Source organism: Candoia aspera, chromosome 7 (genome assembly GCF_035149785.1).
Source record: "Candoia aspera isolate rCanAsp1 chromosome 7, rCanAsp1.hap2, whole genome shotgun sequence".
Taxonomy (NCBI): Eukaryota; Metazoa; Chordata; class Lepidosauria; order Squamata; family Boidae; genus Candoia; species Candoia aspera.
In genome coordinates this window covers 75499872-75562437 of record NC_086159.1, presented here as the reverse complement: position 1 = coordinate 75562437, position 62566 = coordinate 75499872, and the positions used below count along the sequence as shown (strand labels likewise).

General features: G+C 42.5%; 2 protein-coding genes across 3 annotated transcripts; both read right to left on the bottom strand.

Moving 5' to 3' along the window:
* Window positions 1–4696: 4696 nt before the first annotated feature.
* Window positions 4697–37474, bottom strand: MCM10 (minichromosome maintenance 10 replication initiation factor). Its single transcript, XM_063308181.1, has 19 exons — window positions 37389–37474; window positions 36027–36341; window positions 34930–35034; window positions 32659–32793; window positions 31915–32086; window positions 30764–30929; window positions 28401–28568; window positions 27227–27343; window positions 25425–25624; window positions 24278–24378; window positions 21574–21678; window positions 21367–21484; window positions 14704–14932; window positions 12738–12876; window positions 9388–9506; window positions 7296–7409; window positions 6021–6166; window positions 5771–5813; window positions 4697–5151 (listed from the first exon to the last, which is right to left on the bottom strand). The coding sequence occupies exons 1-19, from the start codon at window positions 37393–37395 to the stop codon at window positions 5068–5070; spliced, it is 2583 nt and encodes an 860-aa protein (XP_063164251.1). The 5' UTR covers window positions 37396–37474; the 3' UTR covers window positions 4697–5067.
* Window positions 37475–40056: 2582 nt separating this feature from the next.
* Window positions 40057–62185, bottom strand: OPTN (optineurin). 2 transcript variants are annotated; one of them, XM_063308184.1, is made up of 14 exons: window positions 61959–62185; window positions 58360–58536; window positions 57670–57872; window positions 56276–56443; window positions 55664–55743; window positions 54155–54301; window positions 53294–53378; window positions 49488–49603; window positions 48217–48366; window positions 47675–47768; window positions 47098–47256; window positions 46515–46645; window positions 45272–45327; window positions 40057–41006 (listed from the first exon to the last, which is right to left on the bottom strand). In XM_063308184.1, the coding sequence occupies exons 2-14, from the start codon at window positions 58523–58525 to the stop codon at window positions 40882–40884; spliced, it is 1680 nt and encodes a 559-aa protein (XP_063164254.1). In that variant the 5' UTR covers window positions 58526–58536; window positions 61959–62185; the 3' UTR covers window positions 40057–40881. The 2 variants fall into 2 exon arrangements, with proteins under 2 accessions (XP_063164254.1, XP_063164253.1); XM_063308183.1 differs by having other exon boundaries at window positions 45245–45327; window positions 58360–58530; window positions 61959–61962.
* Window positions 62186–62566: the final 381 nt, after the last annotated feature.

Genomic DNA, 62566 nt, shown 5'->3' with positions numbered 1-62566 from the left:
CAAATGCACCATCTGCCTACAGCTCTTTAAAGTGGCTGCATCTTTGCCCAGGGTGTGGAACTGCCCTCTGCACTTACTGGAAAAAAGAAGTGGCTGCTTTAAAGAGTTACAAAGTGGAGCTGTGATCATGCTCCCACATGGTTCAAAGCACCTTTTCCAAATAATTTCTGAAGTCCTGCAGATCGCTAATACAGTGCGCATATACCAGCTCCATCTATAGCAAATGGGTAAGCATTATTTTAAAATAATCACTACTATTTTGATAGGGATGCTTGAAAGCAACCATTTTCCGCTCTCTTTAGAGTATTTCAAATGATCTTAGACTATGGGTAAAGAATATTGCTTAACTCCATAATAATTTATCTGTTTATTAAATATATTTTAGCTTCTGGCATTCTCTCTCTAAAGTTATAATATTAAAAAATGTCCACATTTCAAAAACGTCTAATGCTCCTTTAGTTTTGCAGCTGACACTCTTTTGCCAAAATCAGATTAATATTTTAAAAATCAAAATGGTATATTTCTTCTCCTGAGAACAGTTTAAGACATCTCTAGATTCAAGATGTATGGGCCATTTGCTTCACATAGAGAACAAGAAATGAGGATGAAGGCTCCATAGTATTTATTTATAGTATTTATTAAATTTATATAGCTGCCCATCTCACTGCTGTGACTCTGGGTGGCTTACAAAGTTAAAAATCCAGAAAACAGTACAAAAATCAACCCCCAAAAAACTGCAAAAATAATTGAAAACAATAAAAACAATCAGGCTATTACAGTAAAAGCATAAAAACATCAGTGGGAGAGCAACATTCATTGTCCTAAAGTTCAACCATTTAGCAGGCTCTCCAGCAATGCCACTGAATCCTCAGGCCAGCTGACGAAGCTCTTCCAGAAGGCCAGCAAGGTCAGGGCCAGTCTCACCTCAGGGGAGATGTTCCACAGGGAGGAGCAGTGGCAGGAAAGGCTCTCCTCCTGGGTCCCGTCAAATGACATTCCCTTTGTGCTGGATCTGATGGGATGGGTAGATGTGATTGGAGTGAGGCAGTCCCTCAAATATCCCGGCCCCATGCCATGTAGGACTTTATAGGTCATCACCAGCACCTTGAACTGAATCCAGAAACAAACTGACTGAAAGGGGTCCAGATAATCCACTTCATTCAGGACGGTGCAGCTTGCAGATTACAGGTGTAATGTGCGCTGATCTAGGTGCACACATAAATGCCTTGGTTGCTGCATTTTGCACCAGCTGAAGCTTCCAGATGCTCTTCAAGGGCAGCCCCATGTAGAGTGATTTATAGTAATCCATACGGGAGGTGACCAGCATGTGAGTGACTGGAATGTGCACAACTGGCACACAACCTCTTCAAGCGGGAGTCATGTGTTCTGATGGACCCCCAGATTGCACACTGGGTCTGGGGCAGTGCCCCACCCTTTAGAACTAAAGATGGTAAATTTCCAGATCCTGGTGGCCCCAAGACCCAAAGCCGCTCAGTCTTGCCAGGGTTGAGTTGAAGTCTATTGTTCCCCGTCCAAAGCCTCACAGCCTCCAGGCACTGAGACAGGACGTCAACAGCATTGCTTACTTCACCAGGGGCAGAGATATAAAGTTGGGTATCATCAGCATACTGGTGACACCTCACCCCTTGGCTACGGATGATCTTGCCCAGCGGTTTCATGTAGGTGGCAAACAGGAGCGGAGAAAGCACCGAACCCTGTGGCACCCCACAGTGTAGGGGCTGAGCATGAGACTTCTCACTCCTGATCAACAGTGACTGGAATTGGCTGTGAAGGAAGAAAGAGAACCAGCAAAATGCAGGGCTGCTGACCACCCACCCTCACAGCCAGCCCAGAAGAATACCATGGTCATAGGTATTGAAGGCCACCGTGAGGTCAAGTAGAACAAGGATGGATGCACTAGCCCCATCCCGCTCCTGCTGGAAGTCATCTAAAAGCGCAACCAATGACCTTTCCGTCCCATGTCCAGGTCTGAATCCTGACTGAAAGGGGTCCAGATAATCCGCTTCATTCAGGATCCTCTGAAGCTGCTGCATGACTATCTTCTCAACAACCCTCCCTAAAAAGGAAATGTTGGATACTGGACAAAAATTGTCCAGCACAGTTGGGTCTTGAGGAGGGCACAGCCATTAACATTCTCCTGACATTGTTTTATCTTCAAGAAATGTCTTCAAGAAATGTCTTTACAAAAGCATGCATTCCATTATGTTCACTTCCTGACCAACTAAAATCTTAACAAGGACCCCCCCAGTTTTGAAGAACTTACTAAGCAGCTTAGCTGATGAACTTTAAAGCTTTTCTCTCCATTAACAGCTATGATTTACAAAAATGAAAGCAAAGCCAGGGTATAGTAAGTATTGTAGCCAATATCAGTAATTATGGTTTTATGGATAAAGCGTGTCCATGTTCTTGGAAGAGGGCCCTTGGCAGTTGCATCTTATCAGTTCTGTGGGATGAGAGCCAAAACAGCACTTTAATTCATGATAGTTGTATCCTTCCAAATAAGTATATCATGTCTATTGATTATTAATAGAGGCCTTTGATAAAGCTTAACTTCTCTCATGAAAACCATGCATGTCACCCACAAGGGAGAAATCTAACATAACTTTGCCAGCTATCCCATTGATCTGAATCAGTAACAGTGATAGCAAAGTGCACTAAGTTAGGTATTTTTGCTAGAGAAACAGAAAGGTATTATGGAATCCTTCTCTGCTATTCATTTTTTAAAGAAATTTATATAACCGCCCAACTAAAACTGTTCTGACTCTGGGTGGCACGCAATCAACAAACAACAGGTAGACAGCATCAAACCAGTATGGTTCAGAGCAACAAAAATTAATAGGTGTTCAGGATCACAAATATACATTTGTGTGTTTTTGTGATCCTGAAGAAGCCAACACCATTCCTCCTGGTAGGAATTCCAATCAAGTTGGCACCACTCCATGAAGGCCAGTAGGGTTGGGCCCAACTGTTTATCAGTGGGGGAGGGAGTCATTCCAGAGGGCAGATGCTGCACTGGAAAAATGCTTCCCGAGTCCCAGCAGTTGACATGGCTTCAATGAGGGGACCTGAAGCATGCCTGCCTACTAGAGTTTGTGGAACGGGCAGATACCATTGGTAACAGGTGTCCCCACAGATAACCTGGTCCTGTACCATGTAGGGCTTTATAGTTGACAAGCAGCACTTTGAATTGCAACTGGAAGGCTACTGGGAAATCAGAACTTTGTGGACGCAGCTCCCTACAGTTTTGCTTTGTTTAGTATACAACTACAAGTTAAGGATACCATTCTTAACTTAAGGATACCAACTTCCTCCAATCTTTGGGCTACAGAATGACCCATCCATGCTATGCTTAGACTGAAGGACCATGGGAAATACATAGGGGCCAGGAAACAATGTAAAGTCCTTTTAACGTTTTGCCTTTGTGGAAATTGGGAACCCCCCTCATCAATAACTCCTGGAAGTCCCAAAATATATATTTAAAATCTGTAGCTACCAGTGATGAATTATAAGACTTGGGCAAACTAAGTGTTCATATTTCTTCCAAAAGTAGAGAATAAACGAGCCAGCCTTTTAAACTTTTACATGTTTATTGTAACAGTATGTGCCATACCATACATTTTCTACAAGGCATATATATGATTTGAAAACAACAGGTTAAAAATTTAATCACTGCACTCCATTTCAATATTCCAATAGCTCATATGCTAAGATCTGCGGATCAATTTTATTTATAGGAAGTGTGGGCAAAAGTGAAGGGAAACAAATTAATTGCTGAAATACAGATCGGAAAAAGGTATGTTACCATTGTTCAAATTATTAGTGTAAACTATGCCACAGTGGAATTGCCCTGAATATACACAAGGCTCGCAAAGTTTCAGTACCATTTCCTACAACTCAACCTTCCAGTTTGGGAGAGCTCATGGTTTCTTGATATGCTTCATAAGAAACATTCAGGGGGAGGCCAAAAAAGTGAAGATGGCAGCTTCAATAGTGTAATCCAGTGTTTCTCAACCTTGTCAAGTTTAAGATGCGTGGACTTCAACTTCCAGAATTCCCCAGCCAGCCATGCTGGCTGGGGAATTCTGGAAGTTGAAGTCCACGCATCTTAAACTTGACAAGGTTGAGAAACACTGGTGTAATTAGAGCCCTGCCCTCTTTTTATGTGTCACATGACTTATGTGTACCATCTTGACTTTTTGGCCCATCCCACCAAAACATTATTTCCAGAAAAGCTCCCTCCCGCAAAGTAGTGTTGCCATTCATAACGCTCTATGCAGTCATTCGGGGTTTGAAGTTTCAGCTTTTTAAGCTTTGTTAACTACAACGTTCAGCTGCCCTTCCTGGCACAGCTAACAATAGTGGATGCTGGGGGCTGTGGTTAGCAGCTTTTGAAGAGCCATAAGCAAACAGATGTTAAGTTACTGGATTAAAAAAAGAGTTTAAAAGGCAAAGCTCATAAAACGGAGGCTATTTTTTTTATATAAAATCAAAGGTGTCTTCTTTCAACCAAGTCTCCACTTGGGAGCATATATTAATGTGGTCCACACCTTGCTAAGAGAAGATCCAACAGTCACAGAGTTTGCTGTTAAGCCAGGAAAGCAAGAAGGATTTTTAGAGCATCATGTTTCCAGGGAGGGTGAAGCCTTAACTTTTAGAAAAAGACATATCTGGGGAAGTATTTCTCCAGGCACGACTGAGCCTCAGAAAATAGAACTGAATATTCTTCAGCTACATCCCGAACTGCAAAAATATCAGAGAAACTTCCACTGAAGTTCCAAGGAAATGACTTCAAGGTTCTCCTCTAAACATGCCAGTTGATATCTGAGAAAACAGGCACTTCTGCCAAAATCCAATGAAGTGCGACCTTGAAGAAGGATTAGGCTCATCTGTTCCTGGTTTCAAAGCAATATAAAAGTTATTCTGAGCAGACTGTCATTTATAGAGGAAAGATGGCAGCATGAGAATGTCTTGCAAGAAGGGACCTGAGAAGTTTTCCAGAAACGGGTGGGAAATTCAATAGCCAAATGCCCAAGAGGGAAACAGCCATTAGTTCATGCTGTTGAGAAACTGGGCTTGTTCTTCTCCTCTTGGCAGAAGAGTTTCTGCCCCAATCTTGGGGCCTTTCTTCTCCTAGAAAAGGAAGTGTTCCATTAGCTGTGGTGGCTTCGAATCAAGATCAGCTTCAATCCATCACTGGAGGCACATAACTAACTGCAGACACGGTGATGCTCTCACACAAGCCTTCTCAGGAGAAGCTAGCTTCTAACAACTATTCCACCAAAATGCAATTCCAATTCCAAATATTGTTCATAACATCTCTCTGCAGGTTGTACCTTGGAATTTCCAGGCTATAAACTCCAGATTTTATTGTCTGGATCAAGGTTTCTCAACCAGGGTTCCGTGGCACTCTTCCTTGGGAGACCACGATTTATTTAAAACATATTTCCTATTTGGCAACTTTACATTAAAGAGGTAAGTTCCATTCTTTCTTTTTAGTTTAAGAACGCTGTTAATGCCTCTATACAGGCCTATCCATGAAACAAATATAATAATTTTATAACTTCTGGCCTACATTTGAGCCTGAATGTGCAGGGGTTCCCCAAGGCCTGAAAAATATTTAAAGGGTTCCTCCAGGGTCAAAAGTTGAGAAAGGCTGGTCTGGATTGTTCTGAGAGCAGAAAATAATTTTAAGGGCAAATCGCTTCCTTTCTAGTCCAATTTTGGTAGCAAATGTTTGATGGACCCTTACCTTGAGCATTCCATCACGTTCCCATTTAAAGAGGCCGCAGTTGCTGAAACAGAAAGGAAGAAAAATCAAGATCCATTCAGTGTGCAGTGCATCCACTGCTCATAGAAAGTCTGGTGCTGGAAGTGATGCCCCAATTTTTCCCATCGTGCTTAGTTTTAAGAGACTGGACAGGATGCATTGCAAGATTCCATCAAGGATCAGCTCTTTCCCAAAATATCTGCAACCAAAGACAGACCGCCGCTTCCCATACCTGCAGTGTTTTTTTGGGAGCTTGTCAAGGGAGATGGCTCTGTTCCCACAAGGACACTTGAAAAATCGCTTCACCCCATTGTGCCAGTGATACTCGTGATGTTCTGTCACGCACGAATCCAGCAGTTTGAAATAGGTGTACTTGCACTTCCGGGTAAAAAGAGAAAAAAAGAGAGATGCACTTTGCAAAACACATGCATGTGGTAACTGTGGCAGGATTATTGCATGCACAAAGATGGAAGACTGGAGGAATAATGAAATACCCTCAGTAGAGGATTGGATGATAAAATTGATGGAGCTTGCAGAAATGACAAAGCTGACCAGTTTAAAAAAATAATAAAGACCTTTTTAGAAAACTGGAACCCTTAGATGGACTTTTTGTTGAAAGAAGAAAAGACTGAACTGATGATTTATGGATCTGGGGATTAAAAAGGGTCAAAGAGGAAGGGGAAAGAATAAGAGGGCAATTACTCAACAGAACAATGGCGGAAGTCATAATTCTGTTTTCTTTCATTTTTCATTTCTTATTTTTTATACTCTTTGTTTTCTTCTTCTTTTAATTCTTTATACCTTTAGTGTATTGAAAAAGTCTAATAAAATATTATAAAAAAATTAAAATGAAACCACCCTGTTGAGCATGACAGGGTTGCACCTTTGTAGCATCTTAAAAGCCAACAATTCTCTAATGGCGTAAACTTTTGCATGCCAAGGCTCACTTCATCAGATACATGAATTAGAGATGTATAGCCCAAGGGGCCTGGATATGATAAGTATTAAGTATTAACCCTTCATTGGTTACAACCTCCCCAAACTGCATGTGCATACACACCTGAAAATCAGCATAATACTTCACCCACTTCTTAAATGCAATGATGGTCTCGAAAGACTTCCAGTGTTCTCAAACCGGGCTGCTTTAAGACGTGTGAACTTCAACTCCCAGAATTCCCCAGCCAGCATGGCTGGCTGGGGAATTCTGGGAGTTGAAGTTCACACGTCTTAAAGCGGCCAAGTTTGAAAAACAATGGCTATGCCATAGGAAAAAATCAAGAATTTCCATGTGCCTTAAGACCTGCTGCAACAGACCAGTTTGGCTTGGTTGGCAGAAGCCCTGTTTAAACTCAGTTCTAGAGATTCGTCATTCTATGATGGTGTGGCAATCCACAGAAATCTGAAGGGCAGAACTGAGAAGAAGAACTGCTAGGAAAGCTTTTTTGCAGATTCTCTGCCACCGATCAAGGCAGGCTTCAGAGACGCATCAAGGGGCAACTTCGCTCACCGTTTTGCACGTTGCCACGCGACATTTCACTTCTCGGATATTCCTCATCTTCTCTTCCATTTGCTCTTTCTTCACCAAGGGCTCAAAGTAACGTTCCTGCAGCTCAGCCTCAAACTGTGATATGATAGTGAGAAAGAGGGATTGATCCTGAGATTAAACTTTTAATCTTGCTCTGGTAAATAGCATGAATTCTGCTGGAGACAGAAATTCATATAAATAGAACCGGTATAAATAGCATGCATTCTGCTGAAATATCCTTCCTTCCTTCCATTCACCCACCCACCCACCGCTGTCTATTTCACAGCAGTGATGCTGGGCAGGGTACAAAGGTTAAATTGACCCCACAACATTTACCTTAGTTAAAACAGCAAGTCCCACAAACAAAAGGCCACATCACCGGCATCAGTGTTCACCTAACTTCCTAGCTCAAATGCCTGGGGGAACAGTCAAGCTACTAAATGTTTTAATATCTGAATAGGGAAGTATATTTAGAAACAGTAAGCACTGGCTAGTTAAATCCTCACTTAAAAAATTAAGATGCACAGAATAGGAAATACACCCTTGTCATATACAGTATGGGATAGTTTTGGGCGGTTGTATTAGCTATTGCTTCCCCCCCCCTGCAGATTCTAAGCTGCACCGCTACATGGAACAAGCGGAACAAGCTGATTCTTCGTGCCGCTCTGATCCTGACCCCGCTCTTGTAAAAACCAGACACTGTGCATGATTTCATCCTAATACTGCAGACAGTGTATTGGGTGTGGAATTTTCTATTAAGTTTCTAGCAGCTCTAGGGAGACAGCAGCTTAAAAACTTGAAAGAACAGAAGTTGTAAAATAAATGTGGAGGTGTAAGTTTAGCTGGGAGGACAGTTTTACATTGCTTTGTCCAAATTTTCCCCTGTATTAGATACTCTATACTGATTTAGTTATTTTTAGCTTTTTCTGTTGCTACATGTCAGGGACATGACATGACGCAGAAGCTTGATTACAGAATGGACATGGCCTGGGCCACGTAGGGCTTTATAGAGAAATAGTCAACACCTTCACTTGGACCTGGAAGCCAGCAGAATAGAACGGATACTGATGTATTTAGGATAGTCATGGGAACGCTGGACGTCTTGGGTGTCACCACTCATATGGGAGACAAAGAATCATGCCTTCTGACACTCCTGAAGATTTTAAAACTACATGTAATCCTTGTTTAGCAACCGCAACTGGGACCAGCAACTCAGTCATTAAGCAAAGTGGTCACCAAGCAAAACCATGACTGTGCTTATGATTTTACTTCAGCTTTCCTTTGCTTTAGAGCCTGCAAAGGTCTTAAATTCGAGGATTGGTTGCCAAGTTACTTTTTCATCACCATCATAACTGCAAACAGTCACTGTTTGAGGCAGTCGCTAAGCGAGGACGACCTGTAACTTAACCCTGAAGAACCCTAGCAATCATTGGCTCAGAACCAGGTCATAAATACACACACTTGTGTGCAGATTTCCTTGAGATGCACCAAGTTTGAAGCAGCTGGAAAGTCCTGCCTGTGACTCTTCAATTGTAGATGAGGATACAAATAGGGAAATGCTAGCAAAAAGTTAATTGGGAAATTTTCTAGCTTGACTTACATTAATCTAGTGTTTTTTAACTCTGATGATGGGCAGGACTCTCATTTCCTACTTCACATGCAGCCCAATGCTTAAGGATAGCTTTAACCAGCACCTCAAGTTGTGCTGTAAAATTAATTTAAATTGGATAATTGGTTTTTTTTAAAAGCTGCTTTTGTACTCTTCCAAATTGCCCAATACAGGTAGTCCTTGTTTAGCGAATCGTGACTGCCTTATTTAGTGACTGTTTGCAGTTACGACAGTGATGAAAAAGTACCTTTACAACCAATCCTCACATTTATGACCTCTGCAGTCTGTAAAGCAAAGGAAAGCTGAAGTAAGATCATAAGCACAGTCATGGTTCCACTTAGCAACTGCTCACTTAACAACTGAATTGCCGGTCCCAATGGTGATAATTAAACAAGGACTACTGTACTAAGAATTCCTTGATTGATTCTTGGCTGTTCAAAATAATTTTATGCAGGACAGGCTTACCTCCTTAAGGACACCTGTATGTTTAGATTGAGCACTCAATATCTCTTGAAACTCATCAGACTCCAGGTATTCAAGCTGCTGGCGCTGTTTCTTTTTGACAGGCTCTAATGCTTCAGCATCTATGGAAACACACACACAAATACAAACTTCTATAGTGTAGCTGGGCAAGATTATTCCTTTAGCTAGCCTTTGCTAGCCAGCCTTAATTGTCTTGACAATCCGTAGGCCACTCTCCTTCAACGGTCTCATTGTATTTCATCTCCACCCACAGCCCTGGAAGCTCACTGCGTGTCTGTAGGCAGTCTCTCCCTCTCAGCCCAACCCACACCACAGGCAGGTTCTTGTGGGGCTCAAGTGTATTTGTTTAAGGAACTTATAAAATTGTCCCACTCACAAGTTTACATCAATAAAAAAAAACAATTAAGTCCAAAGATAAATGCAATTCTGAACCAATATAGTAACATAAAATTGATATATAGCTTAGGCTGGGTATAGCAAACACTTTCTCACTACCATCTGGGTCCAGTGCATGGGGGGAAATCCAGGTCTTCGTGGTTCTACGTGTCAGCCCTCCCAGGTAAACCAGACAGGAAACACGATCAGATGAGCTAATTTTACTTTATTGTAAGGCTACATTAACAGAATCTAGCAAGTCTGAACGTACAGTCCTCCTGTCCTCTCTATTTACTACCTGAGTAGTTAGGGTGGGTCCTTCCTAAGTTTCTTTCTCTGGCCGTTACTCTGCTGCGTGCTCCTTTCCCTTTTATCTGATGGTTCCCTAGGCAGCATCTCTTCCCCCTTCATCTTCCAAGGTCGCCCTCACATTCCATCACACCATGGAAGGCTAACAGGGTTGGGGCCACTGAACTTCAGTGGGGGGAAGCTTGCTCCAAAGGGCGGGCACAGCAGCAGAGAAGCCCCATTGGATAGACCGACCTTGGGAACGCCCACCCTGTGGACCCTTGTGGGACAGGCGGTCTTGCAAATGACCTGGGCCTGTGCTATGTATGGTTCATAAACGATAACCAGCGCCTTGAACTGCGCTGAAAGCCTACCAGGAGCCAGTGCAGCTCACAAAGTAGTGGTGTGACATGGGTGTACTGAGGTGATTCTGGGCCAGTTCCAGCTTCAAGGCCAGTCCCACACAGAAAGCCCTGCATAAATCCAACTGTGACTGTGAATACGGCAAGCTCCCAATCCAGAAAAGGGCATAACTGATGCACAAGACGGAGTTGTATGAAAGTCCCCCTGGTCATGGCTACCGCCTGCTCATCAAGCGGGACCCAAGCGACATTATCTGCCACATGCCTAGAATAATCCCCACAGAGGCCTTGCAGGTACTCCCCTCATCCCGCCTTACCCATGAGTGACTGGGTCACCCTACATAAGGCCGCTAGCCAGCAATCTGTGCATGCAGTAAGAGCAAAGAAATACATTTTGTCACTCTTCCTGCCATAAAGAAAGGTTCATTTTTGTCTTCTGTTAGTGGCCCACTTGGTGTCCCTTCTGCCATGTCATCTTCCAGAGCTCCTCTGAAACTTGAGGTCTCCAGGGTCCACCAACAATCTGCATAGGCATGATCTGCTCCCCCTGAAAGCCAGCGGGGTCTATCAGGCACCTGGGCGTGGGAGGGAAGGGGACGCAGCCACAGAAAACTCCAAGGTGAACAAAGAGTGGTCCATCCATGACCAGGAACTAACAGTGTCCCCTCCCAACTCCAGATCACACCATCACCAGCCTAAAACCAGATCACACATGTGGCCCTCCTCCTGTCTGTATCAGGTTTTGGTGACCTAGGTCAGGTTCATGGTTGTCATGAACTTCTGAGCTGCTTCCGATTCTGTGCCCGGGAAAGGCAGACTTCAGCCCCCAAGACCATAAGCCTGGGGAACTCCACCACCACCAGCCTGGCCACAGCATCCAGCAGCTCAGGTAGGGAGGCAGCTACCCAGCAAGGGGGCTGGCACAGCAGCAGCCATCTCATCTGGTCCCTAGAGCCCCTCTTCACAGGCAGGCTCTCATCTCCAGTTATCTGCAGGTAAATCAAACTGGAGGAGGGAATGCCACATACGTTGTCTTGAGCTCCTAAATAAAAGGCAGGGTATAAATCAAATATGTAACATACATAATAAATAAATAAAAACTATCTTGCACCTGGCTAGATGCTGGGAAAGTGAATACAGACTTCCTGTATAACAACCATTTGTTTAGCGACTGTTTGGACTTACAGCGGTGTTGAAACAAACGACTTACAACTGGAGATCACACGACCATTGCAGATTTGGGTGCCTGGCAATCGGTTCACATTTATGACCGTTACAATGTCCCATGGTCATGTGATTGCCAGTTTTGACCTTCCTGGTTGGCTTCTGGCAGCCAAAATCAATGGGGAACCACATGATTTGCTTAATGACCACATGGTTTGCTTAACACCCACAGTGATTCGCTTAACGACTGCTGCAAAAAAAAAAGTTGTAAAATTGGGTCCGATTTGCTTAATTACCATTTTGCTTAGCAACTGAAATTCAAGTCACAATTGTGGTCGTTAAGCGAGGACTACCTGTATTATACAAGGAGAAGGTATAAAGACCAGCATGGAAGATCTATGAATCTCAGCGCAGACCAAGACTGGGAGTGTGTATACCTATAGTGGACCTTGTCCTGCTGCTGTGCTGGGGTTTCTGCTAGCAGGAAAAGGGATAAACTGACTTTCCTATTGCAGGAAAATAAATAAAATGACACTTAATGAAGTGTCATAGGCTTAGACTTGATCTAATAGCCTTGTGTTGACATTATCTGGAATTTATTAAGGACCTATGTCTTGCAATTTCACCATTCAATCCACAAGATTTTGGTTCAGGTATAATGCATCTTCTTGACTCTCTGCTATTTTAATCTCTTGGATTAATCCTGAGTTCTTCCATTCTGAATAGGGAGCACCCCAATTTATGATTCTATTTGTCTAGATTAATCCAGACCAACAAATCAGGATATCAAACTTTATTAAGCCCTCCTAGAAGCTTCCTTATGGTCATCTGAACAGCCACTTTTAGAAATAACTTTTCTAGGTGGGTCTTTGATCTGACCCAGCAATGCAGTTGTGAGACTATTTCAATGAAAACCAATTGTGGTTTTATTTTCTCAGACATCCCACGGGCCAGAACTATCTTCAGAGATGGCAACCAGGATGCTTGTTAGTTACCTAATGAATGCCTGAAAAAAGAAAATGAGAGATCTGTTTTTTATCAGGACAGTTTTCTTATGCTGGCATTCAAAGGAGGAGACCAATTTCAGTGTGAGTTTGTGATGTTCAGTGTGTTAACTATCATCAAGTTCAGTGTTTTCCATACCTTCTGAAACAGTGATATTTTTCTCAACTCTCTCAGAAATCCCTGGAACATCAAGGTCTGATCGTTTCCGTTTGACACTATTTGGATCTACTTTGGAAAGGATCTGGCCTTTTGCACGCAGTTTCTTTATCGCTGCAATCTAAACAAGGAAGACATTAGAAATGTAGTCAACAATTTTAATTGAGTCTTGTATGAAAAGCTTGCAGGTCAAAACTAAGTTACATCCCATACATTGATGGACACAATATGTACAGAAACCATAATTTCTGAAAGTTACACATGTTCAACATTGAGACTTTTTCCAACAAATTAAATCTGTGAGATTCATAGGCTATAACAGGTAATTTAAAGCACCCAAGGTGTGCCACATATCATACATTTTCTTTCATCCCTGAATGAGGACCCATGAAAAAAATGTCTGTACTGTTCAGGATCCCATTCTCCATCCCATGTTTCAAGTAGAAATTTTGGGGGAATTTTAGTGGGAACCCCAATTAATATATAATAAGTAATCCAAATGAAAAAGCAAGCTAACACATTGTTTGGAGAATCAACAGAAAGTTTATTAAATGGCTGAAAATTATTAGTAGCCAGTGCTGGGAATGAAGGTCTTTTCGATAGCGGCTAGGGAAAACTAACCAATTTACGATACATTTGATTGTATGCCGAAAGACAATCTCATTTATCCTGGTGCTTTAATAAGAATATTGAAATATGTATCAACTGAGACAATTCATAAAGGTAGTTTAATCAGTCTACTATGACAACTTTTTTTAAGCTGTTCAATTGTGTCCAATTCTCTGAGACTGCCTGGACAAGCCCTTGCAGTTTTCTTGGCAAGGTTTTTCAGAAGTGGTTTGCCATTGCCTCCTTCCGAGGGCTGAGAGAGAGTGACTGGTCAAAGGTCCCCCAGCTGGCTTTGTGCCTAAGGTGGGACTAGAACTCACGGTCTTCTGGTATCTAGCCTGATGCCTTAACCACTGCACCAAACTGGCTCTCTACTATGACAATAACCAATACATAACTGTAATTATAATAAGACCAATAAAATGAAAGAATCCATTTGCATAAGTCTATAAAAGGGGCCACAACCCCACCTCTCTTAAGGCAAGTCTTCACCTCCAGTGCTCTTAATAAACCACTTTGTCCTTCAATGTAATGTGTCTTGGGAAATGTTATTCTACTACATGTTCAACCTTGGAGCTACCCATGCTTCAAATTCTTGTGGGACTCCAGAAGGTAGGATGGGCACAGAATTTGGCTTTCTGAACAACATGGCCCTCATGTAGTCTAGCAGAGATTTCTCATTGTGATGTGAGAAGTTAGGGCAAGATAAGGAGCAGAAGACCTGTTGGAACTTCATGGTTGAGAGGCATCTGAATAGCTGGTGATGCAGAAAAGGGAGAAGACGGCCCTGCTCATTTAGGATGGAGAAGGCAATGGCAAGTCACTTCTGTGTCACTGTGAACAAAATTATGCAGCTGTGCGCACCAAGGATTGGACTTGATCTGAGAGGGAATTTTATCCAAGATGCACCAAACCTGACATGCAGTGGAACTGGATAATGCATCTTTGGGGATGAATCCCTTGCAGCTACTTCAGACTGTTACGTTTGAAGTAGCTCCCTGAGAAGCTTATCTTTACACATTAGGGAAAAGAAGAAGAATCCTCACCATATTTTAAACAGTCCTGCAAAAAAATTATGCAAATACGAATTGGTATGTTGTAGAAGGGAACACAAATGTACTGTTCTCATTAAGTCTTATTCTGTTCCCTAACTTTGAAAAACTCTAGATTGGCAAAAATTTTGTTATCAATGGAATTTAACTGAGGGAAAAACTATTTAAAACTTCCTTCCCCCATCTGGGGCTCTAGTGCCAAAGTGGCTGGTCTTATTGCATCTGAAACTATTTCATTGCATGGCCTGCCTTTTTGCATACGGAGTACGAGTCTGAGACTCCATTACCTTTTTCGCTTCTGCCAAGCGGCTCAGTTTGGTGGGTGGAGGAGACAAATCATCAAAGAAGAGAACGTCATCCCCTTCAGAGAGACCTGAACCAAGTCTTGGAGTCTGGGGGCTGGACAGTTTTCCAGCTTTAGGAAACTCGGCCCCCGGAATTGGGGACTGTAGCACAGCCTGTCCCACCGAAGATGGTAACTCTGAGGTCTTTATAACAGGAGTATTCTGAAGAAACCTACAACAAAAAGATGAAAACCAGAACGATCATTTTGGGTGGAAGTGGACGAGTCTACCCAAATGCCCGCTTTTAGCATCTCTCAGGAACTAATGAAAGGTTTGTTGATGAGTTTGTTGATGACAGTTTGTTGAATGACGACAGTTTGTTGAATGATGACCTTCACCAAATCTAATTCACAACATTGTTGCTTCAATCAATTTATTATTCTCTGTGCCTTTTTTTGCAAATTATTTTAACAAAATGAAAACATGTCTGACACCCTACCCAACTTCTTCTAATCAATATAGTTTTCTATGCATAACACTTTTTAAGACAACTAATTTGATACAAGATTCTGGTACACTTTCCCTATATGCAATTTTGTAAGCAACTCCGCATAATATATACTTCTGGTTTGCATGTACCATTCCCAATTTTCTGAGCTGAGAATGATTGCTGCAACCAGACTGTAATGAAATAAATCCAAAGGGCATTTTTTTTCTACTTAGCTAACTAATGCAGGTTTCAAGCACATAAGCTCAAAGACAGTGGATCAATATCCAAGATTTGCCTGTTCTTGAGGAAGATCAACTCAAGTAGTCGCAAAAATGGGGAAATTAGAAATTAATTTAGAAATTATTTAGAAGTGAAAAATCAAGAGATTTTCCTTAAAAAAGGAAGTGGAAAACATATGCAATTTATGGAGTGCTGGGCTTCATTAGATTACTTTGATCTGAACTAGACTGAAAGAAAACAAACTTTTTAAATAGATGTAACAATCATTTATTCAATCACTTTGAAAACAATAGCTGAGGACAGCAGGAACCTTCTTTAGTAGCTGTGTATAAAGTTTGTAAAAGAACATTCTAGTATGTCCCAGAATATTGTGTTCTTTTTCTGGAATATGCCACAACTTCTTGTTCTGGGAAACACAATACTGCTGCTATAGCTAAGGCTGCACGTTCTGGCAGAAAAACAAAACATTTCATTATCAGGCCATGGAGATTTGCATATCCTCAATGTTTGGACTTGATTTTGCTCCATGAGAGGTTGCTATTATCTCCAAACAGGGTTGGGAAAATCCTGCCTGAAACTTTAGAAAGTTATTGACTGTCAAAACTGCCCACACTTCTCCAACCTGATGTCTTCCCATACCCACCCATCCATCCACCCATCCACCCACCCACCTATCCATCCATCCATCCACCCTCCCACCTATCCATCCATCCATCCATCCACCCACCCACCCACCTACCTACCTACCTATCCATCCATCCACCCACCCACCTATCCATCCATCCACCCACCCACCTATCCACCCACCCACCTATCCACCCATCCACCCACCTATCCATCCATCCACCCACCCACCCACCCTCCCATCCACCCTCCCACCTATCCATCCATCCATCCATCCACCCACCCACCCACCCACCTATCCTGTTGCAGAATGCTGGGAAAGCCTTTAGCCCAGGAGAGATCAGAAAAGTCACACACCAGGCATTTCTATAAAAATAATTTATTTACAAAAAACAAAACAAAAGCAAAACATATTTAAAGGACTTAGCTCTCATTCAGAGCTACCTAGCTTGGCTACATATCGGCACAGAGAAAAAAAAGAGGAAGTAAGAAAACAAGTCCGGGCAGGATCCTCCCCCCAGGCGATTTGCATCAAGCACGTGAAAGGAGACAATCAAATACAACCTCTTCACCCGGCCAAAATGATGAGGTACAATAGCAGTCTTAATCGTTAGTAGGAAAACATCAACACTCCCCTTTTTACACTATAGATTAAGATGCAAACCAATCTTCTCTGACAACTTTGTATGTCTTTCCATTCACATTACTTTACCATTATCTCCCCTTTGGTTTAACAGAAAGCTACCATTCTTCTTCCTGTGTTTTTCCAAACCTAGGTTGTTATAATTCCAAGGCTTTTTAATGTGAAATGGCTTTTCATGCAGGCTTCAAAATCAAGCCTTTGTTTTTCTGTTGATGTGAACAGCAGCAAATCATCAACATAAATGCACAGATACATACAGCCTTGTTTGTCCTTCTTCATATATACACAGGGATCTGCTTTTCCTTTTTCAAAACCAAAATTCTGCAGTTTTTCATCTACTTTTTGGTTCCAGGACCCAGCAGCTTGTTTTAACCCATAGATTGACTTCTGCAGTTCACAGACTAGATTCTCCCCTTTTTCATAGCCAGGGGGTTGCTGCATGTATAATTTGTGATCTAAATCTCCATAGAGAAATGCAGTTTGAATGTCATAGTGGTTAACTGACATTCCTTTCAGTGCATCAACTTTTAACAGTAATCTAATTGATTCACCTTTAGTAACTGGTGCAAAAGTCTTGTCAAAGTCTAAATCTTTCCTTTGAGTGAACCCTTTTGCAACCAACCTTGCTTTATATTTTTGGATTTTGCCATCAGCATCCCTTTTCAGTTTGAAAACCCACCTACAACCCAGACAGCGTTCATTGGGAGGTAGATTTACCAGTTTCCATGTTTTATTTTCTTTCAAGGATGCTAATTCCTGTTGCATGGCAGAATGCCAATTTTGTGCGATCTCAGGTGGTAAAGCATTCACTTGTTCTAAAGACTCAGGTTCTGTGAATATGTGGAAAGCCTTTACTGTTTCAGCCTGAAAACGTGATGGAGGAACGCCTTTATTACTCCTCTGAGATCTGCGAGGTAATACAGGGCTTAAATTTTGACTCCTATCACTTTCCTGAGAAGCATCTGTCTCATCAGACAAATCTTCAGTTTGCTTTTCTGGTTTAATGTCCTCATCAGGCAAAAGATCACCTTCAGCAAGTCCTTGCTGTTCTCTTGTGGTGGTCAGATCAACTGGAGAGCTAGAATTTAATCTCCCCAGTTTTGTTCAGCAAAAGAAGCGCTTTTGCTAATTATTAATTTCTCTCCCATTATGAACCTGTAGCTCCTCTGGCTTTGTTCATAGCCAACAAAGATGGCTTTCTTTGTTGTGGGGCCTCCTTTCCTTCTCTGCTGTTTTGGGATGTGAACCCATGCAGTGCTACCAAACACTCTAAGATGGTTTACCTTTGGTTTCACACCATAAAACAAATGGAATGGAGTGTCCTGAATCACAGAGTTATACAACCTGTTCTGTACATAAGTGGCAGTATATATGGCCTCTCCCCAGTACTTAAAACATAATCGTGAATCTTTAATCATGCATTCCATCGCATTTTGCAAGGTTCTGCCCTTTCTTTCAGCAACACCATTTTGCTGAGGGGTGTAAGGGTTAGAAAGAATTTGTTCTATCCCTTTTTCCACTAGGAACCTTCTGAATTTGTGAGAAAGGTATTCTCCTCCTCTATCACATTGGAGTGCAGATACAGGCCTAGGGAATTTTCCATTTGCCTATGTCACAAAACTTTTAAATTTCTCAAATGCCTCATCTTTATATTTTAAGATGTAGATAAATGTGTATCTTGAGAAATCAGCAGTGATGGTCATTGCATACCTTGCTTGTCCAAGACTTGGAGCAGAAGGACTAATAATGTCAGAGTGTACAATTTCCAAAGGTCTAGTTGTAACTCTGTCACTGTGCTTATTCACAGGAGCTTTTAGTGTTTTGCATTCTTTGCAAACTACACAGTCTAAGTATTTATCACAGGGTTTTATCTTTAGGTCAGCACACAGCTGTGGCATTTGTGCTATATACTTGAAATTAGCATGACCAAATCTCCTGTGCATCAGGTGTACACACTGGTCATGATATGGCGCGTTGCCAACTGCAGCCTTGCAGCTTGGCCTCCTTGCATTTCGCACAATGTACAAGGAGTCTCTTAACATACCAGTAGCACACAATTTCCCATTTTTACGTATCTCACAACCATTTTTCTTAAATGTTATGATATACCCTGTTGCAGCCAATTGTGCCACAGATAAAAGGTTTGATTGTAAATTTGGCACATACAACACACCTTTTACAGTTTCTCCTAAGCAGGATAAATACAAGTCACCTTGTCCCATAATTTTGGTCACAGACCCATCAGCCAAAGATACACTTTGTCCTTCAGTTTTAGACAGTGACACAAAAGAGCTTTTACAATTACATAAATGACAATTGGCCCCAGAATCTAACACCCATACATCAGAATTACCCTTCTCAGCAACCTGTGCAATTTGGGTTGTCTGAAGAGCCTTCTTCTGTGTTGCCCTTGTGTCTTTCTACTCTTGGGTCTCAAGGCACAGTCTTTCTGCAAATGTCCAGCTGAACCACAAGTGAAGCATCGCTGGCTTGCTAGCGCTGTGGCCTCAGCTTCCTTTTCCTTCTTTTCCCTCATTTTCTGGTATTGCAGCTTTCCAGAAGAGATGGGGGGGATATTTCCTCTCTCTTCTCCCATTCAGCGAGTAAGCGCTGTGTAACATACGATGGGGTGAGGTCTGCTTCAGGCATAGCCTCCAGGGTACAAATCAGTGTGTCCCACGTTGCATTTAGTGAGGACAGGAGGATATAGGATTTTGTGAGAGGTGTAAATTCCATTCCTCTCTCCTGCAACTCAACAAACAGCTGCTGAATATAATGCAGGTGCTCAGGAAGGCTATCTCCTTCTGCAAGGTAGGCTCTGGACAGCTTTTTCGTCAGAGTAACTTTACTCCCTGCTGTTGCCTTTACATATAAGTCTCTCAAAGCGTCCCAAAGTTGCTTTGCAGACTGCATGCCTCGCACGTGGACTAGCTGATTGTCCTCAACTCCCAGGATAATGGTGGCTCTAGCCCGCTCATCCTGTCTCAGCCATTCAGCACTGGGATTTTGGGGGGTTTGCTCACCAATTGGCAGCCAAAGATTCTCTCTGCGAAGATACATCTCCATCTTCAGGGCCCAATTCAAATAGTTGGTCTCTGATAGGCACTCCAGAGGCATCGCTGAGGGCTGAGAGGTAGCCATGGCTTCTTCCTTCTTTTGCAAGTCACCTCAGCTAGCTTCTTTGTCCTGTAGACCGGCAGTTGCTGGAAAACCTCCAGGTGGCTCCAAAGAAAATCTTCACAGGTCTTTGCTACCTGCCTTTAAATTGTGCATGAGGTGTGGAGCTGATCTCTCTATTCTCTCTGGGGTTTACTGGGCTGTTCACTGGGCCCATAACCTGTTGCAGAATGCTGGGAAAGCCTTTAGCCCAGGAAAGATCAGAAAAGTCACACACCAGGCATTTCTATAAAAATAATTTATTTACAAAAAACAAAACAAAAGCAAAACATATTTAAAGGACTTAGCTCTCATTCAGAGCTACCTAGCTTGGCTACATATCGGCACAGAGAAAAAGAGGAAGTGAAACAAGTCTGGGCAGGTTTCTCCCCCCAGGCGATTTGCATCAAGCACGTGAAAGGAGACAATCAAATACAACCTCTTCACCCGGCCAAAATGATGAGGTACAATAGCAGTCTTAATCGTTAGTAGGAAAACATCAACATATCCACCCATCCATCTATCCACCCACCCACCTATCCACTCACCCACCCACCTATCCACCCACCCAACCCCCCACCTATCCATCCACCCAACCCTCCACCTATCCACCCACCCACCCACCCACCCACCCACCTATCCATCCATCCATCCACCCACCCACCCACCCACCCACCCACCCACCCACCTATCCATCCATCCATCCACCCTCCCACCCATCCACCCTCCCACCTATCCATCCATCCATCCATCCATCCATCCATCCATCCATCCACCCACCCATCCATCCACCCACCCATCCATCCATCCATCCATCCACCCACCCACCCACCCACCCATCCATCCACCCACCCATCCATCCATCCACCCACCCATCCATCCATCCACCCTCCCTCCCACCCATCCATCCACCCACCCACCCACCCACCCACCTATCCATCCACTCATCCACCCACCCACCCACCCATCCAATCTGCCCCAAACCCTTTCCTTGGGGAAAACTGGAGATCAACAAACATGTTCTATCTTTGTGCTGATGTATACATGATGATGTACTCGATTTGTATAGCCCCTCATCTCATCTAAGCTACTCTGGGTGGCTCATAAAAGGTTAAAGAATCCGATAAAAAAACCATATGCAAACATATAACAACTATCCACAATCAATTTAAAAAACAGAAAATCACGATCAGAGGCGGAATTCATTCTACATCTGCTCTACACAGCCACTGCAAGCGCTCCCCAGCATTGCCAGACCCCCAGGCATGGTGGCAGAGCCACGTCTTCAGGATGATCTCCCGGATGGGACAATTTCTTACGATCCCTATATCAATTTATTCACACGCAGATGTTTTGGTCATGGCAAACTGTTTATAATCATTTTCCTTGACATACTTTTAAACGCTGGGTTTTATAAATTAGTGGCTTTTTAATCACTATATAGTCTAAAAAAGAATCGGACCATCAAGCCATGCCTTTCCACAAAACAAAATTGAAAGAAGGGAGTTTTCACCTCCTTGTCAGTTCTTCAGACCGTCTCTTCCTGGTATCCAACATTTGCCGCTTCTGTTGCTTTAACAGAGCTGAAGCAGAGATGGAGTGGAAAGCTGGGGTTGGCTTCCCAGTAGATCCTGATAAAAAGGAAAGAAAGAAAGCTGTAGCAGTGACAGTGCTCCTCAACAACAAGCAAGGGTCTATCACCTTTCCCTTTCCAACGTACCCAGTGCACCAGCTTGGGCAAAGTGTTTGTTGAGGTTCCGTGCTCCCGAAGAGGGCACTGCCAACAGTCCTTTGAACTCTTCTGAACATGATTGCTTCTGGAAACCTGAAATGTAATGACAAAATGAGATGGGTGCCTGCAACGTCTTCTGAGCTGCAGGTCCTTTTGGGTGGAAGAGTTCCAGAATTCAGTTTGGCCTAGTGGTTAAGGTGCTTGGCTAGAAACCAGGAGACTGTGAGTTCTAGTCCCACCTTAGGCGTGAAAGCTGGCTGGGTGGCCTTGGGCAGTCCCTCTCTCTCAGCCCAAGAGCCAATCAGGCATCGTAGGAGAGTTCTAGTCCCGCCTTGGGCATGAAAGCCGGCTGGGTGACCTTGGGCCAGTCCCTCTCTCTCAGCCCAAGAGCCAATCAGGCGTAGTAGGAGAGTTCTAGTCCCACCTTAGGCACAAAAGCTGGCTGGGTGACCTTGGGCCAGTCCCTCTCTCTCAGCCCAACTCACCTCACAGGGTTGTTGTTGTGGGGAAAAGAGGAGGAGGGAGTATTAGGTATGTTCGCCGCCTTGAGTTATTTATAAAAATAATAAAGGCGGGAGAGAAAATAAATAAATAAATAAATAAAAATCCCTTCCATAATGGGCAGAACCAGAATAAAAAATAAATTTCACGTGTATTTAAATCTATAAACATGATTATATGGCAATATTTACTATTGTATAATAAATATGATTATGATTAAACACAGTAACATGATTTGTTACTATTGGGCCTTTAATAATACAACTTTTCTGTCTGGCATGCAGGAGAAAGCCTTCTGCTGTGGGAATTGCATTTGGCTTTGTCCTCTGTCACCAGAAAATCCGTAAAGATGCATCCCTTACCGGGTTTTCCATTCTTAAATGATTTTAGTGTTTATTTTATGGGTAATTTTAATCTGTATTTGAAATGTTTTGTATTTTGCTTTCATTTTTTCCCTTGAGCACTCTCCAGAGGACACAGAAGAAGCATAACTCAAATAAACCAATAAAAATAAACAAAATATTACAATACTGGAATAACTTTCCAAAGCCACCGGGGAGTATAGTTTAGTAGGGGGAAGGAACAGCAGCAAAATTTAACTTTTTGTGCTGCAAGAATAAGTTTGTAAGTATAGGCACCCAAGAATTTCACCCTGCTAGGAAATTACAGTAATGTTCAGTTAAGCTTATAATTCTAGACATATATCCCCTTTTGACGAATACTGCATAAAAATTGATAGATTTATGCAAAACATCTCCAAGTTCTTCAGAACATCAACATTCATTCAATATAAAGAATGCGGGAATGGCAATAAAGAAACAAAAAGATAAAAACATATATCCATTGGCCAAGAGCTGTAGAGCAAAATCCTGACCTGTATAACCCATTTTTTCCCTAGCAAGCATATATAAGTGTATGGGTCTATACACCCCCTCAAACATCTGAGTATTTAATTTTTAATTTTTTAATTAATAGAATTAATAGAAGATTCAAGAATATCCTCCTTAACAGAACTTTCAGTTTGCATGTCTACTTCTTTTTTGTTGGGGAGGACCCTACGGACGCCATGCCTGTGTTTTCCCAAGATCTTGGACTTAGACACATTCATCCAGTCTTGGATGTGCTGTTTTTAGACATTATAGTTTGTTTATTTTTATTTATTTTCTATCCCGCCTTTATTATTTTTATAAATAACTCAAGGCGGCGAACATACCTAGTACTCCTTCCTCCTCCTCCTTTCCCCACAACAACAACCCTGTGAGGTGAGTTGGGCTGAGAGAGAGGGACTGGCCCAAGGTCATCCAACCAGCTTTCATGCCTAAGGCGGGACTAGAACTCTCCTATCACACCTGATTGGCTCTTAGGCTGAGAGAGAGGGACTGGCCCAAGGTCACCCAGCCGGCTTTCATGCCTAAGGCGGGACTAGAACTCTCAGTCTCCTGGTTTCTAGCCTGGTGCCTTCACCACTAGACCAAATAGTCTCCTGGTTTCTAGCCTGGTGCCTTCACCACTAGACCAAATAGTTCCCAATTTATTCAGACAACACAGTTCGTGTTAGGAATGACAAAAATTGTATCTAACACTGAGAATTACCAATAGAGGTCAAGCACAGTAACATGAATCATGCACGTATCTTAGGCGTACCTTATCTGGGAAGCAAAATTCCAGATGACTACCAGGTCGAGACTTTAGTATCTCTCTGCTGCCATCTAATGGCCACCTGTGTTTTTGCAGCCATGATACGACACACCTAACATTTTCAGTATGAGTTCTTCTCTTGACAAAGCAGTCAATGCCGTTTTGCCTTATCTTGATGTCAACAAGAGTTGTATTTATTGCTAGTCCCAGCTGTTGCCTAAGTCACAGTTTAAAACAGGTCTGCAAGTCACAGTTATGGGAAAACATGGATACTGTTAGCACCATGGTTAAAGGATCAGGTCAAGCTGGGGCTTGAAAGATCCACTCTTGGACCTATGGATTCCCAAGTGACTTCCCTGGGTTGGAATACGTTTTACCAATGAGGCCCTTCTCAAATGCAAACAAAAACAGGCCAGGTTCTAACCTGCATTAGTTGCATCCAGGTTCCAAACATCTCTTTATGACCAAGGCCAACCCATTGCTGATATAAGAAAAAGGCTGAAAGTACAGGACTATTCAACATCACATGCTTCAGAAAACAGAAGAGAGTTACCCAGTTTTTCTTTGGTTTCCTGTAGGATTGCATCAACTCCTTTCACAACCAAACTGGTCAGTGTGGTTTGGATTTTCTTTTTGGGAGCAGCAGCGGCAGCCCTGAACAGGGTATGCAAAAACACAACTTAAGGGCTTGAGATCAAAGCCACCCTCAGTCTCGTGTATTTAAAACATTCGAATTCTGATTCTATGGGGGAAAGAGCAATTGTGGCTATGCAGATCAGCAGAATGAGTTGACCACACCATATTTTGCACAACACAGAACATAACCACCAAGGCTTTCATTAAGCTGATTCACATTCACAGAACAACGTGCAACCTTTCTGGTTCTCAAGAACCTTTCATCATCCTGAAGTGAAAAATCTGGAAGAACACACATTGAAAGGATGGAAAGAAACCTGGATTACAGCAGGACAACGAAAGGGGCCCATGAATCCATATTGAACGATGTTGAGCATGGATCATGGGGTACAGAGATCTCTTACTCGTCTTAACCCATCCTTTGGGGAATTCTCCCTTAATGTTCTTCCACACTGTTGCAATGGGCCCTGCTCCTCACCGCCTGCATTGCGCTTCTCATCTCTTAATGGTCTCTGTCCACTGCTAAAAGGTACTCCTGACGGAAACCATCAATGGTCAAGTAGAAGACAGCCATATTTTGCTACAAGTGGTAGTACACTGTACCTCTCTTAGTGGACTTCTGGTGAGATGGGCGGCTGTATAAATTTGATAAACAAATAAAGCAGCATATACCCACCTTTTTATGTATTGCTGGCTGATCAGAACAATCTTACATCTCTGGCAGTGGTCAAAGTCTGCATCGCTGCCTTTAAGATCAGAAGCCAAATTCTGATCTAGCTAGAGAAATACTTCTGCCCCTGGACAAAAAATCCTAACTGCCTCCTGTCTTTTCCTTTTCTTTTCGTTGGCTTTTAAACAACAAAAACACTTTTTGTTCCTTTTATTTTTCTTTCAGTATTTTGGTTGATGACCATAAATTGAATGAATGAATGAATGAATGCTACCTGCGGAAGCATCCAAGTGCTTTCAATGGATCTAATTAAGCCAAGATCTGGATCAGCAAGCCATGTCAGAAACCCCTGGGACCTGATCGCCCAGGAAAGCATTTGGAAGCATTTTCTTACACGGAAGCAGCATAAGCTGCAGAGGAAACACCCCCGTAGTAAAAACTGTCTTGACAAAGCCTTTCTTTCAAGCCGAGGTTCCTTCTTGCTGTCCTCTTTGGCGCCCAGGTGTTGGAGAAAGTGGCCTGTAGGTCTGCTCGCTTCGAGCTCAGCTTTCGATACTGGGACTGTATGTGATACTGACAATATTCACATTCACGCTGAAACAGAAAGCACAACCTGGTTTGAGACCATGAGACTGACACGCATGGCCTGTGAGAAGATAAACTCCCTTTGCAGCTACCATGGATCCCACTAGATGATGATCCCTAGCTGCAGCTGAGGGAACTCAGTGATACTGCAGCCAGGATACAGAGTGGCTTGTTATGCCTTCAAATGTATGGGAATTTAGAAGATCCCTTTACGCCTGTCTGGGTGCATGCAAGGGAGAGAAAAATGCTAATAACCAGAACCAATGGTGGAAAGCGATGCCATCAGCCCGAACACAGCATTGGGATGACTGAAAGATACTTTTCTAGGTTAAAAAAATAAAGAGGAATTCAAGCTTGATTCCTCATGACCACAATGGCGTAGCTATGGAGCTTTCTTGGCAACAGTAGAGAAGTGGTTTTGCACTGCATTCTGAGATTTAAAAAAAAAAAATCCTAGTGTGTGGGTCTCCCATCCAAACAGAAACCAGACCTAACCCCACTTAGCTTTTTTGTTTTGTTTTTTTGAGATCAGCCAAAACTGAGTAGGTGCTGCTTCCACCCAATACTCCTTCAAAACTAGTTTTCCTTTTCCTTTTAAAAATGTTCTTCACCAGAACAAGTTAAAGAATGCATGATAAAATGGGCTAAGAACTTTGGTTATAATATACAGATGGGCCAATGGGAGAGAATGTGGTTAAAAGGACTGAAATTCACATTGTGTTGTAATTTAAGAAAGAATTTTTATAAAAGGATGTACCGTTGATATATGACACCCAATGAATTATCTAAGACATATAAAGGTACTTCTAATCAAGGCTGGAAATGTGGAAAACATGAAGGATCATTTTACCATGCATGGTGGACTTGTGCAAAAGGAACAAAATATTGGATACAAGTACATACATTGATACAGATAATTTTAAAGATTAGTATTCAAATGAAGCCAGAAGTTTTTTTATTAGGACTTAAGGATAGCCACTTAGAAAAGACCTATGGAAGACTGGTTTTGTGTATGGTGACCACAGTGAGGTTATTACATGCATAAAGATGGAAAAACCCTGAAATACCCACAATGGAGGGATGGACTGGAAGTTGATGGAATTTGCAGAAATGGCAAAACTTACAATGGCCGAAGTTTGATCAGGGACAAGACAACAAGTACTTTTATTAAAGACTGGAAACCTTTTATGGACTTTTTGCTGAAAATGGAAAAAAGTGATCTGGTGATTTATGGATTTGCTGATTAAAAAGGGTTGAATAACGGGAAGAAGGGAAATACGACGTAATTTTAAAGAGGGAGGTGTGAAAATTTGTTTGCCTGTATCTACCATAAAGGAGATCAGGAGTTGTTTTCTTGTTTCTATTGGCTTTTTCTTTCTTATACTTTTCTCACTTTCTCTTTTCTTTAATTTCACTTTATATTACTTTATCTTTTATATCTGAGAAAATTTCTAATAAAAATTATACAAAAAAAAGTTCTTGGCTGTCAGCTGCATGGATCATCTGCTTTCCAATATTTTCATTATCTCCAGCTGTGACTTCCAGGTAGTATCAACACGTACTGAGACTTGGGGCCCAAACACACTTGTTAACCGGGTGATACACACATACCTGATTAATGATCTGAGTACAAGGCCCTCCATTTCTCTTCCTCGCTTTACAGGTTCCCAAGTCCATGGCTTCCCCCAAAATCAGGATCTTCTGAGCATGATCGACAGATACACACACCTGAGAAGAGACAGGGCAGCAGTTTTCAGCCTTCGGGAAGCCGAATGGATTTATCCAACATCATTGGCTTTCCTTGTTGGCAGAGATTAAGGGCCCTTATCAAATAAAAGTTTCCTCAGCAGTTTTTAAGGCGTTGTCTTGGCTGGAGGAACACAGAGATGGCGGCTTGATCTTCCCTCCACAAAGGCAGGGTTGCTGCCCAACAAGGAAGATTTAGTTCTACTGAAATGATTCTGGAGAGACTGGTGTTCAATAGTACTGAAATCTGGAACATTCTGGTTGTCTCAGGTTTTGGATGAAAAAAAGTCTGGAGGAGTCCGAGAAGGAGAGTTGTGCAAGACTTGTGTGCCTTCTGCCTCTGCATGAGCTGACCCGACCACCAACCTTTGGCGTTTTCCTTTCCCAATCTCCTTTAGGAGCCATGCTGGAAAGATGTGAAGTATCTGGATCTAAAGGGGCACCCTCTCTCCACCTGCTGGCTGCTGCTTAGAGAGTTTTTTTCCTACTCTTAGCCTCTCCCACCATCACTTGTGCAAGAACCACTAAGTTTCCGTCTTCGTCTGGAACCAGCTTTGTTGTTCTGCAGACAGCTCAAAACATCCAAATCATGAGTTTCACTCTGGCCCATTCAAATCCATCTGTTTTGTGCATGGAATGATTTGTGTATCCTGAGCTTATGTTTGGATCCTCTCTAGGAGAGACACCAATTGCTCCACAACACAGTTCAGAGAACCTTTTTTCTGGCCTTCAGCACCAGGCACCTTCAAGGCTGAGAGCTATCAGGAGACAGAGTCCTGCTATTTCACTTTAGGACCAGTTCCTGGGTAGAGAAGCACTCAAAAGTGTAGGAGAAGCTAACACAGATTTCTCTTTTCTATTCCCTACCCCTGCCCTGGGAAAATCCATTCAAAACTTATGTGACACAAGATGGTTATGAGATGTTTGTTATGTAAAGATCTAGAGGCACTCTGCCCCAACCTTTTACTTGTAAATCACTTTTATGGTGAGATGGGTGGTGTATAAATTTAATGAATAAATAAATAAACCTCATTCATACCTCCGCTGATCCTTCTTTAGGTTTCATTGGATTAGCGTTGAGGAGGCCTACGGCCATGCCTTGATCTGTCTTCCAAAGTTCTTTGTGAACATCACCAAACAGGAATAGTGAGACAGATCTGCTGAAGTCACGTAGGTCATTCAGGTGCCAGATGCTGAAAGTTTTACCCTGGAAGAGAGGCAGAGAGTGAGAACAAGCATCTTCCTATAATTGTTTGTACCTTCTTAAAAAAAAATCTCAAAATATTGTATATAAATTTAAATTATTGATCCTGTTGTACCATTTTTTTACTTTTGTTAATTGCTAAATCCTGGACCATTGTTTCTCAACCGTGGCAACTTTAAGATGGGTGGACTTCAACTCCCAGAATTCCCCAGCTGGCTGGGGAATGCTGGGAATTGATTCCACCCATCTTGCCAAGGTTGAAAAACACTGTCCTGGACTATTCATCCCCTATATATGGATAGAAGACTTTGCATGAGACTGTAATAGAACTCCTGAGGAAAGCTCACTGGGGCTGTTGTTATGGTCTCAAGTCAACCCTGTTTCCTGGTGACTACAGGAACAAGTCTCTGTAGTTTTGGCAAGATTTTTCAGAAGTTGCTTGCCAGTTACTTTCTTCCAAGGGCTGAGTGGATGTGAGTGGCCCAACTTTGCCAAGTTGCTGCCCATGCCCAAGGAGGACTAGAACTCAATTCTCCCAGCTTCTAATCTGGCACTTTTAACCCCTACAGCAAACTTCTTAGAACAGTTGAGGGACACTCAAAGGCCAAATGCAGGTCCCACAACACCCTTGGATCACCACCAATTTTGTCAGCACAAATCCATGCTTTTTTGGTAGTGCACTATGTTTCTACGGAATTAATGGACAAATGTGGTGTCTTAACTTAAAGGCATCTCTTTTGCCCCAAAAGATAGTCCAAAACTTTAGCCCTGGCCACATAGATGACTTCACTGTGTCCCTAGCTATGGCCCTTGTGGCCCTAGGAAATTCTAACCTAGGTGCTATAGGGCTGAGGTGAGAAATCAGTTCTTTATTCATTCCAATAATACACTACACCAGCTTTTATGAAGGTAACAAGATTAACCTCATAAAACAAACTACATTTTGTACAGTTAGGAGAGATATCAAAATCAAAAAGTTCTTAACTTCTGAGAAGTTTCAAGAGGCGCTCTAAAGTTAAATGTTTTGCACTGTGAAGTTCTTCTTATTTTATAGTACTTTATTTCAGAAGAGCACTAGATTGTATGTCCCACCCCAAGGCCTCTGTAATTTGAGCCCAAATACAGATGTGCAAAACAGCAGGGTCTCTTCCCAAAACATTCTGAAGTTCGGTAGAATGCTCTATTTTCTCCTTCGGGAACAGACTGATCCAATTCTACAGGAGATAGTTATCTTGAAATACCACAATTCACTTCCAAAAAACACACTTGCCAAATTAGATGGAATCCTTCCTGGAACACTTGAAACACTTATAGCTTTGATGTTTTTAATTTTTCATAATTATAGTGTTTTTTAGGTATTTATTGCTGTTTTAACTTGTTGTAAGCTGCTCAGAGTTGCTTGTAAAAGTGAGATGGGTGGCTATATTAATCAGATAGATAGACAGACAGACAGACAGACAGACAGATAATACTTGGTTCATCCCATTTGGGTGGGCCTCCTCCCTCCAAAGTTTCAGGAAACACAACTTTCTAGAAACAGACCACACTAACGAAGTGGAATTTTGAATGGGTTAGAAAGAGACAATTATCAAACAGACATAGTCAAGATAATTAAATGCAATTAACTCTATTTAATTGCATTTAAACAAATCATAATTACATCTAATTTAGTAATTATCCTAGCGTGACAGGCTACTTTCAGGAATGTAGCCCCAAGATACCCTTTAAAAGCTCTTGGCCCAGAAAATGCCACAAACCTTTATTCTATTCAGAAAACAGAATAAAACACTTGTGTTCCATTAGGTTTATAGATTATAAGTGAGGTATTTCACTAAGAGCAGTTACAGAGTGGATTTATTTCTGACTAATACAGAATTGCCCAGTCACTTTAAGCAAGAGTAAAGATTGATGTCTTTCCATTCTGGTGCCTTCTCTGAGCATAATGCAAGATCAAAAGGAGGCTGGAGAAAAATAGAGGAATCAATTTTTCTTTCTGCCCAAATGGCTCTTTAAAGAACAATCCTATTTATGATGCCTTTTAAAGCACCACCATTACAAACAAAGAAAAATATGGAAGGTAAGAAATTTATAGGAACGTATCCCTTTCACAGCTTATCTTGCCAACAAGGAATGGAGATGGTCAACATTTCACTTCTGTAGAAATGCCAAGAGGTCACAACAATAATAAAAGCACTTACATTATTGGAACTCTGAGGAGTGACCTTCTTTATTATAACGCCAAATGTTACCCAATCGATTTCCTCAAGATTTACTGAGACTAGTTTGTCTTGCACTTGAGAAAGTCTAATGAACTTACGACCTGTCATTTTTCTTTCCATCTCAGCTGAAGATACACGGGGTTTTCTGCAAATAAATCAGTAATATCCATCAGATGTGGAACTCCTTAACATCCTTCACTCAACACAACCAGAGGATGCAGCAATGTTTCCTTTTTTTAAAAATAATAATTTTATTAAACATTAGTTAAATAAATAAAACCTAATACAAACTACAAAAAATAAAAGAATAAAAAAATAGAAAGTGCAGAATGAGTGTGTGTGTGTGTGTATATGAAAGAAAAAGTAGAAATATAGCAAAAGAAAGAAAAGAAATATATAAGGAAATGATTACTCCCTTTGTCACAAGTATAAACAATTTTAACAAGTTATCACCTATACAACAAACAATCTCTTCATCCCATATCGTATCTCTTATCTATAAACAGATCCTTACAACCTTGTCATTCAGTCCTGATGTCAGCAAAAATCCATTCAGGGTTACCAGAGATAACAGCATATCTATTTTAACCTTGATCAAATAAACCCACCTTATATTCCTTCCATTTAATTTTAACAATCTTGATTTTTTATCTTTTCAAATAATGTCCTAGAATTTGGTTTTTGTTTTTTTTTCATTTTTTTCTTTGTCCCTTCTCACAAAATCCTTCAGAACTTTAACAGATCTCTTTTGTAAATCCAATACAAAAAAGTTAGACATGTCCAAGAAAGAAAAAAGAATGGGGAGCTTTAAACATCTACCAAAAATACTCGGCCTGTAGTCTTGCATATCAAATTCAGCTTCTTAAGACCTCCTGCTTCTACAGTATTTTTTTTAAAGCACAGACAAATCTGGAAATGTGATGCTTTGAAAAGCCCTAGAAATTAGTTTCTGAACAAAGTTTTCAGGGTCCTTCTCATGACTATCACATCCAAAATAAAATTATGCCCTCAATGTACATCACTGGTGTCAATGGTAGAATTGTTCTTAGCAAGGAATGTATATAATTGCACTCGTGGTCCTCAAGCCATTTTCAAAAACCTAATTAAGTTATTCCAGATAGCTTGCTAACCTTAATCTCAGTCCAGAGTAGATTTCCATGGAGACATCTTGACTTTTGACCTCAGAACTTTTTGGCACTTGAGTTTTCTTACTGGAACCCACAGCCAGTCTGTTTCCAGCAATGGACTTAAGTGGTTGAGAGAGCAGACTAGGTGTTGGTTTTGAAGCATGGCTCTTATTCGCTAAGGAGCACAAGACAAAGAACACATCCTTATCCTGGGTGAAAATTTAAGCACCAACATATAAGAAAAGACTTAGAAATGGAAGCTTTTTCTCAAGAGCAGAACTTCTCTGCTTACTAATTGGCCAATTTTCCCCAGGGGAATAAAATTGCAAATCAGCCCCCATTGATTACACCTGCATATTTTTTTAAAAAAGAAAACAACAGTATTTTTTTTAAAAAATAACAAAACGTGCTGACAGTCACAGACCAAAGATAAATAAACAACGCAGCATGAAAAAGCTGCTTTGATTTACTTTGTTCCTTTCAGCAAGAGAGAGCAGGCTGAAAGCAGTGCCATGTGCCTTTCTCCAATCATTTATGGCTGTGCACAAAACACTCTTAAATTCCAGATGCAGAATTATGCAAATCTGCACAAGTCCCATTTGCATTTTACTTTATCACTGCAAAATTCCCAAGTTGTGAAGCCATTGCCTTAAGAAACGTCCTCACCTCTTCAAAGATGCGAAAGAAGCAGATTTTACAAAACTTTATATTATGTCAGAAATCAAGGAGAAGAAATGGCTAATATACCTGCAATGGCAGGTTTGGGTTTTGGGCATTGGCTTTTTGACAGTGGTAAAGCTGGACAGCTCAGCTGGGCAGAAGATGGCCATTCTTGAACATTTGAAAGAGTCCTTTCTTTAATGACAGCAGCAGTTGATTTACCTGATCAAGAAATCAAAGAATATATTAAAGACTCATGTTTTTAACAAGAAACAGCCTCAATGCACTTATAAAGAAAAGGCCTGGGTAAATGGTGTATGTTGTTGAAGATGCAGTAAAATTATAGCTTTTCTTAAATATATAGTTCCATTTGGGAAAGAAATTATTACCTGCATTAATTCAAATTTGAGATTGGATTCTTCAGATGTTTATATTTTGAAGTTTATCAGATAGGAATTGACATCTGGATGAAGAAAATGGATTTTCTATATCTTACAGCCAAAAGCAGTATTGTTTAGCATTGAAAAGACAAGAATTCGGTTCCAACCATTTAGTGGTCTGCAGAATTGATCAATATAGATTAGCTTTGGATGACTGGAATGAATTATGGCTTTCATTTACTGAAATGTTTAATGTACAACTTTATACATGCCTGCCTGCCTCCCTGTGAACGTATGCTTTTATTTCGTTCTTTTAGCTTTCTTTTTCTTCTTTCATAATTTTGGGTATCCTTTTTCTTTGTTTTTTCTACTGAGTTAATTTTTAAAAGGAAGAAAAAAAGTCTCTACAGTTATGAGTTATTGGATAATAATACAGGTAGTCCTCACTTAATGACTTAATGTCACTTAATTTAGTGACAGTTCAGACTTACAAGGGTGCTGTAAAAACCAACGTACAACTGGTGTTAACACTTACAACCGTCGCAGTGTCCCCATGGTGATGTGATCATGATTTGGGTGCTCGGCAACTGGTTCGCATTTATGACTGCCGCAGCATCCCATGGTACGTGATCGCCATTTTCGACCTTCCTGGTTGGCTTCTGGCAAGCAAAATCAATGGGGAACTGCGTGATTCGCTTAACAACCGCTGCAAAAAAAGGTTGTAAAATTGGTTGGATTTGCTTAATGACCGCTTTGCTTAGCAACCTAAATTCCGGTCTCAGTTGTGGTTGTTAAGCAAGGACTACCTGTATAAGGAATTAGCATGACTTATGGCTGCTATGCTGAAAAGTTCCCTACGCTGCAAAACACACACTATGTTTTGTTGCAATTTACATTTGCATGACCCCATAAACAAAAAAATATCTTCCAGGAGGAAGAGAAATTGAACGGACCAGGTTGGAGAAGAAAACAAGGGTAATGTTTGGTACCACAAGGAAGAGTACCCTCTCCTGTTTTTGCTGCTCTTCTCATTTCTACAAAACTGTATTTACCATTGTTGCTTTAAGCTCAACTGTTGTTTCAGATTTGGATCTCAACATTTTCCTCTTGCTTTATCACTAAACAAGAACATGTCCTTGATGAAGACTAGAAACAGAAGATTTGGAACATGCAGATTTTAATTATCCAATCTTGGAAGTGCACCATCATTCAAAACAACTTAATTTGCATGGTTGATGAATCAATGAGGTATCCAAGCCATCTTTCCCTCCTATCTATCTATCTATCTATCTATCTATCTATCTATCTATCATCTATCTATCTATCTATCATCTATCTATCTATCATCTATCTATCTATCTATCTATCTATCTATCTATCTTTTAAAGCAAGAACTATCTATCTATCTATCTATCTATCTATCTATCTATCTATCTATCTATCTATCTATCTTGTTTTAGGCTAGTTTTAAAGCAAGATCTATCTATCTATCTATCTATCTATCTATCTATCTATCTATCTATCTATCTATCTATCTATCATCTATCTATCTATCATCTATCTATCATCTATCTATCATCTATCTATCTATCTATCTATCTATCTATCTATCTATCTATCTATCTATCTATCTATCTATCTATCTATCTATCTATCTATCTAGTTTTAGGCTAGTTTTAAAGCAAGAACATTCTGAGTGTGCCAAGCCTGACTACTATAGAAATGACCTTTCTTCTGAGGGGGACACTACTGGTCCCCCATTCTGATCCTAATCATCACAATTTTTTCTACAACAGATGTACTTAATTTCAAATTTATACATGATGTCAAAATATTGCCAACATTTTAAGTATTCTAATGAATGGTGGTGTCCATATAATCTTAGCAAGTTGCTCAGGGTCACAAAGAATGTCCACAGGATGAAATAGCAGATTGTATGTTTGAGAGCAGAGTTGTCAATAAGGAAAACCAGAGTTACCGGATGTTTTCTTGCAAGGATCAGAATCAGCTGGCTTCCCTATCGCTGTCATTTGTAACTGTTCCTGTAATTTTTTCATCTGCTCTTGCAATTTTCTCAGCTCCTCTATGAGACAGAAAGAATAAGGGAGACAAATGTCATTGGATGCATAAGGTTAAATGTGACACTTTTTTTTTTTTAAAAAAAGCAAGCAAATATAATTAAAATTTAGGCTGAAAACTAAGTAAAATTCTGTGCTTGTTTTTCATGTTTCCAGCACTCTAGAAGAGCTAATTTTCCAATTCTATTAATTGCCCACCATTTTCTTTACCTTCTAGATTCTAAGCACAGGCTTTGCTTGCCTGAACAGGGTAAGAATGTTGAAAATACCATTGGAACAGCATTGGTTTTTTTGGCTAGGAAGGATAATTTGGACAAGACACATGCATTCTTCATAAGCTACATAACAGAACACAGAGCTAAGTTATGAGCAATGTGAACAAGCTTTGAGGGTGGAGGGTGATGTCCCCAGAGGCAACGAGGTGGAAGGCTGCTGTTGAGTTTCTTGAGGCAGTGGTGGGAAGACCTTCAGACAAAACTGGGACAGTAAGTCATATAAACATACCCAGAAATATCACACTGCCTCAAACCACCATTTTGCTTTTGAATGTCTGTGGCAAGATTTCAGGACCCCAGAGATGAATTGAGCCTGTCCACCCCTCATCTAATGTCTGAGAATCTTAGTTATTGCCATATTCCATCACATAACATTCAAATCAAAGTGTTTACTATAAACCTTTTGAGACCAGTGAAGTCCTGCGCAACAAGTAATGCCATTCTCAGAGCATCTTCTGGACTCCAGGGTGTACTACCTAGTTTCCACAGAGGATCATATATTCCACCCCTTTCTGTGTAGGCTAAAATTAGAAAAAAACAAACTGAATCAACCAAAATTTAAGGTGCCGCTTCTATGTTACTGATAGTGGGAGCTAGGCACCTCTGGACTGGCTGCGGTATTGACTCCATTTCTTTGAATTATTAAAGATCTTTGTGACAAAAACCTCCGTTTTGGTAAGATAACTTTTAACCATCAAAAATATAAGAATGTTTCAAGAGACCTTGAAGACCTTCATTGGAATGTTCTTTCACTTGATCAAGAGCTACTGGATAGGGCATCTTCTGACCATTCTCCTCTTTTTCCTCTTCCTCCAACAGGTCAGTCACGTCACCAAACAACTCTGCCACATTTTCCTGGTTACAAGTGGACCCCCACTCTTCCGCTTCCACCTCCTCGGTGTAGGACTCATCATCTTCTGCCTCAAAGAGTAAATCATACTCATCTTGATCTTCAGCTGCTCTTTCATTCCCTGCAGAATCTTCTTCTGCTTCATTCTTTACTAAGAGAGAAGCTAACAGGTCTAAATTATCATCCTCTGGAAGAAAATGAGTAATAGCTAGGTTAGCAATGATCCAATGGAGCAGCCTTACGAACGCTTCCACCCCCAACTATTAAAACCAAGCAAAATATACTTCTGTATATAATTACATCCCTGAGAGAAAACAGAAAGTTTTCTGTCCCACTTCCCCTTGTTCAGAAGCAATGCCAATTTGTTCTTTTGTTCTGGAGTGGTTACCACCCCCCACCCCCCAATATGTCTGTATGTGTGATTCAATTGTAAATAAGTATGCATGCATCTATATATACCTGGCCAAAAGCTACATTCCAAAAAGAACAGGTCTGGGGCGTGTGTGTCTGTGTGTAAGCTGAATACTAAATTAAGAAGTCAATGGCAAATCATGTCTGTCTTGTTGTTAAGAAAGCTACCTGGATGTGTCTCCATAGTCATTAGGAGTTAAAGAAGTCTTTATGAAAAATAGGAGAGAAGTGCAGTGTTTGGACCCACCTGGCAAAGATGCTTCAGAAGCAGCACAGACACCCATTCGCCTTTTTTTCTTTTAAAAGAAAAACTTAGAGACTATCAATTGGATTATGGTGCTAAGAAAAAGACTTCAGCTGCTCTTAGGGATGGAGGCATTGAAAACTGTTTTAAGTTCCTTCCGCTCCCCTGATGCTTTAAGGAAGCCAATGTAAATACAGAAACAGATCACACCTTCTCCCTAAGTGATGTAGCTGCACTACAAATTCCATTTAAGATTGCAATGCTCAGTCCTAACTTCTGTTCCCAAAGGAAATAATTTCCTATTTTTAAATTTTGTTCTGTTTGTCCTCTTGAGTTGTTTGAACATCTACTGTTATTCTCAGCTATATCAATTCTTACTGCTGTGACACCTTCACTTAATGTTGTATAATTCCCAGTCAAGAATTTGAATATGCTGTTAGAGCTCTTAAATCTGTAAATCCATAAATTATAAGCAATTTCAGGCACAATGAATATCTGTGCCCCTGATTCTGCAGAATCCTGAACAGTCACCTGAATGGGAAAGAATACATTTCAAAACCACAGCAATTCAATACTCACCGTCCATTCTTTCAGCAACACCAGGAAAGACTTAAAAGAATTGTTTTCTAGGACCTTAAAAGCAATAACAAAAACTGATAAAATAACCTTTTGTGGACTGTCATAGAAGCAAAAGGCTGGGGAACGAGGAGCATAAAAATATATCCAAAGCTGCTGTGAAACTATGTAGAAAATTATGTTTTGGTGTTTTGAAATGGGAGTGCACTGGAGGATAGTTTATGTCAAAATAGCTGGGGGTGAAGCGTAGCTGAACCTTTATTTTAAAGTGCAATAAATAAATAACTCATGGCACTGAAAACTGCCACTGAGGTTTTTTTTTTCTGCACAATCTTGGAAAACTTCAGGCCAGGCAAAAAATAGGGGCAGAGGCTCAATGCAATTGACAGGTTGAGCATTCCTGATGTATAGCTAAGTCCAGAAAGAATGAGAAGAGATGCAATCTCACAGGAAAAAATGCTGAATTCCTGGTACCCCCACCCTAGGAAACAGACTCCCCACAAACTCCTCTGCAACATGGGGGCAAGCCGTAGATCGTTCTTCATTTTCATTTCACCACCAGCCAGCCCCTGGCCTGGCCATGATTTAACCAGCATAAGGTCTCACAGTGAACAATCCCATCACATAAGCCAGGGTGTGGATAGGTGCCAAAGCACAACTTCAAGTAACGTGGAATCACTTCCTAAAGTGGGTAAGGTTAGAACTACCAGAATAATTCTGAGTAGGACTAATATGGGCAGCAGCTTCCCTACTGCAGATCCCAAATCAAAAAAATTAGACCGAATGAGAGCGTGGAAGGGGTAAGTAAATTCTCGACGGGGCACAAAGCATCTCTTTGTTGAATCAGGAAGCAGCTTCTCAAAGAAGCTCACACACTGTCCTCATGCAGTTCCTTTAACCAAGCCCAACTGGTTGGGTTCACACAACCTGCTAAACCAGTGTTGGTCAACCTCAGCAACTTTCAGATGGGTGGACTTCAACTCCCAGAATTCCCCAGCCAGCAGCTGGCTGGGGAATTCTGGGAGTTGAAGTCCACCCATCTGAAAGTTGCTGAGGTTGACCAACATTGTCCTAAGCCAAAACAACACCGTTGCTCCATATTGATCCACCCCATGGCCCCAAAGCTCCAGCATTGCTTAAAAATAAAGCAGTTCTGTTATTTTATTTACCTTTTTCTTCTTACTTGCATAATCATGCACTTACTTCCATTCCTGGGAGCGAAACTCAACAGCGTTTTACTTTCTTCCCAGTTTGCTTAGGGTAGAGGCTGAGCGACCACCCCATCGAGTTGACTCCATGCGGTTTGCAGGAAGTTATTTTAAAATTCCAATTCAACTTTCCGCTGCAACCCGGACCAGCTGCATGGAATTTGCCGATGGATGGAAATCAACGCAATCCATTGGTTTGCTCCCCTTCTTTGAACTGCGGACCCCCACCCAACACCGCCCACCCCGACCTTTCTTTGCCCAATGCATTCGCTGCAACCCTTTTCTGCAGCCTCTTTCCCTTTTCTCGGCCGTTCCTTCTTTGCTTGAAGAAGCTAAAGCTTTCTTACCTTAATTGCAGCTCTTCCTTCCGCCAAAGCAGCAGCGGCGCTGAAACCCCGCCAAAACTTTCAATTCCGACCCGCCCCCGACGCGTCTGCACTCTGCACGCAGTTCCGGTAGGTAACGCAGAGACTCCTTGTTCGTATCTCTATGAAACCACATTGGCGGGGTAGAGAGGGCGCCAGACTCTACTCCCACACTCACGGGATACGCATGCGCAGCGGGCTGTAATTGGCTCGCTCTGCGGCCCACAGAACCAAAGAGATAAGAAAAGTGGAGTCGCACTCGTGAGCCGAATGCGCAGCTTTGTAGAAGCGAGGGACAACGCAGGGGTTTAAAAGCGGCTTGCTGGGATCCATGAGCCTCGCGGTCCCTAAGCGCAGCTAGCAGGGCAGAGAGTTAACTCAGTCACGTGAACACTTGGAAACTGCATCCACATATGCTTTGCTTCTGTTAACCCGATTGTTTCCCCAATGGCTTCGCAACCCACTGGATTCACAACTTAGTTCACCCAGGGGCTGGATTAACGCAAGAGCCAGATTAAGCATGTTGTGCGAATGCAGCATCCTGCCTTGCTTCTCCATAAAGACTTAAAATGCATTTATTCTTGGTGTGTGTGTGTGTGTGTGTTATTTTTGTGCAAAACCCATGATTCTTAAACTTAGGAAAATTGTTCTGTTGCTGATACAGTTAGGTCTGTACTGCATAAGGAGACAGGTTGTTGCTGAAAAAGCAATTATTCTGCACATCTCCAGGCTGAGTCAACAGCAGACAGAATTAAGATATCAAAGCTATGTATTACTTTGCAATTAAGAACCAAACCAAGGTGGTGTTGCAATGAAGGTGCTGGACTAGGATCGGCAGGCCCTGAATCCAAACTATGGAGGCTCACTGGATATATTTGGGGCAGTTCCCGTTTCTCAGCCCAACCCAAGCTATTCAGGCCATCTGTGACTGTTTTTCAATCATGGCAGCTTTAAGCTGTGTGGACGTCAACTCCCAGAATTCCCCAGCCAGCAATGCTGGCTGGGGAATTCTGGGAGTTGACGTCCACACAGCTTAAGGCTGCTATGGTTGAAAAACACTGCTCTAGGATCTCCAATAAATTTAAAACAAAACCAAAATATTTTGGGACATGGCTTTATTTTTTTCTTTCATTAATACAATTCACTGACCTCTCGTGCCATTAAGTCTTTTTTTCAAGTATAACATCCAGATGATTCTTCAAAAAGAATTCACAAAAATAGGAAACAAAACATGCCAACAAAGTATTATTGGGCAGTTAATTAATTTAATCTTCATTTGGCTAAAGCAAGGCCACTAACTTACTGTAAAAACTAAGGCAAGCATCTGTGACCCTCACATACATATATACATACATATTTTAAAATGGTTGTCTGGCTTTGTTGTAAATTTTACATCCGTAAGGTACTCTTGAAAAAATAAGAGATACAGATTAAGCTTTAAAATACAAATTTAAAATATGTATTAAATTATGCCACTAGTGACTCCTGCACTATTTAATCAAATAAATCACTATTTAATTCATTCAATTCATTGTCTTTAAGGTATCTTGGTTCCTAGTAATTACGCTGTTGACATATTAAGCTTCAGCTAGTTAGAAACTGATTGTATGAATGTACGTTATAGTCTTGGTAAGGTAAATTTTGAATGCATAACTAAACCCTAAACATTCCTATGGAATCATTAGGAAAAAGCTATTAATATTCCAAATGCTTTCTAATGAGGGTGCAAATGGACACATTTTCTTAGAAAGTGCAGGTCTTGTTTCTGAGCATTTCTGAGAACACTGTTTAGATCAGTGTCTCTCAACCTTGTCAGCTTTAAGATGTGTGGACTTCAATTCCCAGAATTCCCCAGCCAGCATGGGGAATTCTGGGAACTGAAGTCCACACATCTTAAAGCTGACAAGGTTGAGAAACTTTGGTTTAGATGATACAGTCCATAACATGAATCTGAAGTGTATCTATATCCGGAAGAACTATTCCACATTTTGGACAAGAATGTATAGGAATATCCCTTGGCTGCTGCTGGCGATTCTGATCTTCTGCTCCTGCAGATACAGATTTAAAAAAATATATAAATATATATTTGAGAACTATACTTTAAAAGATATATACATACACATGTAGTACAAATTGTAAAGGAATGTGAATAGCTGTAAACTAAGGTAGCTGATTTAGTCAAACGGGCCTTCAAAATTAAGAATATCTATAGCTCAGGGTTTTAGATCCAGACAGAACCAAAGTATTTCATTTCCGGCTAATGGCATATTTCAGGTGAACGATACAAGCACACAATTTGCAACCCTTTGGAAGAGGGTCTTTCCAGCCACCTAGGGAGTTTCTACATGTCACTTAAATATTTCATAAGCAAGTTTGCACACCTGCACCCTTATGACTTTGGATTTTATAAAATGTCCCAAATCCTTTTGTCGCACAAGTGAGATGGGTTCTAACTGTTGAAAGCCTCATGTTCACAGGCACTGCAAATCATATCACAGGCATTACTTTGTCAGCAACGTTAACCCAGTTATATACTGTATAACATAAGAAAAAGCATGTGAATAACCTTCTTTTCCTTTTTTTCCTGTTTTATTATCTCCTTCCTTCCTTCCTTCCTTCCTTCCTTCCTTCCTTCCTTCCTTCCTTCCTTCCTTCCTTCCTTCCTTCCTTCCTTCCTTCCTTCCTTCCTTCCTTCCTTCCTTCCTTCCTTCCTTCCTTCCTTCCTTCCTTCCTTCCTTCCTTCCTTCCTTCCTTCCTTCCTTCCTTCCTTCCTTCCTTCCGCTAATCTTAGAGGGTGGACTGTCTCTTCTAATTGCTCTATAAGTACTTGGAGATGCAGGCTCTACGTGCTTTCAACTGCCCCTTCTTCCACAAGCACAGCCTTGCAAAGATCTGAAATGAACGTGAGAATTTCTTGCATAGTTCTGTTGATGCTGGCGAACAGGTTTGATGAAGATACTACTTGAAGGTAGAAGCGGTTAAGCTGCAAGGAGATAATCCATTGGCTAAATTCCGGGCGCTGAATGTGACATTCAGAAACATTTTGCTCAGCGCAGCTGTGTTTTGGCTTGTATTGTTTTTAGAGTCCTTGCATGAAAGAGAGAGACAATAGCATGTTGCAGAGGAAAGCATCAAGAATTATCTTAATTTCCAAACGCTTCTGGGCCCTGCATTTTTAGAAAATGAACAACATAGGAATCATAGCTAAGCATTTTCTTTTGAACTGTGCCCTCACCTGCTCAGAAAATATGATAAATATACACTGAGATGGTAAAGAATATCCTGAATGGTTAGAGCACCTAACACGTAGCACAGGTATCTGGAGGGGGACGGAGGCACTGAGTGAAAAATGTGTGTCATGCCATCACAACACAAACTCTGCCAATTATGTACTTGTGACCAACAGGCAGCCACGTGACAAGCCAGGGTTTTTTCTGTGATGTCACCACACACATTTTGTTGCTTTTCTGTGGATGCCTATGATAGGAGAAACATCACCAGGAGTGTCTGCAGGGTGTGGTCAAAAAAGTCAAGATGGTAGCCACAATGGTGTTAACGATGCTCTTCGATCTTTGACAGTGCTTCAATTGCACCATTGTGGCCACCATCTTGACATTTTTGACCACACTCTGCAGACACTCCTGAACCTCACCATTTTCTCTTCTGGTAAATGGATATTTTGTGACTGGCGAAACCCCATGGTGGCAGACATTCTGTAGGGATATCCATAACCTACATGCAAAATTCCACACATGATTACCAGCCCAAGACTGGAGATCCTTGCACTAGACAATCCACTCACCCATATCTTTCTTTTCCACCTTTGATTTTGACCGCTTTGCTCTCCTCACTTCTGTTATGACATCAACAGAAAGCCATTCTCACATATATGCCAGATCACTTTGAATACAAGGCCATCTAGGAAGTCAAAGCTAGGTTTATGCCTGGAAAAATAAAAATCATCTTTTTGGTAGGATCCATCTGGTAACTTCCAGATGGGTGGACTTCAACTGCCAAACATTCCCCAGGCAACCTCATCATTCCTAAGAATTCTGGGAGTTTTGATGTCCACACCTCCGAAAGTGGGAGGTGTGATTGAGGAACACAAGTTTAGACAATGAAGGGAAGGGAAGTCTTCGGAGATATCTCCATGAACATTGATGTCCCTCACATTCTAAAGTTGTAGACTGATTCAAGAGAAATAATGAGTACCTCAGAGGACATTGCCACTTGCTATAAGACAGTTAACCTAGCTGATTATGCAGGGTAGCTGAAATATGCACAGATAGCTAGAAGTGAAATACTTTTACATTACACTCTCATTCTGTCCTAGAAAAGAAGGATCAAGTGGATCTCACAGAGACCAATCTTTCCTTTCTAAATACTAAGGCTGCGCAGTTTTAAATTCAGTCTCCAAAATGTGCTTCAGAGGGTGCGGGATTGTCCATATCAATGGAGACATTTACGTAGGTTTAGGATCTGGCTGAAGCAAGGTTCAAGGTTTTTCCCTGCTTTTTATACGATTTATAGAGACGGAAAGCAGCAGTTTGGATATCAGCCTAGCCTTGTTGGAACGAAGAAGCACTTTTACTTTTCCACCTTCAACACTAATTAGTTTGCATTCTTAGTGTGGGGCTATTTATTTATTTATTTCCCACACTTCTTCACTGCCCATCTTGCCAAGCGAATTTGTCTCCCTTTTCTCCACGGAGTAGCAAGCCATTTTGAGCTTTACCCCTTTCCCTCCCTTGTAGTCCAGCTCTTGCTCTCAAAAGTGCTCTAAATAAGCGCATCTTAGCACATGATTATATGACCCAAGTATCTAAACATCTCTCTATGCCACTAATTTACTAGGACTATTCCTATTTACCCACCTAGACTTAGAGAAATGGCTTACAAAATCAACTTGCAATTTGCTGTCCCACACAGCCTGCAGAGTGGACCTTGGATTGGCTGGTGATCCGCAGACAGGTAAACCAGGTAGCCAGTTTGGTCTAGTGGTTAAGGTGCTGGGCTAGAAACCAGGAGACTGTGAGTTCTAGCCTAGCACCTTAACTACTAGAAAGCCAGCTGGGTGACCTTGGGCCAGTCCCTCCCTCTCGGCCCAAGAGCCAATCAGGTGTTGTGTGAGAGTTCTAGTCCCGCCTTAGGCCTGAAAGCTGGCTGGGTGACCTTGGGCCAGTCCCTCTCTCTCAGCCCAAGAGCCAATCAGGTGTGGTATGAGAGTTCTAATCCCGCCTTAGGCCTGAAAGCCAGCTGGGTGACCTTGGGCCAGTCACTCTCTCTCAGCCCAACTCACCTCACAGGGTTGCCGTTGTGGGGAAAACAGGAGGAGGAAGGAGTATTAGGGATGTTCGCCGCCTTGAATTATTTGTAAAAATAATAAACCGTTGATCTTCTGTTCTTCCAGCTATCTTCTGGCCTCCTACAAGAATGTTCTCCTCCCAGACTGCACTTTGGTGAGCCTTCTTCCTGTCTCACCCACTGTCCCCTAAATCCATATTGGTGTAAACCATTTTAGCTTTACCAGCCAACCTTATTTGGAGCAAAACCAACAGATCAGCAGTCCATCCATCTTCAGTAGTTATAGGAACTTCCTAATCCATGTCAGCACCGCTAGATGCTCGCTAGATACCCTACTACGCAGTTTCTTCTCCCCAGAATTCTCTCATCCTCTTAATATGGCACACTGGGTATTTTTAAGACCTTTCACTTTTTTTCATCAATTCTCTATCCGCCCCTCCTCCTCCTAGGAGAATGATGTCCTATGAGAAGCTCAACTATGTCCTATTTGCAGCACATTCTCAAGAGAGCAAAGCAGGAGTTACAACAGAGATTTTGGGTTTCTCTCCCTCCTCCCAACACTGACTTCCAGAGTCTGCATAGAAGTGAGTGACTAGCTAGCATCAAAGCCATGGCAACTGCAGGCTTGTCACAACTTGTCTGCCACACCTTAAGGCAGTGTTGTTTCTCCTAGGAAAAGATGTACTGTAGCTGCCTTATGGGCACTATAGGCCGACATGCTCCAGAGCACCTTTGGAGACTGAATTTGAAGCACAGCCATAGGGAATATTGTAACAATAATGATATGCAATTATCTACCTAACCACACGAGTGATTTTTTGTTTGTTTGAGGTGTCTAAGCGGCCCGCTCCAACCAAACGCCGCTGACTCATGTCATCAAAACAGCTTCTCATTGCAAAACAGAAAGTTCTCACTGACCAAATCTGAGTTTGTTGTGTAAACCAAAGGCTACATTCTAGTAAGCTTCCAAATTTTGTCCTACCTTCCTGTGCAAAGCCAGGTGAATTACCTTGGTCTGATGGCAGCTGGCTTCGGTGACGGGTTTGCATTTCTGCCAAGGAGCACCTGAGGAAGGAGAGGGCATTTTAAGGGCCAGCTCACGATTTCCGTGAGTAGAATTTATTTTTTATTTATTTAAAAGATTCCTTTGGTTGCTGATCTCAGGGCACGGCGGTTGGTGACTAACAACCATTTAAAGCAGGTACAATAGCGCAATAGATAAAATAACAACAATCACAAGCAATGCAATGCCATGCTGCTAAAACAGGGTTCCTCAACCTTGGCAACTCTAAGCTGTGCGGACTTCAACTCCCAGAATTCCCCAGCCTTCCTCAAGGTTGAGGAACCCTGAGCTAAAAGTTGACTTAGAACCCCACAAAATGTATGAACCACAAGTTCACTGAATATTGTGGCCCATAGCTTGGGGCAAATGCCAGATCTTTCAAGGCTCTGTGGAAGACCAAGGCCATCTGGATCTCTGGGGGAACGGCCTTCCACAAGGAAGGCTGAGTGACAGAGAACATGTTCCCGGATCTTATTAGATGACACTGCTTCATAGAAGGGATCTGGAACATGCCTGCTTTGCTCGAATGGGCAGAAACACTTGGAGATAGGCAGTCACGCAAGTAACCCTGCCCTGTGCCATGAAGGACTTCACAGGAGGCAACCAGCACCTTGAACGGAACCCAGAAGCCGACTGGGAGCCAACCCACCTTTCAAAGTAGTGGTTTTACTGGGACATGTGGTGCACTCAAAACTGGACCTGCTGAAGCTTCCAAATACTCTTCAAGAGCAGCCCCATGTAGAGTGCATTACAATACAGCGACCACAATTGGGACTGGCAACTCGGTCATTAAGTGAAGTGGTCACTAAGTGAAAAATCACATGACCATGACTGCTTATGTTTTTGTTTCAGCTTTCCTTTGCTTCTTGTTTCTTCCTTCAGCTGAACTGGGGTTGTTTCTCTTTCTCTTTGAGGACATCTTGGTATGGGGTAAATAAGCAAGTGAAAATAACAGCAGAGAGATGCTGTGAAAGTCATAAATCTGAGGAGTGGTCTCTAAGTTGTTTTTTTAGCACTGTCAAAATTTCTAATGGTCACTAAATGAGGCAGTCACTAAGCAAGGACTACCAGTAGTCCAATTAACAAGGTGACAAGATCCTTGATGGAGAAGGGTTTTCTTCAAAGCCATATGGTTCTCTCTTTCTTTGCTAGATCCCACATGGAAAAAAGTCCCACATCGATTTCTCACCTGCCAAGTTCTTCACGGTCTTGTTTTTCGGCCAAGAAGTATGCCAACTGCGTGGCTAATTGCTCCTTTTCCTCGTGGATCTTCTCCCGCGCGGCTCTTTCGGCATGGAAATCAGAGCAGTATACCTCCATCTGCTCAGGAAAATGATGATCTCACTTTGCTTCAAAAAAGCCCAACATTTTCATTCTGAAGTCTAATCTTCACCCCTTACTCATCTCAGCAGGCTGGCAACATCTGGCTGACCTTGTTTGGGCTTGGGAACTAAACAGGGCCAGGCCTGGTGAGGACTGGATGGGAGACCACCAGGGAATCTAGCCCTGACTGGGAAATTGAAAACTATCCCAGAATGAGGCAAGAGCAAACCGCTTCCATAATGCTGCCAAGAAAGCTAGGTGGGCACACCCATAAAGTCATCGGGAGTTGAGATCGAGTGAGGGAGATCTCCCTTACCTTTGCAGGTGTCAGGACCTGACAGGATTTCGTAGCTAAGCAGGGCCAGATACAGTCATGATTTGGATGGGAGACCACAAGGAAACCTCACACTATAGACTAGACCAGGAAGTTAAACCCTGTTAAACCATACCTGAGCTCGGAGGACAGCTACGGTCTCAAGCTCTTCCTCTTGCTTCATAATAGTTTGCTTCATTTTGTCTATCTGGAACTGTTTGGCAGCCAGCGCCTTTTCTGCTAGATCCAGTTTGTGAATTAGTTCTTCCAACGTGGCTTGGTCTACCCTTCTGACCTGCAGCAGGTTTAATCAGGGAAATCAAAATGCAGTCAGTATCACCTGTCAGATTCTGTCCCTGCAGAAGACAGAAACCAAGATGAAAACCTGGCACACCCTAAGTGCAAACACACTTTTCAACAAGTATCAGAAGAAAACGTATGAAGAAGAAGGAGGAGGTGGGAAGAAGGTGGTGAGGAGAAACAACTAAAGGGAGGAAATCCAGTGTAGGTTTAAGGAGTGGCTGGGCAAGATGGCTTCCCACCCCTTTCCCAACCCATGTGCCTCCCTGCTGTTCTCAGTGGGGTCAATTTCACAGCTGCCTAAGGTAGCATTTTCTAATCTCAGAATGGCTGTTAAGAGGGAAGCCAACATTGTTCTCTTGCAGTCCCCTCCATCACTTTTTGCTACGGTTCTTCTCCAGAGCAAAGCTCACCTCTTTGCCTTTTAATTCTTCAACAGTTCGCAAGGCACTGGTCAGTTCCACTACGAGCTTGTTGTATGCATCCTGTAGTGTATTAAATTTGGCTCTAGTGGGGGACAAGGAAGACAAGCTGAGGTAGAAACTTACGCACCAACAGAGGCTACGTCACTTTCCCCCCTTAACAAGACATCAAAATAAATTTCAGAGGAATGAAGGAACCGATATCCACCAACCACACCAGACTTAGGATGGGTTTGCACATTCATGTTTGAGGAGAGGATGAATATATATTCAGCATATAACTACAAAGAAATAATACAGGAAGAAGTCACCTGCTGCCTTTCTTCACCCCATGACTGGCTAATTTAAAAGAGATTTTACTGTAAAACTCGGCCCGCTAAACCCAAACCTGCAGCACAGCTCTGGCCAGCTTCCCACCTGGATGCCCTGTTTGACAGCATGCATAGGGGATAAGGCAAGAAGGAAAATATTTGTTGCCTCTATTACACCTGGAGATCCAGTCCCCAAATCTCTGTTTCCAAGGCTGTACTCACTTCTCATCATTGGTTTTAGCCTGTTCCAGCTTGATTTCAGACTGCATGCTCTCCACTTGGAGTTCCAGCTTCTTAACGGTGTACAACAACTGCTGCTTCTCATCCAAGTCTCCAACACTTGCAGGGTGTTGCCTTTCAAGAATCTGACACCTGGGGAACGGAGACATCAGAGGAGAAGAGACCTGGTCAAAAATCTGGGGGAGCCGGTAGATTAACAAACGCTATTAAAAGGCACCAGCCTCTGTGGACCACAGCAAAAGCTCGTGCCATTTAATAACATTTGTTAATAACATCTGTTAGTCTGAAAAGGTGCTACCAGGTTCTTTCTGATCTTACTCATATCTGGTGCAGAACTTTTTTGAGGAGGGAGGAAAGGCGGAGGGGGCTGGATTTGGGCAGGCTGAGGACTGCCAAAAGGGGTGTGTATGTGTGTGCGCCCCCCCCCCTTTCAATTTCCTGAACAAGAAATTCAGGAGAAAATGTCCTCTGGACATTGAATTCTATGGAACAATCAGACTAGGTAGAAGGAAGGAAGGCACTTTGCATGCATGAGTGATGGTGAAAGGTCCCCTGTGCAAGCACCGAGTCATGTCTGACCCTTTGGGGGGATGCCGCTTCCCCCTGTTTTCTTGGCAGACTATACAGAGCGGGGTGGTTTGCCATTGCCTTCCCCAGTCATCACCTTCCCCAGCAAGCCGGGTGCTCATTTTACCAACCTCGGAAGGATGGAAGGCCGAGTCGACCTGAGCCGGCTACCCGAGAATCCAGCTTCCGCTGGGATCGAACTCAGGTCATAGGGAGAGTTCAGTTGCAATACTGCTGCCTACCACTCCAGCTACTTGCTAGACTCCTTTAGGAAAACTTTGACTCAAAATCTGAGAAGTTCTAAATCCCCAGAATGAACATTTAGCAAAGGTAACATGTCGTTCAAGTCGAGCTTCAATCCTTGTGACCACCTGGTCATGTCTGTGTAGTTTTATGGAAGTGATCTGCCACTGTCTTCTTCTGGCCTAGTTTCAGATTCCCAGTCTAAGTCTTAGGATTTCCTTGTCTCCTATCCAAGTACTTATCAGCAAACCTGATTAGTTTTTTAGATCAGTGTTTGGATTGTAGAGCAGAATGGGAAGTCAGGAACAATCTCAGAAGAAAGAAACGGCAGGCCACATCGATATTGTCAAGAAATACTACCTGGTTGTGTCCATGTTATCTCCGGGAGTTGGGCTTGACTCAAAGGGGACTTGACAATGTTCACTCTGGTCTTCAATGCTTACTTTTCGTGCAGTTTTTTCTGAATTACTTCTGCTTCTTTTAACTTGGCATGGGTCTCCTGAAGCTCTTTGAAGAGGGCAGATACTTGCAGGTTTAGTATTTCCACTTCATTTCCCATCTAAAAATGAATTCAACAACTGAAAACCAACTGTATCTTTCTGAAAACAAGGTAAGTCCCAAAACAATGTTACTAATGGCACAGAGAGGTCAAACAGGTGGTCTGACTCTAGTTGAGTCACCCACTCAGAATAAAAAGCCTCATTTGTGCACTTGAGGCACGCTACAAGAATAGCAGACAAGCTGCTTCTACAAAACCAGTGTATATTCCTGGCTGATTCGGCAAAGCAAACCATTGTTTGTAACTTCAGGGGGAGTGTTCTGTTTAAGTAGGAAACAGTAAAGAGTATGGTTACTTGAAACTAAGTTTAAAACGCATACTATTTTTAAGTTGTGCGTGGAAGGGACATGATGTGTCTAAAAATATTTAGAATCGCTTAAAAAAAAAGTAGTTCGTTCTTCCAAAATCTCTCTTTGGCTTATTGTCACTCCTCATCTGCAGCAGGGGTAGGAAATTAAGGGCAAGAACAAAAGTAGGTAGGAAATTTGTGGTGGGCACGGTCCCATTCAGGGCACTGGGAACTTCTGCCAAGCCAGGCCCCTCATCCAATATCATTACTATTGCCTGCAAGAATAGGATATTCAACACTGCATTAAAGACAGTCCCTTGCCGCTAGGCATTCTTGTCATGGAGGATTGTTGGTCCAACATGTATGGGAGGTATCAGGTCCCCTGATGTTCAGGCTGGTAGCAACTCTTCAGAATTCTCTCCCAGCCCTCTGAACTTGCTTTCAATTAAAGCAGGGATTCAATAGCTTACTTTCAAAGACAGCCCAGACCAGTATTTCTTGACCATTGCAACTTTAAGATGTTTGGATTTCAACTCCCAGAATTCCCCAGCCAGCCATACTGGTTGGAGAATTCTGGGAATTGAAGTCCACATGTCTTAAAGTTGTCAAGGTTGAGAGACACTGGCCCAGCCACACGCCCAATGAAAAAGGCCACGGCCAACTGTTTAGGCCTGAAGAGTCCTGACTCAGACCAAGTAAAGCTATGCTTAAACTGACAAAGAACCCTTAGTTCCTGTGATGCCTCACAGATGTTCTCCTAAGATGCAGTTGACGTGTTGGCAGTGCTGACTGCTCATAAGCAATTGCCTCAAAGCCCCCTGGGTGAATGTTTGCACAAATGCAAAGAATTTTCTTATTGTTACAAAAATATGGCATCAGCACTGTTTACACCCAAGGCAAGCACAGGTTCTTGTCCCCATGTTTTCCACAGCCTGAAAAATGGCATGGACACTTACAGCCTGGACAAAGCTGTGCCACTAGGCAACTGTTTCGGCAATCACACAATGGTACTGAGGCCAACTTGGCTCTTCAGAACTGTAACATTCAACGCTTACGTGGCTGGTCACTCAGAAGGAAACAGTTAAAGCTGAGTGACAGCCATTTTAGCCCTTCCTTGAATGCCCTGCTGACATCGGTTCCAAAAATCATCATTTCTCAGGACACTAAAAATGAAATACTTCAGCTTGTAGCCATCACATCAAAGAATCCAGGGGTATAAAAACAAGACAATCATAGTCATGTATTGGTCCAGCAGAAATGTGCACATTCATGAAGTTTGCTATATCAGTTGTAAGCAGGCAGAGCCTGTATTATCACACAGATTCTGCATCTGCCATGGTTAAAGTCTGCAGCAGACATCTTCAAGAACCAAGATAATTTCTCGTCACAGATCATAATTCAAAGGATCCTGTAGTTTTGCAACGGCACTGGTGCAACAGTTGTCACTGGTACGGCCAAGCTGAATGCTATTTTTGTCCATTATGGCATTCCAGCGAAGCCTGTATGAGATCATGCCCCATTTTCAAGCTAGACTTCAAGCTGGAGTTTGCCAATGCATGGGGTTTTATCCTCTTACACTCCAGTCCAGCATATCCACAGCCAACAATAGTCCAAGCAGCCAAGGAGATGTTGAAGGCACCAAAAGATGGAAGCGTTCCACAGTTGGCTCTGTTACATCTTAGAAACATCCCAGTCACAGGTCTTAATTTTATAACTGCACAATTGCATGAAAATGATAAAAAAGCCACAGGAGTGCACTCTAGCACACTGCAATAACCTCAGAAGGGACAGTCTCCTTGCTACTTCTCCAGAGTTGCGACTAGGTCTAGAGGCAAGTACATATGGGATGATTCCCTGCTGGCATCACAGACAGGAGCTGAGAGCTTAGCGGTTAAAACCTCCAGTAGATATGGAAAATCAGAAGGCTTGTCAAACAAACAAACAAACAAACAAACAAACAAACAAACAAACAGGGTTTCTGTTCCTTCTACTTTTATCACCATACTTCCAGAGATCCCCAAGGAACAGGTCAGAAGAGAGATCAAAAGTCAATTCCAGGTCTCAGGACATAACTGAGACTCTTGGAACACCAGAACCACAGATGGTTCCCAGTCCTGAAAGCAGGCAAACTACATGGGTTCCTTCTAAAGTCAGTGATTTTGTTATGAGACTGACTTCCCTGTGGAGACCTTGGTGCTCTCTGAGCCTGGTTGTTTGCTTGCAGACATTTCATTACCCGACTAGGTAGCATCATTAGTGCTGATCACTGATGATGTTACCTAGTTGGGTAATGAAACATCTGCAAGCAAACAACCAGGCTCAGAGAGCACCAAGACTCCACGGTTCAACCCTGAGCTACACGTATTCTCTTCTATTGGTACTGACCTCCCTGTTTCCAATGTTATTATTTTCCACAGCAACTGGAATTAGTCAGTGACCAACGTAAGAAAATTGCCTAGGTGTGTGAAAAAGGGATGCAACTTTACTCTTCATTTGTTCACCTGCCCCGTGATGGCAGATTTACTATGTTTGGTACTATGGGTTGTTAAGCTGTACTGACTTTACAGAAGGACTGTTAGGTTGATAAAACACAAGACCTCTGGGGCTTCAAAAAGTCCTCTAGGTATGCTAATATCCATCAGGACCTGACTTTGAGTTTCCCCAAGACCCTGTCTATGGAACATGCATGCCCACATGTTTCTTCTTAAAACATAAATCTATTGCAGTCAGTGGATGACAAGGTATTAGTTCTCAACCTAAGTATTATATTCTTGAATGGCTTTCATAATTCCTTGTATTTGTGGGTTGCCTTTTTTTTGGTTCTGTTTTGTTATTGTAGGATATTCAATTCTAACAAGTGCCCTACCAATATTTTTAATAAACAAATTCTTAAATACATACACGTGGCTAATTACATTTTAACTCCCTTTCCTTCCCCACTGTGTATTTCTGGAGAGAAGGTAGGATCACTCTAGGTTTATTATTTCGTAGCTCAGCTGCCCACTGAAGACAGCCTATTTGTTGGTTCACTGAGTTGCCCTATCAAAAATCATGATAAAATTTATAACCTGCAAGGTATCCACGCCAACTCCCCTTGCCTCCCTTATTTGGTATCTACGCTGACAAAACCTGGCCATTTGAGCTGGTGCTGATGATTCATGGGAGGTGCCATCCGTAGCTAAGCCAGGCCCCTGCTCTCTGCCCACTAAGTCTCACTAAAGAAGACATCCAGCATCATGCCACGTGTCACAATGAGACATTTTGAGATGCATCACGCACAAGACTTTACATGAAGATGAAGGAAGTCCATTTAGGTAAGGTACTTTCTGGGTTTCAGAGGGGAGAATGACGGAAGTCCTACTGGGTTTAGGGTAATGCATGAGTAGACGAGTAGTACTTACACTTTCTGTTCTCTCTTCTTTCTTGTCGGCTTCTTGTTCTGTTTGAATGCCTCTCTCATCTGTTTTCTTTTTCAGACTCAACAGCCTGTGAAAGGCAAGGATTCCGGTGAAACAACGATCTAGAAAATCTTACACTACCAAAGCACTTGTAGCTTAGATTTTTTTTTGAAGATTTGAAGTATGAACTGTTTAACTCAAGATGCAGTTCAGGTTGCTGGGAGCCGTATCATAAAGGTCTTATATTATGGTCATATAGATTACTGAGAAGATACTTGAAGTTTTTTGAATGCTCAGGAGTCAATGCTCCACACTGTTATGATCTGAGCCCTTTGCTAGGTCTTATCACTTTTTTTACAAAGACTTTACCCACGGGCAAAAACTGGGCTGGTCTGAGATTGGTGGCACCTTTTGTATGCCCATGATGCTGAGGCTCTTCCGGCCCCCGGAAACAACCAACATTACAAGCTAAATGGCTTGGCTCCTCTTCCAGGGGAAAGGCTACAACACCATTCACAGCACTTCCTGTGGAGTTGCATTGTGGGATAGCTGACCATTGGGGGAATTCCACTGACTTCCTCTGAGGTTAAGAGGCTTGTTGTGCTGCCTTCTTCCCATCTTTTCCCACAATAGCTGGGCTGTTCTCCCTACTTCCGTTGTCACAAAAATGAAAAGGGCAAGATGAAGCTCGAGGGGTCTTCATCTTTTTGATGCTGACTAGCTGGAGAGTGGGATGTTGAATGCTGAGATGGCAATTGCTGAGTGACATGCAGAGGCATGAGAATGATTACTGGGAAAGGGCAATGGTGGAGGCTGGCTGGAAAAGGAGATGTTTAACACTGATACAAATAGGAGAGTACACACTGTTGGCACTTGTCCTTAAGTTCCCGCAGCTTATTTTCCAGTGCTTCCCTCTTCTGAGTCTCGGTCCTGAGAGAAAGAAGAAGCTGGCTGACGGTTAACTCTTCTTTTTCCAAGTATTTCTTTGCTTCATCCACAGATTTTTTCTGGCTTTAATAAGACAGAAGAGACACAGTGGGGTGAAGTCATGAACACATGATAGAACGATCACGTCCTATTCCAGGTCAAGGAAGACTTAGGCTGAAATCCCAGTTCAGTCATGAAGCTCATTGAGTGGCTGGGACTCACTGAGCTTCATGACTGAATTGGAATTTCAACCTAAGTCTACCCATTGGGTAGACCAGACCAGGAAACGAACTCCACAGGAAGGCTAAGACTACTTTTATTGAGATGGGCTCTAACAGAATCTTGCAAGTCTCATTGGGTTGTTCCTCCTCCCCTTCTTATACCCGTGTGAATTACTCCTCCCATGTGGCATGGGACTGGATTATTTTAGGGACTGCCTCTCCCCAATTTCATCTGCCCGTCCCACCAGATCCAGCAGAGAGGGCGTGCTGTGGGTCCTGTCAGCTCAGGAGCTACATTTGGCGGGTCCCAGGCAGTGGGCTGCCTGCATTCTGGAACATCCTCCCTTCTGAAGTGAGGCTGTCTTCATCACTTCTGTCCTTCCGCAGGTCCCTCAAAACCTGGATGCGCCATCAGGCCTGGGAACCCCAGGGGACTGGTGAATTACTGAGGTGGCTATACTATTATTAACATCCCTTTGCCTAATATTTTTTCTCTTTCAGCTTTTTACAATTTTAATGTTTAATTAAAATGTTTTAATGTTAGTAATTAATTAACTAGGCTTATAGGCAGCTCCAGTCACAAATGGAGGCACATCTTTCCTCTGTAAGTTGGGTTAAACAATATTTAGCAAAAGATATCACTAACATCATTGTCTCTCTCTCTCTCTGGAAATGTTGTAGGAGGAGAGCTGTGTTAGCCTATGGTAGCAAAAAAAATCAGAAGGACTCTGTTAGCTTCTTTTCTGATTAACGGATTTTCTTAAACTGCAGCTCACAAAAGCTTATGCTGTTTAATAAAACTTGCTAGTCGGAAAAGAGGCTACCGGACTCCTGATATATAGCAGTTATCTCAGCAGTTCTGCTCTCAATTTGGGAGGTCATTCTTGAGAAAAACCAATATTTGAAGGATTGGGAAGGATCCATTTCCTACCCAGATAGTGCCATTGAAGATTATCTCCATGTCTTTTTTCCAAAAACTCTCAGTTGCTTCTCCCTCTGATGAAAGGTAAGCCCTGAAATTTTGCCCCATTTTCATCATCACTCCAATCCGCATTGTTTTCGAAGTGAAAAAGTTCTACGGCTTTTAGAGTTTCAGCAGCAATATTCTGAAATATACCTAGAGTATTCTCATTTTCAGCAGCTTTCCTAGCAGCTATCTATTGACCTGAAAGAGTTAGTACAAAACAAAAGCATATACCGAAAATTGTCCAGAAAGTCTACTTACACATATATGGCTGTATTTCCATCTCTTCTTTTGACTTCAGCATCCTGATGTTCTTTTAAGGCCCCCTCTGCTTCTCCTTCCTGCAGAAAATAACAAGCATCTGTCACACCAACCTACTTTTTTCATTTGCTAATAAATAAACCGAGGTTGTCAAAAGAACAGTGAATGAATACTGTCCAAATCCAGCACTTGAGGATCTACAATTTCAACGTCTTCCTTCTTTCTTCCTTGCCCCAATCCACCCACATACAAATCCATTAGAGAAGTGAAGATAATTAGGACCACATCAGCATAGATATGAGATGCCCAGGAAAATTCTTCTCTCTTAACCCTTGAGAAAGCAGCATCTGTAATAAGCCATGCTAATGTCAAAACAATTACATTTGCATCTCAACATCACTCTGCAGTGACGTGATGCTGGACACAAATACGTAAATGACCTTATCTCGCTTTACGATTCTGTCAGTTTATGGTAAGATGACACCATTACCACTGTTTTAAAAAATGCTTTTGCTGGAGGCATCATATGCCTTCAGCTCAAGCATGTAATATCAAGGAAATACCCAAGTGATAGGATTTATATTTCTTTGCAGAGGGGCAGATGTAGCTTACATGCATTCTGATCTCAACAAACGAGTCTTCAGTTGCAGCAGTGCTGAGCTTCAGTTGCAGCTCTGAAATGATGGCAACCAGATCTGCCTTTTCAGCCTGCAGCTTTGCCACCTGGGCCTTCAGTTGCTGTACTTCTTGGGTCATCTCCTTCCTAGAAAGAGTGCATTCCTAGGAGAAGTAATCCGTGGATGAGTCAACCTCAAGAGCAGCCAGGGAACAGCAAGGAGAACAGCAGGACATTCCAACTTTAGTAAGCCCAACGCAGCAGTAGCCAAAGTAAAGCTAAAGGCTATGCTGTGCAGCCCAGCAATCGACTTTGCACTTGATCATAACCCAAGTGTTTGCTGGAAGGGAACCTCTGCAGTAGAGCCCGGAGGACTCCACACAATGGGAGTGTTAGATTATCAGGATCTATTGTGGGCACCTGCCTGCCTACAGCTGCATGTGTGACTAGTCTCTCTCTACAGATGTTTGCACGGTCCTGGAGGGTCCTGTTCAAGGTGGGTGCTTAAGGAACAGCAACATGCAAGAGCAGGATTTGGCTGCCTCGTCCTGGCCCTGCTTGCACACCGATCAATTTACTTTTGCTAATTACCCAAAGAGGACAAGCCATGTCTCACCATCAACAAGGCTCAACCATGACAAGGATCAAACACTGCACCTAGGGGGACATTTTCTAAGAACAACAGTAATAATTATTGTTCCAACAGGGCAGTTCATAACTTCCGCCCCAATGCATAACTATGTTCACCATTTGAACATATTATAGTACACTGGCAATGTGACCCAACCTACCCAGCTATGAACAAATCAGTCCTACCGAATTTAATTAGGCTGGCTCCTTGCTAAGTATGCTTTGGATGATACAAAGACAAATGGATCTTTGTAATCTGTGATTCCTATTCTTTCATCAAGGAATACAACAAACAGTCTTTCTAGCTATACAGGTAGTCCTCACTTAAAGACCATTCGCTTAGTGACGGTTCAGACTTACAACGGTGCTAAAAAAACAACCTACAACCAGTGTTCACTCTCATGAGGGTGCATTGCAGTGTCCCCACTTGGCAACCGGCTCGCATTTATGACTGTCACAGCGTCCTACAGTCACATGATCGCCATTTCCGACCTTCCCAGCCGGCTTCTGGCAAGCCAAATCAATGGGGAACTGTGTGATTCGCTTAATGACCATGCGGTTCGCTTAATGACCACAGTGATTCCCTTAATGATTGCTGCAAAAAAGGTCGTAAAATCAGGTTGATTCACTTAATGACCACTTAGCAACTGAAATTCCAGTCTCAGTTGTGGTTGTTAAGCGAGGACTACCTGTATCAGTTTTGGGAGTCATCCCTATTCCTTTCTCAGGCCTAGAGAAATCAAAATTCTTTTTTACTTACATCTGCAGTCCCTTCTTCCTTCTCTTCCAAGGCTTGTAGCTTCTCTTGAAGACCTTCATTCTCAAGACACTTGGTTGCCAAGCACTGCCTGGCTTCCTTGAATTTCGCCTCATAAAACTCCCGCTCCTCTTTCAGCTTCTCTTTCCAAGCAGAAAGCTCCTCAAAGCGGTCCTTCATGGCTTGGTTCCGCTGCCTCATGGCTTCTGGTTGACACAAAGGAATGCTGCATTAGGAGTCAGAAGGACCCATTCCCTAAAACCTGAATGTGGGTTCAAGAAAATACTTTGGGGAGGGCATGGACAATCTACCAACGTTGTTGACAAGGTCATTAAAGGAAGGAAAGCGTGTTCAGTGCAAGACTGGATCTCCGTCCGTCACCCAAACTTTGCCAGAAATCACTCCTTACGTTTTGCAGGGATCATCAACTAAAGTTCCCAAGAGGATTAGAGGACCTAGAATCACGTATGTCCAGGGCATCTTAAACCTAGTGAATGTTAGTAACTCTTACAACAGGGTGAAGAGACTCAGAGCTACCACCCCTAGCACCCTCGATAGCATGGCACTGGCTGAGCGAGATTGTAGATTGTCTGACCTGGAGCATACAAGCAGAGTCACCCCAGGCCAGTGTACTCTGTGGAACATTCAGGGCCGAGAAGAAGTTGCAGGCAATGTTCCATTTTTAATGTTCACCTTTAAGCTCGTTGTTCTCCGTGATGAGCTCTTTCATCTGCTGAACCATCTCCTCCACACTGGAGGTGCTCAGAGTGGGGGGCATCAGGTTGGGATGTCCATTCTCCACCTCGGTCTTGTCTGGCTGCCCATTTTCCACAGGGATGTTTAAAGGCTTCTTAGACATTGCTCCTGGAACTTCAATTTTAAAAAAAGGAATGGAGAAAAAAAGAAAAACACAACAATCTTAATACAAAACTGGATCTAGACCAGTGTTGTTCAAGCTTGGCAACTTTAAGATGTGCGGACTTCAACTCCCAGAATTCCCCAGTCAGCAATGGGGAATTCTGGGAGTTGAACTCCACACAGCTTAAAGTTGCCAAGTTTGAAAAATCACTGATCTAGACTATCCAGACTATTTAATTTTAACCTTCCCCCCCCTTTTTAAAAAAAATTGCTTTTCCAATGCTTTCCGCAACTTCTCATTTAAGTCATGGGGCTTCCTGCTAGTTTCCCATCCAAGTACTAATCAGTACTTGGATGGGAAATCAGCTAAGCTTCTGAGGTCACCAAAATCATACAGGTGCTCCCCCTGGCTGATCTAAGTTATCTGCAGCTATTTCCAAAATAGCAATCACTAAATAAGGATTATCAGAAATCTGTCTGTTTCAGCTGAGTGGGATACGTTTGGCCTAGCGGTTAAGGTGCTGGGCTAGAAGCCAGGAGACTGTGAGTTCTAGTCCCGCCTTAGGCCTGAAAGCCAGCTGGGTGACCTTGGGCCAGTCCCTCTCTCTCAGCCCAAGAGCCAATCAGGTGTGGTATGAGAGTTCTAGTCCCGCCTTAGCCATGAAAGCTGGCTGGGTGACCTTGGGCCAGTCCCTCTCTCTCAGCCCAAGAGCCAATCAGGTGTGGTATGAGAGTTCTAGTCCCGCCTTAGGCCTGAAAGCCAGCTGGGTGACCTTGGGCCAGTCCCTCTCTCTCAGCCCAAGAGCCAATCAGGCGTAGTAGGAGAGTTCTAGTCCCGCCTTAGGCCTGAAAGCCAGCTGGGTGACCTTGGGCCAGTCCCTCTCTCTCAGCCCAAGAGCCAATCAGGCGTGGTATGAGAGTTCTAGTCCCGCCTTAGGCACGAAAGCTGGCTGGGTGACCTTGGGCCAGTCGCTCTCTCTCAGCCCAACCCACCACACAGGGTTGTTGTTGTGGGGAAAATAGGAGGAGGAAGGAGTATTAGGTATGTTCACTGCCTTGAGTTATTTATAAAAATAATAAAGTCAGGATAAAAATAAAATAAATAAACTATAGTTAGTACTACAGTTTGTAACCAGAGTTGCAGTTAATATCTTAGCCTTCACATTAAGCAGCAGTATTGGTCTACAACTCTTTCTCTGGCTTTGGTCTTGTAATAGAAACCCCATGGAATGAAAAAGGAGTTTTAGTAAGATTCATTAAAGACCTCTGGTAGTAGAGGTGCCAATAAATCTATACGAGTTCTACACCATTCAACAGGAAATCTATCTAGTCTAGGGGCTTCCTCTGGTTTTATAGATCTGTTAATTTCTTGTTACAGCAATGGTTGTACCAAACTGGTTTTATGTACTTGAGAACCTTTTCCTCAAAATTTACAATTTGTTGTTCAGCTGCAGTACAATCTGATTTATATAAGTGAGAATAAAAGTAAAAAAAAAAAAGACCTGGTTACTAATAGACTCCATTTCCACATATAATGACAGAATATGACTGTCTTTGGCCTGAATTCCAGAAATAAGATTCAGTTGTTTTTATTGCTTCAGCCATTTTCCTTGCCACAGTGTTTTTCTTTGGTGCATTAAAAAAAATCACTCATTCATAATATAATTGCCCCAACTTTACCTTAGCTGACATAAATGCTTTATAGGATTCATCAAGATTTCTGACATAAAACATCAGTATTTAACCATCTTTTCCAAATGTATAAAACTAAAATTTATAGGGTTTTTTTCTTAGCTGTAGCAAACATGATCACATCTGCCTTACAAGAGTCCCAAACGATTAAAAGTTTAATGGAGTTTCCATTAATTAAAAGAAGGGTTTCTTCTTAATATAGTCCATAAAATTATATCTCTTTTTAATGAAGTATTCAAACACCATCTAAAATTAGTGAGGTTGGTTTGAAACCTCCATACAGAGTCACCAGTCTCAGTTTTTCAGCCTAACACCAAATATCTATCAAGTTCTAAAATATATGCTTTGAATGCATTCCAATTCTGTAAAGATTATTTTTAAAAGGGGCGTTTCTGTCCAACCGGAAGTCCTTAACAACATTAAACTCTTCTGAATCCAGTCATAATTTAAATTAAAAAGCTTAGAGAAACACCTATGAAATATTTCAGGACTATTCTTTGTGGAACCACAGAAATTAATCAGGGTGATACTAGAATTAGCTATATTAATAATCAGAATTATAAAATGCCCTCCATGATCAAAGCATGTTGTAACCTATGGACACTTACATAATACACATGGATCCAAATAAAAAGTACAACAAAAACTCTGATGTGTAACCAAAATAGTAATAAAAAACATCCTTAACTACTTTACTAACAATAAACAACAAAAGGAACACAACATTTAACATAACTGCTCATGGAGGCTCAAATGGCACCTTCCTTAGTCCTGAGGGATAAGAAACCTTGTGCTCTTTATTAAAATAAGTCTCTTATTGGACCAAAACATTGGGTATTTTTATCCCTTGCAACATGTTAAAGCAGCAGCAAAGTTTTTATGCAGATTGAATTTTGGCTGGAATCCCAGGATTGATCACCCATTTAGATCCTTCACCTTCCTCTACAACAGTGTTTTTCAAACTGGGCAACTTTAAGAGGAGTGGACTTCAACTCCCAGAATTCCCCAGCCAGCTGGCTGGGGAATTCTGGGGGTTGAAGTCCACTCCTCTTAAAGTTGCCCAGTTTGAAAAACACTGTTCTACAACATCTGGCTAGAGAGCTGCAATACACTAATTATCAATAGTACAAGATTTCAAGAACTTTATTGTACTCAGTGACTATCCTGAGCATAATCTGCTGGCATCTTGAATTGTAAATCTGAAATCAGATCAGCACGAAGATCCGCTTGGAACTATTGTCACAAGCACATCTATTTATAGGAAAGTTGGTGCTTTTTCGATTATTTTGGGTGAGTTGCCCTCGGGCTCTGAGCGTTACTATGCCCAGACTGGTAATGCCAGTAGCGTGAGATTTTGCCCGGGTGAAAAAGGGCAGTAATTCCCATCCAAGGGTTGGACCCCTGCAGACACCGAGCCATCTCACTCCTTGGTAAGAGCCGTTCGTTCTCTCGCCTGAGAGCCCCACAGCGATGCTCCACATATTTACGCCCCGATGGCCAGTCGCAAGCCGGTCATTTCTCCCCAATCACGGGCAGGTAACCAGGAATCGATCTCTCTCTCAGCAGCTGCAGGGGAGGCCGCTCGCTTGGCTTCAGGAAGAGAATCCGGGACCGGCGCAAGCCTCGGCGCGTCTTCTGGATCGGATCCCTGGCTTGGATCGGACCAGGCACTCCCTGACCTTTGGCCCTTAGGATCGCCCTTTCCGAAGGCCACTGCAAAGAGCAGGGCCCGAATCACTCACCGTTACGCCCGAACACCCCCAGGGTCGGAGAGGGGGGGAAAGGCACCGCCTACGCTGCCATGAGCCGGGCGGCCGTTCCGGTTCGGGGGCCCCCGGTGCAGCGTCTCCAACCGGGTTAGCTGCTCGCCTCCACCCGCCGCAGGATCCGGCGGGGCTGCTCTGCAAAGCCCGGTCGCCGCTGGCCCTTTGGCTGCGGCCTCGCCGCTGCCGCTGCAAAGCTGCCTCTGGTGGTGCGTAAAAGCGCAACGGGGCGGCGGCGGCTGGGTCGGGAGCCCTCGCCCCGGTCGGTGCCTGGCTCCGGTCAGCTGACGGAAGGAAGAGCCTCCGCCTCCTCCTTTTCGGGGAGTTGGCACGCATCGCGGCCTTGGCTGCCGCTGTTGCAAGACGGGAGGATCTCGCGAGGCGCTGCCGCCCGGACTTTTCCTTTCACGCGCGGCGCTCTCCGTCAGCCTTGCGCTCCAACTCCCAACAGCCGCGTCCGAACCCAACCAACGGGCGGAGGGAGAGGGAGGAATCGCCGCGCAACGCCTTCGGGTGCAGGGCGAGCTGTCTGCGCCCGCTTTCCAGGCGCGCATGCAGCGCCCGCGGGTGGTATCCGGCTCAGGAGG

What these genes read in the sequence shown, in the direction of transcription:
- MCM10 (XM_063308181.1), bottom strand. An exon ending in GCAGCTTATGCTGCTTCCGT is followed by an intron (nt 24,379 to 25,424) that starts GTAAGAAAATGC and finishes TACCCTGTTCAG; the next exon opens with GGCTGCCGCTGCTGCTCCCA. An exon ending in GCTTGGCAGAAGCGAAAAAG is followed by an intron (nt 12,877 to 14,703) that starts GTAATGGAGTCT and finishes TTCCTTGTTTAG; the next exon opens with ATTGCAGCGATAAAGAAACT.
- OPTN (XM_063308183.1), bottom strand. Translation starts at nt 58,525, where the DNA reads ATGTCTAAGAAGCCTTTAAACATCCCTGTGGAAAATGGGCAGCCAGAC. An exon ending in GGAGAACAACGAGCTTAAAG is followed by an intron (nt 57,873 to 58,359) that starts GTGAACATTAAA and finishes TGTGTCAACCAG; the next exon opens with AAGCCATGAGGCAGCGGAAC. An exon ending in GGAAATACAGCCATATATGT is followed by an intron (nt 54,302 to 55,663) that starts GTAAGTAGACTT and finishes GTCTTATTAAAG; the next exon opens with CCAGAAAAAATCTGTGGATG.